At 43.9% G+C, this 55800-nt stretch overlaps 2 pseudogenes; both read left to right on the top strand.

Annotated features, from left to right (window-relative positions):
* The first annotated feature begins 37982 nt into the window (after positions 1-37982).
* Positions 37983-51775, top strand: LOC121550728 (annotated as a pseudogene).
* Positions 51776-51890: 115 nt separating this feature from the next.
* Positions 51891-54446, top strand: LOC121550727 (annotated as a pseudogene).
* Positions 54447-55800: the final 1354 nt, after the last annotated feature.

Genomic DNA, 55800 nt, shown 5'->3' with positions numbered 1-55800 from the left:
ACAGGGGACCAATAACAGAGCCCTGGGGGACGCTCAAAGATCCTCTTACTGTCTGTTCCACAGGGGCAGCACTAAGCATTTAATCTGGAGATAGTGACTGTATAGATGTGGGGGGTGGGCATGGGTAGAAGAGCAGAGGCTCATGTTTTTAACCCCTCACTCGCGCCCTCCTCTTTAATCCCAAGTCTAGCATGGGGATTAGAGGGCAGTGTCCCTCACCACTGTTTGACAGAAAGCAGTGTTTCTTATAGCACATTTATAAGATTACGCCTATAAGCAGTTTACCCTCCCCGCACTGTGAGAATATTACAGTCAGCACAAGGCAAATGACTTTATATGCAATCAGAGTATCCCTCTATACATCCACCATGCATCATCAGGGCCTGGTATGTCTACAGCAGTGTGTGTGTGTGTGTGTGTGTGTGTGTGTGTGTGTGTGTGTGTGTGTGTGTGTGTGTGTGCATGTGCGTGTGTGTGTGTGCATATATGCATATACTGTATATGTGTGTGTTTGTGTCCACCACAACAGGTGTGCCCATCAATGTGTCCCTATCACTCACTCACTAAATGAGAGAATCACACACACTCCACCATGCTAATATGATCATAACCTTTCACTGTTGGGGATGATTTGACATTTCTCTTATGTTTGGGCTGAGGTGTGTGTGTGTTTGTGTGTGTGTGTGTGTTTCTGTTTGTTTAATAACGTTACCGGATTTGAGTGGAAAGAAAAAAAACGTGTCATTATACAGTACACTTACGTAATATATAGTATAGTAAGAATAATGTTAAAAACATGCTAAATATAGTATATTCCCAAATCAGTCCCAGTCATCAGCTCTCACTCTCAGCATGAGATCTGATTTTGAGTTTTGACCTCAAATAACTCTTGATGTTGGTTAATTTACAGTATGTTGATTCATCTGACTACACTGAGGACAAGTTCCTAAGTAAACACACAGTAATAATGGTTTTGGGATTTGATTGCTAATGTGACAGTGTTGTAAAATGAGGAGGGGACGCATCGGGGATTACATGATATTTCTCTGGTATTACGTACGCTTTGATGAGCATATACTTAAGTCCTGCCTTATGTGCTGCTGTCTGGAACATAGACACAAAAAGCACCCTGTTCCATTCACACACACAAAGACCATTAGTACAGTCCAGCTGATCCTCTCAATATGTAGAAGAAAGGAGAGAAAAACATGTAAGTCTTTGTCTTCCTCTGTCTGGCTCATTCATTCTCTCGCTCATAGTAGGAGGGATGGGAAAGGAAAAGTGGACAGATTTGTTCATTTTAGTTTCTGGTTGAAGTGGTAAACACTGTACTTTACATCGGCTATACTGTGTCGTTTCATAGAGAAATACAATGGGACCACTACTCCACCTCAAGTACACTAGACGTACACATTTTACATTTAAACTTTTGTTGTTATCATTATTGTTTTGTTGTGGTGAAACACAATTAACATTTTATCAACTGCAGTTGCTCATCATGTAAGTAACATGTAAACTACATTATAGACTTTGTTCAGAGTATTTTAATAGTAGGATATTATGGTTTTTAGATATCATTACAAAATCATTGTTTCAACTTTCTCTATGAATAATGTAGTAACACTTTACATGAAGCGTAATGTAATTGGAGGACTGGCTCTAAACTGCTTATAAACATTATCAAACACAGATTCGCTTCCTTGAAAAGTTGTTTCTCTCCATGCAGCTCAGTGCGAGCATCGCGTGGCAGCAGCAAGCACAATTGCAAGTTTGATTGGCTTCTAACGTTTCAAGACAGTCGAGTGAGCATTAATATCAAAGTCACAAGATGTGCACAACGTCCGTAGTACATTGAGTGTTTATCACCTTTGCATCAGAATTTAACAAACTATAAGTATGTAATGAAATGGTACATTACTTCGCTTTTGAGGGCAGTCTGAGATTATGGGGCTTGTTTCAGATAAGTTGCTACCTTCGAGAGGTGATTTGCATTGGGCGATAGTTTTTGGACACTGTGCTTCTGGAAATCACAAAACTCATGCCACGAATGCTCAACGCAATACTTGTTCATGGGAATTGCAAGGGAAATCGATTATACTAGCCAGGCAATCATTTTTATTGGGTTAGGGTCATTTTTATCGTACAAAACGGCAAGAACCGATTTAAACACATTGCTGGTGTGAATCTAATCATTTATTTAAGCAACTATTTTATTTACATAGTCCATATGTGTACACGAGTTATGATTACATAGGCCCAAATATATTTACTAATATGAAAGAATGCATGTGGAAATTATATATAATGATTTACTAACAGTTTGGTAATGTTAACCAGCTATTTAATAGTGGCATATTCTACAGGCACACAATTAAAGTATTTCCAAAGATGCAAATTGAAAGGGTTTGACTGTATATTGACCATTTAGCACTTGCCTTTAGAAATAACACATTTACAAAATTGGAGGTCTAGACAATGGTGCCAGAGGGGATGGCTGCCGTTTTATGGACTCTTAACCAACCGTGCTATTTTGTTTGTTTTTTCACATTGTTTGCAACTTATGTTGCACATAATGTTGCTGCTACCGTCTCTTATGACTGAAAAGACAGCTTCTGGACATCAGAACAGCGATGACTCAACTTGAACTGGACTAATAATTTTTCTTCAATGAGTCGGACGAGAGGGATTTGCTCCAGAAACCCAACAGGGCCCTCATCCCCGTCATTCGCAGTAGAAAGAAAATAAGATATCGCGGAAGGAGATCGGGGTGCCTGGTAAGGAGTCGGCGACGAGTGGCTATCTGCCTTTGCCATCGATACTATTGGCCAACGTACAATCGCTTGATAATAAAGTGGAAGAAGTAGAAGCATGTATATCCTACCAACGGGACATTCAAAACTGTAATATCTTATGTTTCACCAAGTCGTGGCTGAACGACGACATGAATAACATACAGCTGGTGGGTTATACACTGTATCGGCAGGATAGAACAGCAGCCTCTGGTAAGACAAGGGGTGGCGGTCTATGTATATTTGTAAACAACAGCTGGTGCACGATATCTAAGGAAGTCTTGAGGTTTTGCTCGCCTGAGGTAGAGTATCTCATGATAAGCTGTAGACCACACTATCTACCAAGAGAGTTTTCAACTATATTCTTCGTAGCTGTCTATTTACCACCACAAACCGATGCTGGCATTAAGACCGCACTCAATTAACTGTATACGGCCATAAGCAAACAGGAAAACGCTCATCCAGAGGTGGCGCTCCTAGTGGCCGGGGACTTTAATGCAGGGAAACTTAAATCAGTTTTACCTCATTTCTACCAGCATGTTAAATGTGCAACCAGAGGGAAAAAAACTCTAGACCACCTTTACTCCACATACAGAGACGTGTACAAAGCTCTCCCTCGCCCTCCATTTGGCAAATCTGACTATAATTATATCCTCCTGATTCCTGCTTACAAGCAAAAACTAAAGCTGGAAGCACCAATGACTCGGTCAATAACAAAGTGGTCAGATGAAGCAGATGCTAAACTACAGGACTGTTTTGCTAGCACAGACTGGAAAATGTTCCGGGATTATTCCGATGGCATTGAGGAGTACACCACATCAGTCACTAGCTTCATCAATAAGTGCATCGATGATGTCGTCCCCACAGTGACCGTACGTACATACCCCAACCAGAAGCCATGGATAACAGGCAACATCCTCACTGAGCTAAAGGGTAGAGCTGCCGCATTCAAGGAGCGGGACTCTAACCCGGACGCTTGTAAGAAATCCCGCTATGCCCTCCGACGAACCATCAAACAGGCAATCCAGGACTAAGACTGAATCGTACTACACCGGCTCCGACGCTTGTCGGATGTGGCAGAGCTTGCAAACTATTGCAGACTACAAAGGATAGCACAGCCGTGAGCTGCCCAGTGACACGAGCCTACCAGACGAGCTAAATCACTTCTATGCTCACTTCGAGGCAAGCAAAACTGAAGCATGCATGAGAGCATCAGCTGTTCCGGATGACTATATGATCACGCTCTCCGTAGCCGATGTGATTAAGACTTTTAATCAGGTCAACATTCACAAGGCCGCAGGGCCAGACGGATTACCAGGATGTGTTCCGAGCAGGCGCTGACCAACTGGCAAGTGTCTTCACTGACATTTTCAACCTCTCCCTGTCTGAGTCTGTAATACCAATATGTTTCAAGCAGACCACCATAGTCCCTGTGCCCAAGAACACTAAAGGTAACCTGCCTAAATGACTACCGACCTGTAGCATTCACATTTGTAGCCATGAAGTGCATTGAAAGGCTGGTCATGGCTCACATCAACACCATTATCCCAGAAACCCTAGACCCACTCCAATTTGCATACTGCCCCAACAGATCCACAGATGATGCAATCTCTATTGCGCTCCACACTGGCCTTTCACACCTGGATAAAAGGAAAAACTATGTGAGAATGCTATTCATTGACTACAGCTCAGCGTTCAACACCATAGTGCCCTCAAAGCTCATCACTAAGCTAAGGACCCTGGGACTAAACACCCCCCTCTGCAACTGGATCCTGGGCTTCCTGATGGGCCGCCCCCAGGTGGTAAGGGTAGGTAACAACACATCTGCCACGCTGATCCTCAACACAGGGGCCCCTCAGGGGTATGTGCTCAGTCCCCTCCTGTACTCCCTGTTCACTCATGACTGCATGGCCAGGCACGACTCCAACACCATCATTAAGTTTTCCGATGACACAACAGTGGTAGGCCTGATCACCAACAACAACGAGACAGCCTATAGGGAGGAGGTCAGAGACCTGTCCACATCACCAACAAACTAACATGGTCCAAGCACACCAAGACAGTCGTGAAGAGGGCACATCAAAACCTATTCCTCCTAAGAAGACTGAAAATGTTTGGCATGGGTCCTCAGGTCCTCAAAAGGTTCTACAGCTGCACCATCGAGAGCATCCTGACTGGTTGCATCACTGCCTGGTATGGCAACTGCTCGGCCTCCGACCGCAAGACACTACAGAGGGTAGTGCGTACGGCCCAGTACATCACTGGGGCCAAGCTTCCTGCCATCCAGGACCTCTATACAAAGCGGTGTCAGAGGAAGGCCCTAAAAATGGTCAATGACTCCTACCACCCTAGTCATTGACTGTTCTCTTTGCAACCGCACGGCAAGCGGTACCAGAGCACCAAGTCTAGGTCCAAGAGGCTTCTTAACAGCTTCTACCCCCAAGCCATAAGACTCCTGAACATCTAATAAAATGGCTACCCACACTATTTGCATTGCCCCCCCCTCTTTTACGCTGCTGCTACTCTCTGTTTATTATCTATGCATAGTCACTTTAATATCTCTACCTACATGTCCATATTACCTCAATTACCTCGACTAACCGGTGCCCCTGCACATTGACTCGGTACCGGTACCCCCTGTATATAGCCTCGCTATTGTTATTTTACTGCTGCTCTTTAATTATTTGTTACTTTTATTTTTTTATTTTTTTTTTAAGTAATGTTTTTTTGGTATTATTTTGGTATTCTTTCTTGTTGGTTAAGGGCTTGTAAGTAAGCATTTCACTGTAAGGTCTACACCTGTTGTATTCGGCGCATGTGACAAATAACATTTTATTTTACTTCATTTTATTTGCTAGCATTGCTCTAGTGCTAGTTAGCAACTTCCTTCAAACTGATTCTGTTCAAATATTGTATTAAAACTTTTGTTTATGGCATATTTTGCTACGGCATTCAGTGACATTATGGTATACAGTGCCTTCAGAAAGTATTCAGACCCTTGACTTTTTCCACATTTTGTTAGGTTACACCCTTATTCTAAAATTGATGTTTTTTTTTTTTTATCATCAATCTACACACAATACCATATAATGACAATGCAAAAACTGCTTTTGAGAAATGTTTGCTAATTAATAAAAAATAAAAAACAGGAATATGCATTTACATAATTATTCAGACCCTTTACTCAGTACTTTGTTGAAGCGCCTTTGGCAGCGATTACATCGTTGACTCTTCTTGGGTATGACGCTACAAGCTTGGCACACCTGTATTTGGGGAGTTTCTCCCATTGTTCTATGCAGATCCTCTCAAGCTCTGACAGGTTGGACGGGGAGCGTCGCTGCAAAGCTATTTTCAGGTATCTCCAGAGATGTTCGATCGGGTTCAAGTCCGGGCTCTGGCTGGGCCACTCAAGGACATTCAGAGACTTGTCCCGAAGCCACTCCTGCATTGTCTTGGCTTTGTGCTTTGGGTCGTTGTCCTGTTGCAAGGTGAACCTTCTGCCCAGTCTGAGGTCCTGAGTGCTCTGGAGCAGGTTTTCATCAAGGATCTCTCTGTACTTTGCTCCATTCATCTTCGCCTCGATCGTGACTAGTCTCCCAGTCCCTGCCGCTGAACAACATCCCCACAGCATGATGCTGCCACCCCCATGCTTCACCGTAGGGATGGTGCCAGGTTTCCTCCAGATGTGACGCTTGGCATTCAGGCCAAAGAGTTCAGTCTTGGTTTCATCAGACCAGAGAATCTTGTTTCTCATGGTCTGCAAGTCTTTAGGTGCCTTTTGGCAAACTCCAAGCGGGCTGTCATGTGCCTTTTACTGAGGAGTGGTTTCCGTCTGTCCACTCTACCATAAAGGCCTAATTGGTGGAGTGCTGCAGAGATGGTTGTCCTTCTGGAAGGTTCTACCATCTCCAGAGAGGAACTCTAGAGCTCAGTCAGAGTGACCATCAGGTTCTTGGTCACCTCCCTGACCAAGGCCCTTCTCCCCCGATTGCTCAGTTTTGCCGGGCTCTAGGAAGAGTGTTGGTGGTTCCAAACTTCTCCCATTTAAGAATGATTGAGGCCACTGTATTCTTGGGGACCTTCAATGCTGCGGAAATGTTTTGGTACCCTTCCCCAGATCTGTGCCTCGACACAATCCTGTCTCAGAGCTCTACGGATAATTACTTCGACCTCATGGCTTGGTTTTTGCTCTGACATGCACTGTCAACTGTGGGACCTTATATAGACAGGTGTGTGTCTTTCCAAATCATGTCCAATCAATTGAATTTACCACAGGTGGACTTCAGTCAAGTTGTAGAAACATCTCAAGAATGATAAATGGAAATAGGATGCAACTGAGCTCAATTTCGAGTCTCATAGCAAAGGGTCTGAATACTTATGTAAATAAGGTATTGCTTCTTTTTTTTTTATAAATTTGCAAACATTTCTAAAAACCTGTTTTCGCTTGGTCATTATGGGGTATTGTGTGTCGGTTGCTGAGGAAATTGTTTTATTTAACCCATTTTAGAATAAGGCTCCACAATGATTCCCATGGATTTATGGGACAGTGGAAGATAAAAAAAAAAAAAAAGCAGTGCAGCGACATCATTCAGAATGGGATTCTGACGTGGTTTGGAAGGTTTTGGAATGCTTTCTAACATGCTTTAGACACATTTTCATAATGAGTTGTAGTCAATGGCAAGTGATGACTCAGCAAAAGGTGACAACCAATTTTCTCTGTAACAAAATAAAATATTTAAAAAAGTTGTTTGGGGGATAAACTACAAGCACAGAGTGAAAATAAGGCCATGTAAAAATGGGTGAACTTCGCCTTTAACCATTTTTCTCATTTTGCTTCAGTGACTTCCATCTCCCTTCCCCCTTTGGTATGGATAATTCAGAACGAGGTCCAATATCTTTGCTTTCCTTCATCCCCCTCTTTCCTGTCCTCATGTCTGCATGTCTACAGTACATATCTCTCCCTCTCAGCCTCTCATCCCCCATCTCTGCTCTCTCGCTCTCTCTCTCCAGTTGCTCTCTATTTCTTCCTCTGTCTCAGTCTCTCTCTCTCCCTTTCCTTCTGTCGCCCCCCCCCCCCTCTCTCTATCTCTGACTCCCTGTCTCTGTGCGGGTGTGCAGTGTTACTGTAGGATATAGGTCAGCGGGGCGGCTCGGCTGGCTCGTGTCTAGACTCAGCCTCAGTCTTGGGGGCATGCAGTCCAACAGTGAAGCACATTGACCAGCACAATCAACAAAACACAGAGGCACTCCAATGCACACTCCACTCTGACAGACATTAAACCTCAATTCCGAAACAGAAACAAGAGGGAGCGCTAGGCACTCACGAACAATCAAAACATTTGCACAAACACAAACAAACACATACACACTCACGCACATATGAACGCATGGATGTTGTATGTATGCATGCATACATGCACACACAAACACACGCAGGCATGCATACAGGGCAAGGGTGCTTGTCAGGAGGCCTCACAGCACACTAAGCATTCCCAAAAACATTCACACCGTCTGTGAGGAAGAAATGTACCCAGTGAAATGTCAGTAGAATGCCATTAGTTGATATTTACATAGGAACATATATAACTACAGGCAGTCTTTAAATTCATATGAAATTCAAAGGATGCATCCATGCAAATATAGGTATTCGTGAATATAAATTGTTCATTTAAGCATGCAGTGTTTTCCATTTTGTTTGAATGGCAATAGAAATAAAACACAGCTATTTAAAATAATGAATTGTAATCAGCATGTCTACAGAACACGTGTGTGCATAGTATACTGTCAGATAGTACTATTGTAGGTGTGTGTGTGTGTGTGTGTGTCTGTGGGGGGGGGCAGCTGTATGGCAGTGGGTGCTGCAGGGTGTAGGATGCTGCAGGGAAGGGTAGAGGGGGTGAGGAGGGAGCAGAGGGGGGAGCATGTGTGCGGGGCAATGATTCATTAAAGTGAATCTAGCCATGTAACCCCCCCCATCATCCCCCATTTCTCCCCTACTCCCTCCAAGTCTGTAGTCCAGATGTGATCCCCCATGTTTCCCCTTGATAAGAGCAGATCATAGCTCCATCCACTGCAACCATGAATCACCAGCTGTCAGCTCACATTCTGATCTCTTCATTTTTAGTGTGTGTGTGTACATGTTTTCCTATCTTATCAGGACCAGAATGTCCTGACAAGTCACCAGAATGTCCTGACAAGGTAGGAAAACAAGACCATTTTTGAAGAGTCTGGACTTTTTTCATGTCTTGAATTTGTTAAAATGCTATTTTAGGCTTAAGGGTTATGTTTAGGTTTAGGGTTAGGGTTTGCGGTTAAGATTAGGGTTATGGTTAAGGTTAGGGGTTAGGGAAAATTAGATTTTGAATGGGAATACATTGCTACTCCCCAAGAAGTTCAGAAAAAATGTGTGTGTCTGTGTGTGTGTGTGTGTGTGTATGTTTTTGTATAACCGGTGGTTCCAATGAATATGAGAGGATGAACAGGAAATCTGAGAAGTGGGCAGATATTGCTTCCTCATCGCGAACAAAAGCAACATCAGTAAAGATAAAAAAAATGCTTTCTTATTTACCCCAAAGAATACAATCTGTAACAGGTATGCCTGTGTGCATGGTGTCCATCCATTGTTTCTCTTCATAAATGTTGAGAATATCTCATCCAGTAATCAAACCCGAGACACCTGGCTTATTGTAATGTTGGAGCTGACAGTAGGGTGCAGCCCAAAAATCCCCCACTCTACATTAGACTGGTGTCCTCAACCCACTAGTCTCTCAGACCTGTTCTAAACACCACAGGTCAAATAACTATTTTCTAAAGAGTAGAGAACGGACGAGATCACCCTACAGCAATTTTGCTCCACGTCTCTTTTCCAAAGGATAATTCTTGATCTCAACGAGACTATAACCTGAATAAATTAAGTTGAAATAAAATAGAAATCAAGCAGAGAATAAATGAATGAATGGGGAGAGGAATGGGTAAAATGGTGGGATTGAGGGCTAGGTGGAAGGATGAAGAGAGGAGAGAAAGAGCAGAGAGTGTGAAGGAGAGTTGGGCATGGCTGGCCTTCGCCTCAGAACTGTTTGATTAGGCACACAGCTCTCTGTGTGGTGACTGGGGATGGCAGTGAGCACAGCTGTACAGCGGCTAGACACATTAAGGACATGTCTCAAGTCCTCAGGCAGTAAAATCCAGTCGAAGATAAGCAACCACATAGAACGAGGAAGGGAAATCCGAGGAGAGAAACAGAGAGACAGAGAGAGAGAGAGAGAGACAGAGAGAGAGTAAATCTCAGTAAGACAAAAATAATGGTGTTCCAAAAAAGGTCCACTTGCCAGGACCACAAATACAAATTCCATCTAGACACTGTTGCCCTAGAGTACACAAAAAACTATACATACCTCGGCCTAAACATCAGCGCCACAGGTAACTTCCACAAAGCTGTGAACGATCTGAGAGGCAAGGCATGAAGGACCTACTATGCCATCAAAAGGAACATAAAATTAGACATACAAATTAGGATCTGGCAAAAAATACTTGAATCAGTTATTGCCCTTTATGGTTGTGAGGTCTGGGGTCCGCTCACCAACGAAGAATTCACAAAATAGGACAAACACCAAATTGAGACGCCGCATGCAGAATATGCAAAAATATCCTCGGTGTGCAATGTAAAACACCCAATAACGCATGCAGAGCAGAATTAGGCCGATACCCGCTAGTTATCAAAATCCAGAAAAGAGACAACCACCTAAAAGGAAGCGATTCCCAAACCTTCCATAACAAAGCCATCACGTACAGAGAGATGAACCTGGAGAAGAGTCCCCTAAGCAAGCTAGTCCTGGGTCTCTGTTCACAAACACAAACGGAGCCCCAGGACAGCAACACAATTAGACCCAACCAAATCATGAGAAAACACAAAGATAATTACTTGACGCATTGGAAAGAATTAACAAAAAAACTGAGCAAACTATCATGCTATTTGTCCCTAAATAGAGATTACACAGTGGCAGAATACCTGACCACTGTGACTGATCCAAAATTAAGGAAAGCTTTGACTATGTACAGATTCAGTGAGCATAGCCTTGCTATTGAGAGAGGCCGCCGTAGCCAGACCTGGCTCTCAAGAGAAGACAGGCTATGTGCACACTGCCCACAAAATGAGGTGGAAACTGAGCTGCACTTCCTAACCTCCTGCCAAATGTATGACCATATTAGAGAAAAAAAATTTCTCTGATTACACAGACCCACAAATAATTCGAAAACAAATCCAATTTTGATAAACTCACATATCTATTGGGTGAAATACCAGTGTGCAGGAAGATTTGTGACCTGTTGCCACATGAAAAAGGCAACCAGTGAAGAACAAACACCACAGTAAATACAACCCATATTTGTGCTGATTTATTTTCCCTTTTGTACTTGATCTCAGTTGGTAGAGCATGGCGCTTGCAACGCCAGCGTTGTGGGTTCGTTTCCCACTGGGGGCCAGTATGAAAAATGTATGCACCCACTAACTGTAAATCGCTCTGGATAAGAGCGTCTACTAAATGACTAAAATGTAAATGTAATCTATTTGCACATCGTTACGACACTGTATATAGCCATAATATGAAATTTGAAAAAAATGTCTTTATTCCTTTGGAACATTTGTGAGTGTAATGTTTACTGTTAATTTGTTATTGTTTATTTCCCTTTTGTTTATTATCTATTTCACTTGCTTTGGCAAATTAAACATAGGCTTCCCATGCCAATAAAGCCCTTCAAATTGAGAGAGAGAGAGAGAGAGAGAGAGAGAGAAAGAGAAATAGTGCCATCTTGGGTGGGGTGACAGTTAGATATAGATAAATACCTTTGTAACTCTTGCAATGTTGGGATCAATGCTGTGATCACATCCTGATCATTAATGTATTTCAGTAGCTTTCCTCCCTAATACCTGCATGGCTTATTCTACACTATATATACAAAAGTATGTGGTCACCCCTTCAAATTAGTGGACTCGGCTATTTCAGCCACACCCGTCGCGGACAGGTGTATAAAATCAAGTACACAACCATGCAATCTCCATAGACAAACATTGGCAGTAGAATGGCCTTACTGAAGAGCTCAGTGACGTTCAACGTGGCACCGTCATAGGATGCTACCTTTCCAACAAGTCAGTTCATAACATTTATGCCTTGCTAGAGCTGCCCCGGTCAACTGTAAGTGTTGTTATTGTAAAGTGGAAACGTCTAGGCGGAACAATGGCTCAGCCGCGAAGTGGTAGGCCACACAAGCTCACTGAACGGGACCGCCAAGTGCTGAAGCATGTAGTGTGTAAAAATTGTCTGTACTCAGTTGCAACACTCACTTCCGAGTTCCAAACTGCTTCTGGAAGCAACGTCAGCACAAGAACTGTTCGTCGGGAGCTTCATGAAATTGGTTTCCATAGCCAAGCAGCCACACACAAGCCTAAGATCACCATGTGCAATGCCAAGCGTCGGCTGGAGTGGTGTAAAGCTCACCGCCATTGGACTCTGGAGCAGTGGGAAACGCGTTCTCTGGAGTGATGAATCACACTTCACCATCTGGCAGTCAGACGGACAAATCTGCCAGGAGAACGCTACCTGCCCCAATTCATAGTGCCAACTGTAAAGTTTGGTGGAGGAGGAATAATTGTCTGGGGCTGTTTTTCATGGTTCAGGCTAGGCACCTTAGTTCCAGTGAAGAAAAATATTAATGCTACAGCATACAATGACATTCTAGACGATTCTGTGCTTCCAACTTTGTGGCAACAGTTTTTTGGGAAAGCCCTTTCTTTTTTCAGCATGGAAGCAAGTCCCCGCAGAAATGTTCCAACATCTAGTGGATAGCCTTTCCAGAAGAGTGGGGGTAGATCAGCTTTAATATTTCAGATAGGCTGTAACTTCCATCAATGTAATTGTCTGCATCACTTCCAATCCCCCATATGTTTTTTTCTCTCACAAATATATATATATATATATATATATATATATATATATATATATATATATATATATACACACACACACACACACACACACACACACACATATATATATATACAGTTGAAGTCGGAAATGTACATACAGCTTAGCCAAATACATTTAAACTCAGTTTTTCACAATTCCTGACATTTAATCTTAGCAAAAATAATGTTTTAGATCAGTTAGGATCACCACTTTATTATAAGAATGTGAAATGTCAGAATAATAGTAGCGAGAAGTGGGTCAGAAGTTAGTATTTGGTAGCATTGCCTTTAAATTGTTTAACTTGGGTCAAATGTTTCGGGTATCCTTCCACAAGCTTCCCACAATAAGTTGGGTGAATTTTGGCCGATTCCTCCTGACAGAGCTGGTGTAACTGAGTCAGGTTTGTAGGCCTCCATGCTCGCACACGCTTTTTTCAGTTTACATTTAGATTTACAACATTTATCAGACGCTCTTTTCCAGAGCGACTTACAAATTGGGGCATTCAACTTATGATAGCCAGTGGGACAACCACTTTTAAAAATAATTTTTTTTTATGGGGGGTGGGAGAAGGATTACTTTATACTATTCCAGGTATTCCTTAAATAGGTAGGGTTTCAAGTGTCTCCGGAAGGTGGTCAGTGACTCCGCTGTCCTGGCATCGTGGGGGAGCTTGTTCCACCATTCCACCTGTGCTTCCGTAGAGGTAGGAGAGCTAGCAGGCCAGAGGTGGATGAACGTAGTGCCCTCGTTTGGGTGTAGGGTCTGATCAGAGCCTGAAGGTAAGGAGGAGCCGTTCCCCTCACAGCTCCGTAGGCAAGCACCATGGTCTTGTAGTAGATGTGAGCCTCAACTGGAAGCCAGTGGAGTGTGCGGAGGAGCAGGGTGACATGAGAGAATTTGGGAAGGTTGAACACCAGACGGGCTGCATCGTTCTGGATAAGTTGAAGGGGTTTAATGGCGCAGGCAGGGAGCCCAGCCAACAGCGAGTTGCAGTAATCCAGACGGGAGATAGCAAGTGCCTGGATTAGGACCTGTGCAGCTTTCTGTGTAAGGTATAGTCGTACTCTGCGAATGTTGTAGAGCATGAACCTGCAGGATCGGGTCACCGCTTTGATGTTAGCGGAGAACGACAGGGTATTGTCCAGGGTCACGCCAAGGTTCTTTGCACTCTGGGAGGAGGACACAATGGAGTTGTCAACCGTGATGGCGAGATCATGGAGCGGACAGTCCTTCCCCGGGAGGAAGAGCAGCTCCATCTTGCCGAGGTTCAGCTTGAGGTGGTGATCCGACATCCACACTGATATGTCTGCCAGACATGCAGAGATGCGAGTCACCATCTGCTTATCAGAAGGTGAAAATTAATTGTGTGTCGTCTGCGTAGAAATGATAGGACAGACCATGTGAGGATATGACAGAGCCAAGTGACTTGGTGTATAGAGAGAATAGGAGAGGGCCTAGAACTGATCCCTGGGGAACACCAGTGGTGAGAGCACGTGGTGCGGACACAGATTCTCGCCACGCCACATGGTAGGAGCGACCTGTCAGGTAGGACGCAATCCAAGAGTGAGCAGCGCCGGAGATGCCCAACTCGGAGAGGGTGGAGAGGAGGATCTGATGGTTCACAGTATCAAAGGCAGCGGATAGGTCTAGAAGGATAAGAGCAGAGGACAGAGAGTTAGCTTTAGCAGTGCGGAGAGTATCCATGACACAGAGAAGAGCAGTCTGAGTTGAATGACCAGTCTTGAAACCTGACTGGTTTGGATCAAGAAGGTCATTCTGAGAGAGATAGCTGTTCTGCCCACACATTTTCTATAGGATTGAGGTCAGGGCTTTGTGATGGCCACTCCAATACCTTGACTTTGTTGTCCTTAAGCCATTTTGCCACAACTTTGGAAGTATGCTTGGGGCCATTGTTTATTTGGAAGACCCATTTGCGACCAAGCTTTAACTTCCTGACTGATGTCTTGAGATGTTGCTTCAATATATCCACATCATTTTCCTTCCTCATGATGCCATCTATTTTGTGAAGTGCACCAGTCCCTCCTGCAGCAAAGCACCCCCACAGCATGATGCTGCCACCCCCGTGCTTCACGGTTGGGATCGTGTTCTTCAGGCTTGCAAGCTACACCCTTTTTCCCCCAAACATAACGATGTTCATTACGGCCAAACAGTTCTATTTTTGTTTCATCAGACCAGAGGACATTTCTCCAAAAAGTACGATCTTTGTCCCCATGTGCAGTTGCAAACCGTAGTCTTTCTTTTTTATGGCGGTTTTGGAGCAGTGGCTTCTTCCTTGCTGAGCGGCCTTTCAGGTTATGTCGATATAGGACTCGTTTTGCAATCTATATGGGACGGCTGTCAATCCTTTGGTCCTTAAATGAAACTGGTATACTTTTTTATTTATCACAATTTTCTTTAACCAATTATATTCTTTAATGCAAGGCCGACAGACTTACTTTTTCCCCCTTCCACTTTCCTTTTCCATTTTTGCGGTAATGCTGCAATTATTTGGTTGTAATATTGTATTCTACGCTTTTAATGCCTTTCAGTATCTCTCATCATGACTTCATAACCATTTAAGTGCATATTATTACCAGGCATTTACATTATTGTTAATATTATTTCATCAAACAGTCAAAGTAAAATGTCAATATGACTTGTGAATTTTACTTGAATTGCCATTTTTATAATGCCTCTTTTGTGTTACAGGAGTGGGTCGCAGTTCCGGAGCGACCCACTAGGTGTCTGTCATACTCCGACAACTATAGGCACCTCCTCACTCACAGTCGGGACTAATTATCTGCCTATTGGTGTCATCTGTGGCTATCTGATTCACCTGTGTATTTATGCCCTCACTTCCCTGTGTTCCCTTGCTCAGTTTTCTCTGCTAGTTCCTTGATGTCAAGCATTACGTATCAGTGTCGGATCACGTGACGGACTTACAGGTACTCGAGAAGTGTTCTCCCTGTGTCATTGTGTTTTTCCAGTCAGAGTTAGTATTTCGTATTGTTTGTTGTCAGCCTGTTTTTTGGAGACCTATGTGCTCCTCGTTTGTTTTCGTGTATAATCTGTTGTTTTGTATCCTGGCTTTTGGACCACCAGTAAAGATCCTTGTTTCACCATCCTTGCCTACTGTCTATCGTGCACCGCTCCTGGGTCACACCTCACACCAACCCTTACACTTTAGGGAGGTTGACAGTGAAAGACCGTGGAGAGATGGACTGAGCAAGTGAGATAGACTGAGAGAAGGAAGAGAGAGAGAGGTTTTTAAGACCATCAGAATGAGCTTTACATGTAGGCATGTCTAGACACTCGGGGCACCGTGATGCACGAATGGAACACTTTATGAGTGGAAGACCCATCCCGAAGCACTATCCTGCCTTATCTGCTCACCCTCTCAGAATACACACACACACACACACACACACACACACACACACACACACACACACACACACACACACACAGCTCAAGGCTTCCACATGATATGTCTGTTAGATTCACTCTGCAGGCGATGGGGGGATGGGAGGAAGAGGAGAATAACCAACCTTTTATACAACATTTCCTCACTAATACCGTACCCAACAACGTTTTACAAAACAAGCAGCAGTTGTTTGCGTACAACAAATATTCCCTATCTAGCACTGAATGTACAGTATGCTAGCATTAGCCAAAGTGTCCTTCAATGTCAAGAAGAGCTCATTTGTGATGTTAGCTCTTTAGCCTCATTTCTTCCACAGTAGTGTAGTGATACTTGTTCAGTGAGGATGGGGTGCCTAGCCTACTCAATGGGGGTCAAAGAGCAAATGACACTGTGTCAGTATTGTGATTGGTTTATATTTACTGTTTACAATTTTTTGTTGTTGTTTTTATTGCACTGCTTTGCTTTATCTTGGCCAGGTCGCAGTTGTAAATGAGAACTTGTTCTCAACTGGCTTACCTGGTTAAATAAAGGTTAAATAATATATATATATTTTTAAAGGCCTAGATTCAATCAGATCAAGCGTCAACCGGCGATAGCCGACACCCGCATGGCTGATGTTTTGGTGGTGTTGGAGGTGTTACACATCCGGTGAGCAGCTGCTCTTTATCATTGTCACAAAGCCACACCCGTCCCACTCACGTTAGAAGTTCAGAATGAGAAAGTGTACCTATATAGAAATAATGACTCTCAAATTGAAAATCATTAAACAAAATAATGAGGATTTCTATCAGCCTAATCGAGGTGTAGATTTCATCTCACATTCCAGTGTTCAAACTTGTAAACAAGCCAATGACAATGTCGCTTTAGGTATAATGCCAGGAGCCTCTTGTGGATTTGACAGCTCCGACATGCCAATGGCTAAAGTGGATCTGATTGAATAGAGCCATTAACTTAAAAAGGTTTTGATGGAATGTTGTAATTTGTAGCATAAACTCTTATCTGCAAAAAACATACATTTTCTATCTATATTTTCAATCTATACTTTGTGTACTAAGTGTTGTTTTTTCAATACTTGATGCTGTCAGAAAGTGGTGTGTGTGTGTGCGTTCATGGGTGCACAGGACCATGTAACCGTGTGTGTACATGTGTATTTGTGTAAGTGCATGTGTGCGTGCGTGCGTTTATGTGTCTGTCTGTGTTTGTGCATCTGTGTTCCCAGCACTATGATTGGAGGCATCCATTATTGATGATGTCCTGATGAGATCAATCAAGCCAGAGTTTTTTTTATTTTCTGCGTTGAATCCGATAATAGCATTATGACATAGTAATCGTCCTGTCATGAATATTTAAATCACATGGAAATCGCCGTTCCATATTCATGACCTCTGTTTTTGTTTTGCTTTCCTCTCTGAAGTTCTATCCCTTTTTCACTCATTTATTTTCTCTTCCGTCCATTTGAGCATATAGCATTATACATTTGCTTCATGAAAACAAGTCATGTCAACATCAAATATAATAGTAGACATTCCTATTTCCAGATGAAAGAACAAACGGCCCATTGACATAGAAAAGTATAATTCAAACAACTGAGTTTATCTACCTCCCTGGTACATTCAAGCGGGAGAAGCTCAGCAGCGACCTCGATTTCAGATGTTACTCCTTAGTGGTAGCCAATGGTAGCCTATAAAGTGAAGTAGATCAGATCCAGTGGAGGTCTTTGGTATGTCTCTGTAGCTGCTGTTTTTTTTATTTGTTGTTTTATCAACCAATCATCCAATCATCGTCTATGTATTGAACGTAGAGCCCTGTGCATGCTTCCATGTTGTTTAAAAATGTGAAAAGTGGCCGGCATCGTGTGCACCAATTGAATTTGGCTAATATTCACTACCATGATTTTCACTGTGATTGGTCACTGGTTGTACAGCAGGATCCTCCTCACAGGGGGCACCGTTTATGTAGTGGAACCTTCCTATTAGAGGTCTTCACGGGTCCAAAAAGTTGGACCCGTTCCGAAATGGACCTGGGGCTTTCCTACCCGGATCTGATCCGCATAAATACAATTTTTAAATATAGAGACCCGTTCCGAATGGACCCAAAGACAACTAGACCCTTACGTATAGACCTGGTTGGATCCAGACCCGATCTGATCCGAGTGAGGGAAGCAGCAGAAAAGTCATTTTTTGAGCTACTTTATTAACCAGCGCTGATAAAGTGCGAGAGGAGGGAGAGCGCTGCCGCTCCAGCATGCGGGGGAGGGGCCATATTGTGAGTGTGTGACACGGTGAGCAGGGTGGAGGGAGAGAGAGATGATAGACAGCAACCAACCAACCAAGTCGACTCTCGCTATATTAGACTAATCCAGAAAATCACATTGTAGGATTTTTAATGAATTTATTTGCAAATTATGGTGGAAAATAAGTATTTGGTCACCTACAAACAAGCAAGATTTCTGGCTCTCACAGACCTGTAACTTCTTCTTTAAGAGGCTCCTCTGTCCTCCACTCGTTACCTGTATTAATGGCACCTGTTTGAACTTGTTATCAGTGTAAAAGACACCTGTCCACAACCTCAAACAGTCACACTCCAAACTCCACTATGGCCAAGACCAAAGAGCTGTCAAAGGACACCAGAAACAAAATTGTAGACCTGCACCAGGCTGGGAAGACTGAATCTGCAATAGGTAAGCAGCTTGGTTTGAAGAAATCAACTGTGGGAGCAATTATTAGGAAATGGAAGACATACAAGACCACTGATAATCTCCCTCGATCTGGGGCTCCACGCAAGATCTCACCCCGTGGGGTCAAAATGATCACAAGAACGGTGAGCAAAAATCCCAGAACCACACGGGGGGACCTAGTGAATGACCTGCAGAGAGCTGGGACCAAAGTAACAAAGCCTACCATCAGTAACACACTACGCCACCAGGGACTCAAATCCTGCAGTGCCAGACGTGTCCCCCTGCTTAAGCCAGTACATGTCCAGGCCCGTCTGAAGTTTGCTAGAGTGCATTTGGATGATCCAGAAGAGGATTGGGAGAATGTCTTATGGTCAGATGAAACCAAAATAGAACTTTTTTGGTAAAAACTCAACTCGTCGTGTTTGGAGGACAAAGAATGCTGAGTTGCATCCAAAGAACACCATACCTACTGTGAAGCATGGGGGTGGAAACATCATGCTTTGGGGCTGTTTTTCTGCAAAGGGACCAGGACGACTGATCCGTGTAAAGGAAAGAATGAATGGGGCCATGTATCGTGAGATTTTGAGTGAAAACCTCCTTCCATCAGCAAGGGCATTGAAGATGAAACGTGGCTGGGTCTTTCAGCATGACAATGATCCCAAACACACCGCCCGGGCAACGAAGGAGTGGCTTCGTAAGAAGCATTTCAAGGTCCTGGAGTGGCCTAGCCAGTCTCCAGATCTCAACCCCATAGAAAATCTTTGGAGGGAGTTGAAAGTCTGTGTTGCCCAGCGACAGCCCCAAAACATCACTGCTCTAGAGGAGATCTGCATGGAGGAATGGGCCAAAATACCAGCAACAGTGTGTGAAAACCTTGTGAAGACTTACAGAAAATGTTTGAAAAAAATTGCCAACAAAGGGTATATAACAAAGTATTGAGAAACTTTTGTTATTGACCAAATACTTTTTTTCCACCATAATTTGCAAATAAATTCATTAAAAATCCTACAATGTGATTTTCTCATTTTGTCTGTCATAGTTGACGTGTACCTATGATGAAAATTACAGGCCTCTCTCATCTTTTTAAGTGGGAGAACTTGCACAATTGGTGGCTGACTAAATACTTTTTTCCCCCACTGTAGGTTATTTATTATCAAATATGATTACTTAGTACCTGTCTTGACTGCATCAAGTTAGTTAAGCTAGCTAACATTAGCTAGCTAGGCTAACTGAGGCTGCAGTGCATGCGCTTTGTCATCCTACAGTTACAAATAACAACTCCATTCAGAATATTAAGGAGCAGCCTACCTGTTGGTTCTTGGTCTTTGTAGTCTATCCTTCTTCAACTTTTAATTTAATAATTTTATATCTATCTTCCACTGATGAAAAAAAAATATCTCCTAACCTTTGCCACACACTGAGAGAGGCTCTATGACTGTAGCCTATTGCCGCTTTGATGAGTTATGATTGGCCAACAACATGATACACACGCCACACTCCACTTACGTGAAAAGCAAGAGCAGCAGCATAAATTATACAATTTCTCTCTTGCTCTCTACTGCAGCAGTCGCGATCAGATCTGTACGGGCCCTTCCGGTCAAGTCAGTTAAAATTACACATACCAGAGACCCGTGACAATCATATCAGATCTGACCCAGACCCATGACATTATTTAGAATTCTGGATCCGTACCTGCTCGGGTCCCGGACTGGGTCTCGGGTATTCGGGTACAGGTGGATCCGTGAAGACCTCTACTTCCTATTAGGAAAGATGTGAGTTGATAATACAACATGATCTCATAAACTCACATCGATCCTTGATGTCAATTTGATTCTACATGTTTGTCCAACTGCCGTAAACGTCAAATTGCAAGGTTTAAATACGAGACCATGCTGCAGGCTAATGCTTTCATCAAAATTACGACATTCAGGGCGACCTTTTTGATAGTGCAAAATAACTGTGCAAAGTGCAAAAATTATTTAAACCTCAATCTCGCAGTGATATCATTTAAGAATGTGTGTTATAAGGAGGTTATTATTTAACTAGAGTTTACTCAGCATAAATAGTTGTCGATTATATTGCACATTGTTGAAGAAAATTGGCACATTAAATCACGCTTACAGATTATTATGAGGTTAATGTTAAGTTTTGCACTTTGTACAATTCTTTTGCACTACAATAATGTTGCCCCCACTCTTTAAAATCATGACTTATAGGACTAGTGCCATAGTAAGATTGTGCTACAACACAGTAAAATAGACTTGGCTGCCCTTTCGCGTACAAACTGTGATGACTGCTACGACGTATAGCTTGGAGAAATACTGTATGTAATCCTCATGCAGTGTAAAACTAGGACCAGGTTGGATAACACACTGTGAAAGCTGGAGACTAGGATAACTTGTGTAGAACTCGGGGTAGACTCCAGTTCTGCACTCCGGCATTAGCTTGGTTTTTTAATGCTAGTATGACAGCCATTAAAGCTGAATCACTGAACCTTTTCAATATCTGTAGTGAAGTTTTATCAATTAACAGACACCATCATACCGTATTTATGAGGCAGATGGGAGGGAATCCTGAGCGGAGCTGCTTTTAGAGAAGTCAGAGTGTGTTGGTGCTGCTCTCCATCTTTCTGAGAGTCCCTCTCCACATGCATGTTTCAGGGGCTAAATGGAGGCAGACAAGCTCGATCCCCTGTTCCCTCCCTCCCTCTTCCCCCCACCAACGCTACAGGGAAACACTGTATGGGAATGTTCACAGTGTATTAAAGAGTAATGAATTTAAATGCAATGTGTGTGTGTGTGGGGGGGGGGGGGATGTGTGTGTGTGTGTGTGTGTGTGTGTGTGTGTGGGATATGCCAGGTTGACGTTGAGTATCACTGCTGTAACGTTACATCAATGTCTGATATTGAACAACGATGTGTGGGTGGACAAGAAACCCGAAGTGTGTGTGTGTGTGTGTGTGTGTTCTTGTGCTCCTTTCTTCTTTTTCTTCTAGATGCTCCAATGTGCTATGACTTTGTGTGTGTACTGTATGTTTGTGTCTAGATGTGTTTGTGCTATACTGTAGGTGAGGGACATTCTGTCTAGGAGCTGTCTAGACCTCTTGGGAAACCGGCAAACATGAAAAGTGGCTTTTATTCACTACCCCCCCAATTCCCCCCAACCCTAATACCCATGCTATGTTTTTGTAAGTTGTATATAGCCACCCCCAGGCCCTGTGCAGTAATATACAGACACAGTGCTCAGTTGGAAAGGGCCAGTAAATGGATGTATGAGAAGCATTATAGTCCATGCTGACTGACCACAGTGTGTTACAGATTGACCCCCAAGGCCCTCTCTCTCTCTCTCTCTCTCTCTCTCTCTCTCTCTCTCTCTCTCTCTCTCTCTCCTTCTCTCTCTCTCTCTCTCTCTCTCTCTCTCTCTCTCTCTCTCTCTCTCTCTCTCTCTCTCTCTCTCTCTCTCTCTCTCTCTCTCTCTCTCTCTCTCTCTCTCTCTCTCTCTCTCTCTCTCTCTCTCTCTCTCTCTCTCTCTCTCTCTCTCTCTCTCTCTCTCTCTGTGGAGGTTCTTGTAGACTACAACATCTCTGTCAGTAAAGATACATCACGGCCCCCTATCACCCCACCCCCCCATAGGCCAGGGGGGATTCCATTAGCACTACCACCTGCTGTGATGCCCCCCCCCCACCTTCTCCAAGTGCGCACACACACACATGCAAACACATAATGGAAAACAGACACATACACAAGGATGCTGCTCTGCAAGAAGGAACAGGAAATGCGAGACTGGGAACCTTCTCAACTCAAATACCCCCCCCACTCCCCTCCCCTCCCCTCCCCCTCCCCTTCCCTCTCGCCCTCCCTCTTTCCCTTCCACCTCACTCTCTTTCCTCAACTCACGACTCTGTAGTGAAGACAAGGCGATGCGCTGCAATTACTCTAATTGGTTGCGACTTCTTCATTTACATGACAAGTGCGTGCCGGGCCTGGGAACCAACGGCCTGCTCCTCCTGGTCAGCCTGGGCCTGAGTCTGGGGGTCTGGGGGCTTCCATGGGGCTCTGGGGGGTTCCAGGGGGTCTGGGAGAGAGAGAGGGGATGCCTGCATGGGCTTTGCCTGGTGGGAAGGGGGGTCGGGGGGCTAAAGGGGCAAGAAACAGGGGGTGGGCACTCGGCTGGATGCTGCCGAACAATATCGTCTGCTTCTCGGGACATTCCTCCTGCTCATCGTCACGGCGAAGCGGCCGTGGTCGTCAACACTAACGGGAACAACATTTTTTAAGCAGTGAAACTATTCATTAGTGTGTGTTGGTGCTGTCGCTGCCAGCCTCACCCGCCCCTGCCCACTCTGCCAGCCCTACCCGACCACGCTGTAATGTTAGTTTAGCATTACGGGCGCACTCAGCTGAGCCATTCTTTGGGTAATTTATTTGTAGGTATTCATTTTCTCCCCGCTCTAATGTTTGCTTAGAAGATAAAGAGGCGTTTTTTATTACCTGCTGAAGTTCACATGTCAGGATGAATCGGATTTACATGGTCATTCTACAGGGGCACACAAGGGAAAAGGCCAAAGCTTTATACTCATAAAGTATTCAGTAGTATATTCAGTAATACACAACTATTCTTCGTTCATTTAGCTGTAATAGAAAAGGTCTCTCTTGTCAAGAAAACACATTTATTTTCATGTCTTTTCGATGAGGTCCAGAGGCCCATCCACAACAATGTGTTGAAATCCTCCTTTAGAATAGACACAGCAGGAGACCAAGGATGCCTTGACCCTGAGGACCTGTGTAATGACCCCTAGCCCCTGCCTGGGTTCTAACAATAGAGGCTGACATGTTCTGCCTCAGAGGTCAAAAGGGAGAGCTCAGGGCATGTCCACAGTGACATGGTGACATCAGTGACTGGCTGTTTGGTCTGGGAAATACAAGACAACATTCTATGTTATGTTATCAAGTTATATAATATCCCATCCGAAAGCATACGGTTTAGCCCCATCTAAACTTTCTGTAGCTATATTCTGTAGCTTTCTATAACTAACTTTCTGTAGCTTTCTATAACTATAACTACAGACCAGTATCCCTTCTTTCTTTTCTCTCAAAAACTCTTGAGCGTGCCGTCTTTAGCCAACTCTCTTGCTATCTCTCTCAGAATGACCTTCTTGATCCAAACCAGTCAGGTTTCAAGACTGGTCATTCAACTGAGACTGCTCTTCTCTGTGTCACGGAGGCTCTCCGCACTGCTAAAGCTAACTCTCTCTCCTCTGCTCTCATCCTTCTAGACCTATCTGCTGCCTTTGATACTGTGTACCATCAGATCCTCCTCTCCACCCTCTCCGAGTTGGGCATCTCCGGCGCGGCTCACTCTTGGATTGAGTCCTACCTCACAGGTCGCTCCTACCAGGTGGTGTGGCGAGAATCTGTGTCCGCACCACGTGCTCTCACCACTGGTGTCCCCCAGGGCTCAGTTCTAGGCCCTCTCCTATTCTCTCTATACACCAAGTCACTTGGCTCTGTCATATCCTCACATGGTCTCTCCTATCATTGCTACGCAGATGATACACAATTAATCTTCTCCTTTCCCCCTTCTGATAACCAGGTGGCGAATCGCATCTCTGCATGTCTGGCAGACATATCAGTGTGGATGACGGATCACCACCTCAAGCTGAACCTCGGCAAGACGGAGCTGCTCTTCCTCCCGGGGAAGGACTGCCCGCTCCATGATCTCGCCATCACGGTTGACAACTCCGTTGTGTCCTCCTCCCAGAGTGCAAAGAACCTTGGCGTGACCCTGGACAACACCCTGTCATTCTCCGCTAACATCAAAGCGGTTACCCGATCCTGTAGGTTCATGCTCTACAACATTCGCAGAGTACGACCCTACCTTACACAGGAAGCGGCACAGGTCCTAATCCAGGCACTTGTCATCTCCCGTCTGGATTACTGCAACTCGCTGTTGGCTGGGCTCCCTGCCTGTGCCATTAAACCCCTACAACTCATCCAGAATGCTGCAGCCCGTCTGGTGTCCAACCTTCCCAAGTTCTCTCACGTCAACCCGCTCCTCCGCACACTCCACTGGCTTCCAGTTGAAGCCCGCATCTGCTACAAGACCATGGTCCTTGCCTACAGAGCTGTGGAGGGGAACGGCACCTTCGTACCTTCAGGCTCTGATCAGTCCCTACACCCAAACGAGGGCATTGCGTTCATCCACCTCTGGCCTGCTGGCCCCCCTACCTCTGCGGAAGCACAGTTCCCGCTCAGCCCAGTCAAAACTGTTCGCTGCTCTGGCACCCCAATGGTGGAACAAGCTCCCTCACGACGCCAGGACAGCGGAGTCACTCCCCACTTTCCGGAGACACTTGAAACCCCACCTCTTTAAGGAATACCTGGGATAGGATAAAGTAATCATTCTACCCCCCCTTACCCCACCCCAAAGAAAGAAGAAAAAAAAACATATTGTAAAGTGGTTATCTCACTGGCTATAAGGTGAATGCACCAATTTGTAAGTCACTCTGGATAAGAGCGTCTGCTAAATGACGAAAATGTAAATGTAAATGTATTTAGAATCACCTGTGGGGCAACTTGTTTCAGTCCTACATGGTAAAGTAATGAAAGATAATAGATGACGAGTCTGACTTCATTTTGTCAGCATGATAAGTCTCTGACTTCATTTTGTCAACATGATAAGTCTCTGACTTCATTTTGTCAGCATGATAAGTCTCTGGGGAGTTGTGTGTGTGTTTTACTGTATTCAGCCACCATTGTCACCTCATAAGATGAATATATAATTACATTTTTCTGAGGTCCAATTAGACTGTGATTGAATGCAACATTATTTTCTCCCAAGGTGACAACTGATTTAAAGTAGTAATTTAAGTAGCTATCAACATGGAACTATAATCAAAATAGATATCATGAATTAGATAATCTGTATCTGTTTGGGACTTTGACCTTGTGAAGGATCAATTGAAGAAGAGTTGCTTGACAGTTGTATTATATGACTGTGTGTAGCTAGGTTCCGACTAACATTAGTGTCATGACATTAGCTATACCGTCTTGTACTTATCAAAGGACCGAGAGATCAGTGTAAGAAGAAGAACGTGAATAACAAAACAAGAAATGTATTTACTTAGATTGCTAGTTCAAAATGGAGAAGGAAGGTGGAGATGAGTTTGTAGTGTGTGTGTGTGTGTTTGCTTTAGCTCAACAAATGCTGCCCGCAGCAAGTGACGGACTGTGTGTATCTTGCTTCCAACTAACATTAGTGTCATTGACATTAGCTAAACTGTCTTGTACATATCAGAGGACAAAGAGATATGTGTGTGTGTGTGTGTGTGCGTGTGTGTCTGCGTGTGTCTGTGTGTGGGTGGGTGTGTTTGTGCGTGCCCATGTCTGTGTGTTTGCGTGTCTCTCTATGTCTGTGTGGGGGTGTGTTTCAAAACTATTGCTTGAGGTACAACATCAGCAGATTAACTGGAATGAAAAGAAATCAAGTCTTCTTTATTTATTTTCTCTCCTCTCCCAGGAAGCCACTTACTGCTCTTCCAGAATTACACACTGACATACAGTGCCTTCAAAAAGTATTCTTTTCTCACCCATCTACATACAATACCCCATAATGACCAAGTGAAAACATGTTTTCAGAAATGTTTGCAAATATACTGAAAATGAAATACAGAGATATCTAATTTACATAAGAATTCACACCCCTGAGTCAATACTTAGTAGACGCACCTTTGGCAGCGATTATAGCTTTGAGTCATCTTGGGTACAGTTGAAGTCGGAAGTTTACATACACCTTAGCCAAATACATTTAAACTCAGTTTTTCACCATTCCTGACATTTAATCCTAGTAAAAATTTCATGTCTTAGGTCAGTTATGATCACCACTTTATTTTAAGAATGTGAAATGTCAGAATAATAGTAGAGAATTATTTATGTAAGCTTTTATTTATTTCATCACATTCCCAGTGCGTCAGAAGTTTACATACACTCATTTAGCATTTGGTAGCATTGCCTTTAAAATTGTTTAACTTGGGTCAAACGTTTTGGGTACCCTTCCACAAGCTTCCCACAATAAGTTGGGTGAATTTTTTTGTAAAAATTTTTTGTACCTGTTTCCTCCAGCATCTTCACAAGGTCCTTTGCTGTTGTTCTGGGATTGATTTGCACTTTTCGCACCAAAGTACGTTAATCTCTAGGAGACAGAACGCGTCTCCTTCCTGAGCGGTATGACGGCTGCGTGGTCCCATGGTGTTTATACTTGCGTACTATTGTTTGTACAGATGAATGTGGTACCTTCAGGCGATTGTAAATTGCTCCCAAGGATGAACCAGACTTGTGGAGGTCTACAATTTTGTTACTGAGGTCTTGGCTGATTTCTTTTGATTTTCCCATGATGTCAAGCAAAGAGGCACTGAGTTTGAAGGTAGGCCTTGAAATACATCCACAGGTACACCTCCAATTGACTCAAATGATGTCAATTAGCCTATGAGAAGCTTCTAAAGCCATGACATTATTTTCTGGAATTTTCCAAGCTGTTTAAAGGCACAGTCAACTTAGTGTATGTAAACTTCTGACCCACTGGAATTGTGATAGAGTGAATTAATCTGTCTGTAAACAATTGTTGGAAAAATTACTTGTGTCATGCACAAAGTAGATGTCCTAACCGACTTGCCAAAACTATAGTTTGTTAACAAGAAATTTGTGGAGTGGTTGAAAAACACGTTTTAATGTCTCCAACCTAAGTGTATGTAAACTTCCGACTTCAACTGTATGTCTGTATCAGCTTTTCACATCTGGATTTGGGGATTTTCTCCCATTCTTCCTTGCAGATTTTCTCAAGCTTTGTTAAGTTAGATGGGGCGCGGTGGTGAACAGCAATCTTCAAGTCTTTCCACAGATTTTCAATGGGATTCAAGTCTGGGCTTTGGCTGGGCCACTCAAGGACTTTCACATTCTTGTTCTGAAGCCATTCCAGTGTTGCTTTGACTGTATGCTTGGGGTCATTGTCCTGTTGGAACGTAAATCTTTGTCCCCAGTCTAAGGTCGTTTGAACTCTGAAGCAGGTTCTCATCAAGGATTTGCCTGTATTTGGCTCCATTCATTGTTCCCTCTATCCTTACCAGTCTCCCAGTCCCTGCCGTTGAAAAGCATCCCCATAGCATGATGCTGTCATCACTATGCTTCACGGTAGGGATGGTGTTTGATGGGTGATGAGCTGAGTTAAATTTCTGTCTCATCAGACCACAGAATAATGCTTTCAGAGTCTGTCACGTGCCTTTTTGCAAACTCCAGGCATGCTGTCATGTGCCTTTTTCTCAGCAGTGGCTTCCGTCTGGCCACTCTCCCATAAAGCCAAGATTGGTGAAGTGCTGTGGAGACTGTTGTGCTTCTGGCAGGTCCTCCCATCTCAGCCAAGGAACTGTAGTTCTGTCAGAGTGGTCATTGGGTTCTTGGTCACCTCCCTGACCAAGGTCCTTCTTGCCCGGTTGCTCAGTTAGGTCAGACAGCCAGCTCTAGGCAGAGTCTGGGTAGTTTCATATTTTAAAAATTTCCCAATGATGGAGACCACTGTGCTCTTTGAAACTTTCAACACTCTAGAAATTGTTTTTTACCCTTCCCCAGATATATGCCTCATCACAATTCTATCTCGGAGATCTACGGACAGTTCCTTGGACTTCATGGTATAGTTTCTGCTCTGACATGCACTGTCAACTGTGGGACCTTATATAGACAGGTGTGTTTCTTTCTAAATCATGTCCAACCAATTGAATTTGCCACAGATTGACTCCAATCAAGTTGTAGTGACATATCATATTTCTAAAAACATGTTTTCACTTTGTCATTATGGCGTATTGTGTGTAGAGGGGTGAGAAAATAAAATATATTTAATCCATTTTGAATTCAGGCTGTAACAACAAAATGTGGAATAAGTGAAGGAGTAAGAATATTTTCTGAAGGCACTGTATCACTTCACTTCCCTGAAAGCAGCATGTTCTAAGAAAGAGGTGCCTTTGTGGAGTGTGTGAAAGAGACACTTTTAAAGTAGTCTTTTGAAGCTGGAGATCCTGAGAAGGATATGAGGTATGATACGACACACATACAATCAAACACACCCTCCCACACAAATACACACACATACACACACACACACACACACACACACACACACACACACACACACACACACACACACACACACAGAACAGGCTGCCAAATTCCCTCCAAACAAGCCAAGGATGAAACCCAAAGCTAACGTGTGTGTTCACTGTCTGACCACAGCTGCTCCGCTCTCACGCTCCCTGAGGTGTGTCTCTAACACACGGACGCAGACACATGCATGCACACTAATACACACACACACAAACAAACACACACACACACACACACACACACACACACACACACACACACACACACACACACACACACACACACACACACACACACACACACACACACACACACACACACACACACACACACACACACACACACACACACACACACACACACACACACACACACACACACACACACACACACACACACACACTTAAGCACCCAGACACAGATAAGTACAGAGTTAGAAATTAGATGGACACAAATATCCCCTGTTCTACTGAGGAGTGGCCCTGTCCTGTCAGTGCCTCTGACTCGCTCTCATCAGCACCTCTACCCCAAGCAAGGTCGTTACACACTGCTGGGACAGCAAAATAACACTAGGAGAGATACAGAGAGAGAGAGAGAGAGAGAGAGAGAGAGAGAGAGAGAGAGAGAGAGAGAGAGAGAGAGACAAAGAGAGGGATATAAGAAGAGAGATAGAGAGATGAAGAAGAGAGAGAGGTGAATATAAAGTGAGAGAGGTGAAGAGAAAGAGAGAGGAAGAGAGAGAGACGAAGAGAGACAGACACAAAGAGAGAGAGAGAAAGACAAAGGAGAGGGAGAGAGAGGTGGGAGTATTGTTAACATATTACCAGGCCGGCGTCTTTGGAGATTGCCCATGTGATTGGCTCCCGAGGCCTCTGTGGCACACAGCAATTAGGAGCCCAACGACCCCGGATCTCCACAGAAATCCCACCGGAGACTCCCGCTCGTGTTCCGCCATGCTATCGAAGTGCCGGCTCACTCCCAGACAGGGTGAACATCCCGATATTCAGAGTATGGAAAGCGGAGAGAGAGGCTTCCGGAGTTCTGGCAGAGGTTAATAGTTTTTCCCAGTCAGGGAGCATACAGTGTGTATCAGGTAATTATGGGTAATTGGTAAATCTTACCATAATGAAAGAATTAACAGCCATGAGAGAGAGAGAGAGAGAGAGAGAGAGAGAGAGAGAGAGAGAGAGAGAGAGAGAGAGAGAGAGAGAGAGAGAGAGAGAGAGAGAGAGAGACTTTAGAGTCAAAGTGAGATAAAGATTGAGGGAGAGAGTTATAACAAAGAAAAAGAGGGGAAGAGCAATGGGACCCAGTATAGACGTAGATAAGCATGAATCGTTTCATTTTAATAGAATGGCCTCCAGCTGTGAGTTAGAAGAGTCCCATTATAGCTCACATTAAACTGCTGTCTGTGGCGTGCATGTGTCATTGTGTTGTTAACTCTCTAAAGCACAAGGTGATCAGTGTACAATTGTTGCAGGATGAATAAAAATACAAATGTACAGATTACTGGACGAAAGTTACACATCCCACTGTTCAGACTAATGTTGTGTCAGTGTTTTGACTGGTTTGAGCCTTTTCACTATGAATACCTTGCTTTATTGCCTCAAGAGAACCAGTGACTGCATACAGTAGAAAGAGGTGTTCAAATAAAGACAGCTAGCAGATTGTGGAGAGAGCGATACAGAGAGACAGGTGAGCTGACCAAATGGATGAAAGTCGGGACGTGAGAAAAGGAAAACAATGCTGTAAACTAAAATGTACAGTGTCTATATCTTTCTGACGGGGTGTGAGTCTGTCTTTTTGATTATGGGGAATATGTTTATGTTTGTCATGTTGGTGTATGACCAAGGTGTAGGAAGCATGGCTGTCCATCATTGATGGAGGGAGATATGAGAGAAAGTCAGAAAAATAAAGGTAAGGAGGCTGTTCATTAGGACACACCATAGCAAAACAGTGTTCAATTGAAAATCTAAATTCATGTTTCTTATTGGACAAGTTCAGATCATACTGCTTTGGACCGCTTTCTTCCGTTTCCTGCCTAGTGGACATAGCCCATGTGGGGGAGAGAAAGAGACAGGCACATCCTGCATATCCTGCGTGCACTGTGTTCCACCACCATTACGTTTAGTTAATGTTACCATTCTGTTTCGTTAATGTTACCATTACGTTTCGTTAATGTTGCGTTCACTCTGGGCCTATTGTCTCCCTCCAACCCTTTCAACTCTCATAGAGGGAAACCACAGACCATTAAACATTTAGCATCACTTTTCAATTATTCATTCTGAGTGGCTAATGTTAAATATCTTGTTGAAAGCATACATTTGATTTGTTTTGTTTACAAATCATCCACGGGCACACGCCTCGAGAGGAATTCTAGGATAGTGAGGTAGTGCAGTGTTGGCTCTTCTATTATGTATCTGTGTGGATAATACAGTATGATGGCCAATTCCCACTGTTTCTAGTGCCATTGTTAATAATGAGAAGATAACTACCCATTTCCATGGTGAGGGAGATGTGAGGCTTTTTTAGGGAGGGATGGAAGGGCTTCATGGAGTAAACATACATACACGGATACTGTCTCTGTCTGCCTGCCTGTCTGCCTGCCTGTCTGCCTGCCTGCCTGCCTGCCTGCCTGCCTGTCTGTCTGTCTGTCTGTCTGTCTGTCTGTCTGTCTGTCTGTCTGTCTGTCTGTCTGTCTGTCTGTCTGTCTGTCTGTCTGTCTGTCTGCCTGCCTGCCTGCCTGCCTGTCTGTCTGCCTGTCTGCCTGTCTGTCTGTCTGTCTGCCTGCCTGCCTGCCTGCCTGCCTGCCTGCCTGCCTGCCTGTCTGTCTGTCTGTCTGTCTGTCTGTCTGCCTGTCTGTCTGTCTGCCTGTCTGTCTGCCTGTCTGCCTGTCTGCCTGTCTGCCTGTCTGCCTGTCTGCCTGTCTGTCTGTGTGTGGCTGCTCTTGCTCATTTCCAGTAAGAGCATCCCTAAGGCAATGCTATGTGGGCACGATAGGGTGTCCTGTTCTCTCTTTACTCTCCCCCCTCCACACTAACCTATTCCGACATATCCACAGCGCTGCCTCTATGTGTGCGTAAGTGTGTGTGTTCTTAAATGGGTGCATGTTTATTTACCTATAGCCTATATCTTTGTAATGCTGTGTGTGAGTGTGTGTGTGTGTGTGTGTGTGTGTGTGTGTGTGTGTGTGTGTGTGTGTGCGTGTGTGCTTGTGTGTGCGTGTGCTTGTGTGTGTGTGCTAAACCCAAATCGTAACATCGTGCACATGCGCGTGTATGTGTCTGTGTTAACAGCAGTAGATGAATGACCTTGATTTCCTGTGTGTCCCTGTGACAAGGTCGTGTTCACACATACACAATAAAACATTATACTCCCTACTCCACATTTTACAATTATTCTACATCCTTCTTCTGTCACTTGGCAGGTTTAGAGTCACAATCCTGCATTTGTGTTTCAGCCACTGTTGGGCCGGGATTCAATCCAAGGCACATTATAGAGAAGCACATTGCATGTTTTTCTTGGCTTGAGCTGACACGCAGCATTTTCCATGAGTGCGATCTCTGTGAACGTCTAGGACATTGCCTTTAAAAGGCGAATTGTCAGCTGTCCAGTATTGGTTTATATCTCACAAATTTCCATACAGAATCAAACCAAATCACACATTTTAATTTCTGGTGAAAGGTTTATGGATTTTGATGTACGCACAATTTGCAATGAAATCTGTGTGTTAGAACCTTTGAGGCCTACAGTATATTGCGACAAGCAAACTTTTTACTGAAAACCTTGTCTCAAGAAATGTAATAGTTTGGAAACTGATCAGCAGCAAACTGCTTAAGTGGAACAATTATGAGCAAACTTAGCAAACTGTCTTCATTTGAATACTGCTCTTTTACCCTCTCTCTCCAGATGCTAAAAGTTTCATGGGAAGTTTGCGCAACTCCTGTGGCTTGGGTGGCTTTTTAAGTGTTCTTTATTCATGTGTTATTTGTTTATGCGGATTAATTATTAAAAGTTTGCTGCATTTTACAAAGGTTCTAGTTTGCGGGTAATGATTCCCTCCATTCTCTCCCAATGGGTTGTGTTTGTAATTTTCTTGAATATAAAAGTTGCATTATTCATGTGTATCGGCGGGCCGCATCTATTAATGATGCTTTTCTTTTTAGGTGCTCACGTCTTTCCCGCGTCTTCTTTCTTTCTCTCTCTCTCTTTCTCCCTGACTCAAAACAACAAAAATTGGTACATCTTCTTTCTATTCCTCTCTGCCTCTTTCTTTCTCTGTTCATTTTTTTCCGCATTGTGTTATCTCATTAGGGTCAGATGGACATTGTTGAAAAAAAGAGTGAGAAGAGAGAAAAGTTTGCTGTGGCGCTGTGATGTAAATGTCCTTATTTAGTAATTTATAGATGTGGGAATTGAGTGCAACTCTGTAGAGAGTCATCAACTATTGATGTGTCTAATCTTTCAGATCCTGCCAACATGATAATCATGATATGTGTTCGAGTGAGAGGCACCTCCTTCCTCCTCTCTGAGACTCCACATAGGCTGTTTATATAAAATCTGTAATTCCACATTTGCAATGCGCCGTTAGTCTGCTCCAGCTAAAGCTAATAAATGTTTTTTCCCCACGTTAGTTAGAGATAAAAAGCCAGTGGTATTATACAGTGCTAACAAGCCACTCTAACACCCAGCACACAGCCACACTATTCAGTTAACCTTCAAATAGAGGAAGGAAAAAAAGTAATGTGGAAATGATAATGGATCTACAGTTGAAGTCGGAAGTTTACATACACTTAGGTTGGAGTCATTAAAACTTGTTTTTCAACCACTCCACACATTTCTTGTTAACAAACTATAGTTTTGGCAAGTCGGTTAGGACATCTACTTTGTGCATGACAAGTATTTTTCCAACAATTGTTTACAGACAGATTATTTCACTTATAATTCACTGTATCACAATTCCAGTGGGTCAGAAGTTGACTGTGCCTTTAAACAGCTTGGAAAATTCCGGAAAATGATGTCATGGCTTTAGAAGCTTCTGATAAGCTATTGATTTTCCCATGATGTCAAGCAAAGAGGCACTGAGTTTGAAGATAGGCTAATTGACATCATTTGAGTCAATTGGAGGTGTACCTGTGGATGTATTTCAAGGCCTACCTTCAAACTCAGTGCCTCTTTGCTTGACATCATGGGAAAATCAAAAGAAATCAGCCAAGACCTCAGAAAAAGAATTGTAGACCTCCACAAGTCTGGTTCATCCTTGGGAGCAATTTCCAAACGCCTGAAGGTACCACGTTCATCTGCACAAACAATAGTACGCAAGTATAAACACCATGGGACCCCACAGCCGTCATACCGCTCAGGAAGGAGACGCGCTCTGTCTCCTAGAGATGAACGTACTTTGGTGCAAAAAGTGCAAATCAATCCCAGAACAACAGCAAAGGACCTTGTGAAGATGCTGGAGGAAACAGGTACAAAAGTATCTATATTCACAGTAAAACGAGTCCTATATCGACATAACCTGAAAGGCCGCTCAGCAAGGAAGAAGCCACTGCTCCAAAACCGCCATAAAAAAGCCAGACTGGTTTGCAACTGCAAATGGGAACAAAGATCGTGCTTTTTGGAGAAATGTCCTCTGGTCTGATGAAACAAAAATAGAACTGTTTGGCCATAATGACCATCGTTATGTTTGGAGGAAAAAGGGGAATGCTTGCAAGCCGAAGAACACCATCCCAACCGTGAAGCACAGGGGTGGCAGCATCATGCTGTGGGGGTGCTTTGCTGCAGGAGGGACTGGTGCACTTCACAAAATAGATGGCATTATGAGGAAGGAAAATTATGTGGATATATTGAAGGAACATCTCAAGACATCAGTCAGGAAGTTAAAGCTTGGTCGCAAATGGTTCTTCCAAATGGACAATGACCCCAAGCATACTTCCAAAGTTGTGGCAAAATGGCTTAGGGACAACAAAGTCAAGGTATTGGAGTGGCCATTACAAAGCCTTGACCTCAATCCTATAGAAAATGTGTGGGCAGAACTGAAAAAGCGTGTGCAAGCAAGGCCTACAAACCTGACTCAGTTACATCAGCTCTGTCAGGAGTAATGGGCCAAAATTCACCCAACTTAATGTGGGAAGCTTGTGGAAGGCTACCCAAAATGTTTGACCCAAGTTAAACAATTTAAAGGCAATGCTACCAAATACTAATTGAGTGTAAGTAAACTTCTGACCCACTGGGAATGTGATGAAAGAAAAAAAGCTGAAATAAATCATTCTCTCTACTATTATTCTGACATTTCACATTCTTAAAATAAAGTGGTGATCCTAACTGACCTAAGACAGGGGATTTTTACTAGTATTAAATGTCAGGAATTGTGAAAAACTGAGTTTAAATGTATTTGGCTAAGGTGTATGTAAACTTCCGACTTCAATTTTATCTTTGTAAACTCTTTGAGAAGGGAAAGGAACACGGATGCTATCTTGCTCTACAACCAAGGTGCTTGAATTGAGATACAAACTGAAGAGAAGGCTTTGATTTGATTTGCTGTGTACTTACAGTGCTTCAGTATACAGGTACAGGTAGGTGGGAGATAACTGCTATGTCCTTTTTGCCATTTTCCTCACCTATATGCCCCTACAAGCACACCCAAACCTGCTTACCTCATCCCCCCTCCGGGACCATAGAATTCCCCTCAAGGCGTATGCCCGCGGATGATATGTGTACAAAACAAATAAAATATACGCTTTCAACAAGATATTTAACATATGCCACTCAGAATTAATAATTGAAAAGTGATGCTTAATGTTTAATGGTTTGTGTTTTCCATCTATGAGAGTTGAAAGGGTTGGAGGGAGACAATAGGCCCAGAGAGAGTGAACGCAACATTAACGAAACATAATGGTAACATTAACGAAACGTAATGGTAACATTAACGAAACGTAATGGTGGTGGAACACAGTGCACGCAGGATATGCAGGATGTGTCTGTCTCTTTCTCTCCCCCCACATGGGCTATGTCCACTAGGCAGGAAACGGAAAGAAAGCGGTCCAAAGCAGTATGATCTGAACTTGTCCAATAAGAAACGCTCCTTTTCATTTTCCATTGAACACCATTTTTATACGGTGTGTACTAATGAACATGGCCTTGCCTTTTTTTTATCTCCCTCTGTCAATGATTGACAGCCATGCTTCCTACACGAAGTGTTTAAGGTTAAGTTTAGGCGTTAACTCAGAATTTTTAAGGTTAGGGTTAGGGATAGGCTTAAAACAAAAATCGCAAAAACAACTTTCCATCGCTGGATTCGAACATGCAACCTTTGACACCAGAGGCAGATGCTTACAGCCATCCGCCACGCCCTGTCAAAACCGAAACCTACTTGAAAGTAGCGCTCACTGTTGCCCCTAGTGGCCGATGTCCCCGTCATCTCCCGACATCCTCAGACATGGATGGATGTCGAATACTGACTTGTATCTCGGGTGACCTGGCAGGAAATACAGTGATGCAAATGTACACACACACGCACACAAACACACGTACACAAAGGTAGAGAGGGGTTCTCTCTCTACACACCATCTCTTACTCCTCTTGCTCTTCTCTTCCTCCTTTTCACGTATCCTCTGCCTCATCCATCTCTCTATCTCTCTCCCACATGCTCTTTCTCAATCAGCCTCTCTCGTTCTGTCTTTCCCATTCTCTCCTTCCCTCTCTCTCAGTAGGAAAATAGGAAGTGCTATTCATGCTGGTAATTACGTCTCTCTTTTGTTATGGTGGCGTATTCTTTTCCTTTAATGGAAGGACAAATTATATAACTACCTCTTTATGGAAGTAATAATGTTAGACGACAGCAGAGATAGCTGGCAGTGGAGCATATCAGTGTCTGTCTCTCTCTCACGCACACACACACACACAACCACACACACAAACACACAAACAGAGACACAACACCAGCCCAGTGACACCGAAAACACACATTCACTCTCACACACACACATACACACACACACACACCTCGCCATTCAAAAAACCTGAAAAATAGGCCATGGTGATATTCTGATGTTGGGGTTATGCCCATTTTTACGGCATATTTTATTCATCTGTTGTTTGCAAAATGCTGTATGAAATATAGATGGTCTATACTACTCTGACTCCAGGGCAAGGAGACAGGAGACAGGAGACAGGAGACAGGAGAGAGGAGAGAGGAGAGAGGAGAGAGGACAGGAGGACGGGTTCCCTACTACACACAGGATCACATAGTGCATATGGTTGAATGGATGGATGGAAGTATGGATAAAGGGATGAATGGAGAGGCACATGGGCAGACGGATGGATGCGTGGCTGCATGGATGGATGGATAGACGGATGGCAAATTTACCATAATTGATTTGAAACAGCTGGGGTTTTCCCATGGGAGTGAGAAGTAAATGTATCAATTTGCTTTTGTGCTTTGCAGTGCTCTTACATATTGACTATACGGGGGTTTACATGTAAATGACTATACATTGTTGTTTTCACGCAGACTAGCCCTCAGTGCAGGAAGATGAATGGGGGAAAGAGATAGAGACAGTGTTAGAGATCTGGGCATGAAAAAGTTTTCATGTTGCAAGTTCATTAGTAATCATCTAACAATAACCCATGTAATGAATTTTCTGAAATATGCCCCTGATGGTGCAGTTACATCCACTTTTTAGAAAATGTTTGTTTTGCCAGAACTGTATGCCTGTTTTCCTCTGTAGAAAAGAGTAAAGACAAACGTATAGTGATAGAGTTAAGGCTGAAGCGTACAACCAGAGAGGGCTTCCTCAGCAACGCAGTGCTCCCACTATTGGAGCACGGCATGATGGAAAGTGACAGCACCGCCCGGGGCGGCCACGGAGAGGGCGGAGTCTAAGAGAGGGGTGAGCTGTGCTGCTTCATCAGTGTGTGGATGCAGTAAGCCACAGGGACGGGCCAGAGAAACATGGCATATCTGACACAGTGGCAGACATGGCGACACCCCAGCCAAGGTGAGGTCATCCCAAAGACCACTGGGGGATCGAAGGTCACAGGATACAGGGAAGAATCAGCCACAGGGCACAGGGGGGAATCGCAGACACCTCAGGCTCATAGGGGCTACGGAGGGTCTAAGCAGACAGCACTCCTCACGGAGGGAACAGAGTACTCCTGTCTGTATTTATACACATCACAGGGATTTTATGTTATGTTTATGTTGCACCAGTTATTGATTTTATAAAATAAATGACCCGGAGGCATGTTACAGAGCAATTCTATGATCTGTGGTTAAAAATATTTTTTTAAATCTGTGACATCACAGGGTAGGATTCAAAGTAAAGGGTAGGATTTTAAACCTACAGCAAGTTTTTAGCCAGAGGGAGGGTATTTTCTTGCTCCCCAGGTCACCAAGAATCTCATAGTGTTTGAAAGTCACTGTTTTTTAAATGTTTTAACTTTTGATGATGTCATGCCCTGCTGGAAAAAACAGCATAGACCAGCATAAATTTCAATCTGGTCCATGCTGGTCCATGCTAGTCTATGCTGGTTAGTGTGGTCGGATGCTGGTCAAGCTGGTCTGACCAGCATGGCCTATCTGGTCAAGCTGGTCTGACCAGCATGGTCTAACTGGTTCTGCTGACTGACCAGCATGGTCTAGCTGGTTATGATGGCAGACCAGTCTTCATTGTGTTTCGCTGGTTACCAGCCTTCGTTGTGTTTTCTCTGGTGACCAGCCTTCGTTGTGTTTTCTCTGGTGACCAGCCTTCGTTGTGTTTTCTCTGGTGACCAGCCTTCGTTGTGTTTTTGCTGGTGACCAGCCTTCGTTGTGTTTTTGCTGTTGACCAGCCTTCGTTGTGTTTTTGCTGGTGACCAGTCTTTGCTGTGTTTTTGCTGGTGACCAGTCTTCACTGTGTTTTTGCTGGTGACCAGCCTTTTATGAGTGAGTTTTGTCTTTGTTTTGTCCCTGTAGGGCAGCGTTCCCCAACTGGCGGCCCATGGACCGAATTTGGCCCGCGGGTTGTTTTATTTGGCCCACCAAATAATACATAAACACTTTTATTTTTTTATTTTCATTGTTGGTAATGATCAACTGTAAAAACACCTGGAAATCACCTCCAAGTGATTTTAATTTAAGAAATCTGTTACCAAGTATTCCCACACATAATAGAGAGACACGTGATTGTATACAAATGTAAGCAAGATTTGAAATGATTATGTGTTTGTCAAACACTATATATTGGGCTTCTTGCGGTCAATTTGCAGTCTCCAAATTATTGGACCATTCGCTCAAGAAAAAATAGGCCCGTGGCTGAATCTAGTTGATGATCCCTGCTGTAGGGGATACCTTTTAGGCACTACGTAGAACCCTGTCATGAAGAACCCTCTGGTTACAGAATTCTGTCATTTGTCCCTACGGGGGAACCCTTTTGGGTGACACATAGAACCCTTTAATTTGTCCTTGTAGGGGAACATTGTTTTGTTCCATTTAGAACTGTCTCATGAAGAACCCTCTGGTTCAAGGTAGAACCAATAACAGGTTTTACAGTTGTACTTATAGGATACTTCAGATGTGCTTATGGCACACACTATTAAAAATTACTTGTAATTTGACAGTAAGTTACCAGCTACTGAGTTGCAGTAAAAATACAGTATTTTTGCAGTTGAATTAAGGTGTTAATGTTGAAAAATTATTGCTGTTGTTTACCTTACTTTCACTGCACTTTGAAATGTAGGTGGGGGCAATGGGCTGGCGGGGTCATTAGCATATTTGGGGGTCTAAAATATGTTGTATTTGTGCCAACCGTTAGTGGAAGTATTCTACCAGTTAAAGTGGTTTTATCGTTGATGAAGGTTGAGTACTTAATTTGTCCACTCCCTGTTCTACAATCTTTGTAAGAGCTTGTGCCAATCAAGAGCTGCACTGGTGACTGTGCATTTTAAAGTAACTTAATAACAGTTGGTCACTAGGAAGTTCATGTCTAATTTTCAATAACACTGTGAGCTTGCTGCAAATAGTTATTGTACTTTTCATAGTAACTTAATGTGGCTCACTGACCTGATTGTGTGGCAGGAAGATCACTTTGCTGCCAACCAAGAGGTTGAGGCCAGGTGAGGCTGGGTCCCAAATGTGCTCACCACAAAGAATGTTTAGTAGTTGCCAACTAACGTATAAAGCTTTTTTGTATTTACAAAAGTTCAGTGAAGGTAGTGAGCTTCTGGCAGCTAGTTGCAAGTAAGTTACTGTGCATTTTACAATAACCTACTGACATCTGGACGCCAGTTATGTTGCCAGTTAAGCTGGCAGTAAGTTACTGGCAGCTAGTTAATAATAATATGCCATTTAGCAGAAGCTTTTATCCAAAGCGACTTACAGTCATGCGTGCATACATTTATTTTTTAGTGTATGGGTGGTCCCGTGGATCGAACCCACTACCTTGGCGTTACAAGCGCCGTGCTCTACCAGCTGAGCTACAGTTGCCAGTGAGTTACTAGTAGTGAGGTTACGTTTGATACCGGAGATCCGAGGCATGCGTCGAAATCGCTAAGCAGCTAACTTCGAAGCAGTGTGCCAATGTGTGTATCACTTCATCAGAAGTAGATCATCAATGATGTCCGAAGCTTTGCTTGATCATCACTTTTTCAAACCGTGTGTTACTAAATGCGAGATCCTACTGATTTTGCTGTGGTTCCGGTGCTTTCTTAAATTCCAAGCTGCTTTCAAACAACAACCTCTACTGGACACCGTACTTACAAATATAGTTAGGATTTTGGACAGGAAAGTTTCACTTGATCAGTAGCTTATCAGGTAGAGTAGGGAATTATGGAACATTCAGGGATGTGAGCGTATGAGGTCAAATCCTGTTGAAGGCACACTACTTTGAAAATTGTTTTATGTGAAACCACACTTTCTGCACTGTTGTTCAAATAGCTTTTTGTATTTAGTATAGTATAAGCTTCTGTCTTAAGCATCCTAAATGCCATTGATTCCGTTTTTGAAAAATAGTAAACTTGAAGGGAAAAAAGGGAAGCATGATGCACACCTAGTATTCCTACTGATTATATGCCATTAAAGCCAATGACTTACCACTGCACCACAGAGTTTGGATGAAAGCAGTGTAGAAAAATAAAATGTCTCTGATAATCACACGCTGCTATTTATTGCTGACCAGCAGATATCTCTAATGTGCATTCTGAACAGATAATGAAGCTCAGAGTAATTAACCATTTTTCGGCACAATTTGGTGAAAGCGCTGAAACCTTCAGAAAGCCTTGGTTTCCCATCACTAGTTACAAGCAGTTACTGCCTGTTAAGTTACTTTGAATTTTACAATAACTTACTGGTTGCCAATTAGGTAATACAAAATTCACAGCAACTTCCAGGCAACTAACTTCCATTAAGTTACTGTAGTGCAGCTCATTAATGTCAAATGTTCATACAAATATTGCAGAACTGACAGTGTTAAAAAAAGGTGCTCAACCTTTGACAACATAACCATCAACCACTTAAACTGGTACAACACTTCCACTGACGGTTGGCACAAATACACATACAGTACCAGTCAAACGTTTGGACACACCTACTCATTCAAGGGTTTTTCTTTATTTTTTACTATTTTCTACATTGTACAATAGTAGTGAAGACATTAAACTATGAAATAACACATAGGAATCATGTAGTAACCAAAAAAGTGTTAAACAAATCAAAATATATTTTATATTTGAGTTTCCTCAAAGTAGCCACCTTTGCCTTGATGACAGCTTTGCACACTCTTGGCATTCTCTCAACCAGCTGCATGAGGTAGTCACCTGGAATGCATTTCAATTAACAGGTGTGCCTTCTTAAAAGTTAATTTGTGGAATTTCTTTCCTTCTTAATGCGTTTCAGCCAATCAGTTCTGTTGTGACAAGGTAGGGGTGGTATACAGAAGATAGCCCTATTTGGTAAAAGACCAAGTCCATATTATGGCAAGACACCTCAAATAAGCAAAGAGAAACGAAAATCCATCATTACTTTAAGACATGAAGGTCAGCCAATATGGAAAATTTCAAGAACTTTGAAAGTTTCTTCAACTGCATTAGCAAAACATAAAATAAAATGTGATTTGCCACATGCACCGAATACAACAGGAGTACACCTTACAGTGAAATGCTTACTACAAGCCCTTAACCAACAATGCAGTTTTAAAAAAATAAGTGTTAAGTAAAAAATAGATAAGTAATTTTTTTTTTATTAAAGAGCAGCAGTAAAATAAAATAACAGTAGTGAGGCTATATACAGGGGCTACCAGTACAGAGTCAATGTGCGGGGGCACCGGTTAGTCAAGGTAATTGAGGTATTATGTACATGTGGGTAGAGTTAAAGTGACTATGCATCGATAATAATAGTAGCAGCAGCGTAAAAGAGGGGGTGGGTGGGGTGGGGTAGGGGGGGACAATGCAAATAGTCCGGGTAGCCATGATTAGCTGTTCAGGAGACTTATAGCTTGGGGGTAGAAGCTGTTAAGAAGCCTTTTGGACCAAGACTTGGCACTCCGGTACCGCTTGCCATGCGGTAACAGAGAGAACAGTCTATGATTAGGGTGGCTGGAGTCTTTAACAATTTTTAGGTCCTTCCTCTGACACCGCCTGGTATAAAGGTCCTGGATGGCAGGTAGCTTGGCCCCAGTGATGTACTAGTGTCAGAAGCGGGCGTAGGTGTGGTGTGGGAATCAAATGCAGGATGCAGATGCAAGTCCAAAAATACTTTAATAAAGTCCACAGAATGAACGGCTACAAACAGAGCCGGAGGCACAAGAAAAATAACGCACTCAGCGTAAAAATAACAACACACGCACAACAGTGCGGACTCTCTATCTAGAATAGAGCACAAACTGACTGGCAACACCTGCTGACACGGAACAACTACACACAACCACAAGACAGAAACAACGAGAACTTAAAGGACACATAATCAAGACAAAATGAGAAACAGGTGTACCAAAACAGACCAAACCAAACAAACACAGAAACAACGAACGGTGGCAGCTAGTACTCCGGGGACGACGACCGCCGAAGCCTGCCCGAACAAGGAGAAGGAGCAGCCTCGGCAGAAACCGTGACAGTACCCCCCCGGTGCCGCGCGCCGACCCCGGCCTCGGGGACGACCAGGAGGACGCGGAGCAGGGCGCGTGGGATGACCACGATGGAACTCAGTCAGAAGGGACGGGTCTAAGATATCTCTCCTCGGCACCCAGCACCGCTCCTCCGGACTGTACCCCTCCCACTCCACGAGATATTGGAGACCCCCCATCCGGCGTCTCGAATCCAGGATGGACCGAACTGTGTACGCCGGAGCCCCCTCGATGTCCAGCGGGGCGGAGGAGTCTCTGCTATCTCACAGTCCTGGAGTGGACTAGCTACCACCGGCCTGAGGAGAGACACATGGAACGAGGGGTTAATATTCTTATAATCAATAGGAAGTTGTAATCTGTAACACACCTCGTTCAACCTCCTCAGGACTTTAAAAGGCCCCACAAACCGCCAACCCAGCTTCTGGCAGGGCAGGCGGAGGGGCAGGTTTCTGGTCGAGAGCCAGACTCGATCTCCCGGTGCGTACACCGGTCCCTCACTGCGGTGGAGATCGGCGCTCGCCTTGTGTCGACGGATGGCCCGGTGCAGATGTACGTGAGCAGCGTTCCACGTCTCCTCCGAGCGCCGCACCCACTCATCCACCGCAGGGGCCTCGATCTGGCTCTGATGCCAGGGTGCCAGAGCCGGCTGGTACCCTAATACACATTGGAAAGGTGTGTAGTTCTGTCAGAAGCGGGCGTAGGTGTGGTGTGGGAATCAAATGCAGGATGCAGATGCAAGTCCAAAAATACTTTAATAAAGTCCACAGAATGAACGGCTACAAACAGAGCCGGAGGCACAAGAAAAATAACGCACTCAGCATAAAAATAACAACACACGCACAACAGTGCGGACTCTCTATCTAGAATAGAGCACAAACTGACTGGCAACACCTGCTGACACGGAACAACTACACACAACCACAAGACAGAAACAACGAGAACTTAAAGGACACATAATCAAGACAAAATGAGAAACAGGTGTACCAAAACAGACCAAACCAAACAAACACAGAAACAACGAACGGTGGCAGCTAGTACTCCGGGGACGACGACCGCCGAAGCCTGCCCGATCAAGGAGAAGGAGCAGCCTCGGCAGAAACCGTGACAACTAGGCCATATGCACTACCCTCTGTAGTGCCTTGCGGTCGGAGGCCGAGCAGTTGCCATACAAGGCGTGATGCAACCAGTCAGGATGCTCTCGATGGTGCAGCTGTAGAACTTTTTGAGGATCTGAGGACCCATGCCAAATCTTTTCAGTCTCCTGATGGGGAATAGGCTTTGTCGTGCCCTCTTCTTGATTGTCTTGGTGTGTTTGGACCATGATAGTTTGTTGGTGATGTGGACACCAAGGAACTTGAAGCTCTCATCCTGTTCCACTACAGCCCCGTCGATGAGAAATAGGGTGTGCTCAGTCCTCTTTTTTTTCCCTGTAGTCCACAATCATCTCCTTTGTCTTCATCACGTTGAGGTAGAGGTTGTTATCCTGGCACCACACGGCCAGGTTTCTGACCTCCTCCCTATAGGCTGTCTCATCATTGTCGGTGATCAGGCCTACCACTGTTCTGTCGTTGGCAAACATAATGATGTTGTTGGAATCGTGACTGGCCATGCAGTCATGGGTGAACAGGGAGTACAGGAGGGAACTGAGCACGCACCCCTGAGGGGCCCCCATGTTGAGGATCAGCGTGGCAGATGTGTTGTTACCTACCCTTACCACCTGGGGGCAGCCCGTCAGGAAGTCCAGGATCCAGTTGCAGAGGGATGTGTTTAGTTCCAGGGTCCTTAGCTTAGTGATGAGCTTAAAGAGCACCATGGTGTTGAATGCTGAGCTGTAGTCAATGAATAGCATTCTCATGTAGCTGTTCCTCTTGTCCAGGTGGGAAAGTGCAGTGTGGAGTGCAATAGAGATTGCATCATCTGTGGATCTGTTGGGGAGGTATGCAAATTGGAGTGGGTCTAGGGTTTCTGGGATAATGGTGTTGATGTGAGCCATGACAAGCCTTTCAATGCACTTCATGGCTACAGATGTGAGTTCTACGGGTCGGTAGTAATTTATGCAGGTTATCTTAATGTTCTTGGGCACAGAGACTATGGTGGTCTGCTTGAAATATGTTGGTATTAGAGACTCAGTCAGGGACATGTTGAAAATGTCAGTGAAGACACTTGCCAATTGGTTAGCGCATGCTCGGAGTACATGTCCTGGTAATCCGTCTGGCCCTGCCGCCTTGTGAATGTTGACCTGCTTGAAAGTCTTACTCACATCGGCTATGGAGAGCGCGATCACATCCGGAACAGCTGATGCTCTCATGCATGCTTCAGTGTTGCTTGCCTCGAAGCGAGCATAGAAGTGATTTAGCTTGTCTGGTAGACTCGTGTCACTGGGCAGCTCGCGGCTGTGCTTCCTTTTGTAGTCTGTAATAGTTTGCAAGCCCTGCCACATCCGACGAGCATTGGAGCCGGTGTATTACGATTCGATCTTAGTCCTGTATTGACTATTTGCCTGTTTGATGGTTCGTCGGAGGGCATAGCGGGATTTCTTATAAGCTTCCGGGTTAGAGTCCCGCTCCTTGAAAGCGGCAGCTCTACTCTTTAGCTCAGTGCAGATGTTGCCTGTAATCCATGGCTTCTGGTTGGGGTATGTACGTACAGTCACTGTGGGGACGATGTCATCGATGCACTTATTGATGAAGCCAGTGACTGATATGGTGTACTCCTCAATGCCATCTGAAGAATCCCGGAACATATTCCAGTCTGTGCTAGCAAAACAGTCCTGTAGCTTAGCATCTGCGTCATCTGACCATTTCCTTATTAACCGAGTCACTGGTGCTTCCTGCTTTAGTTTTTGCTTCTATTTAACATGCTGGTAGAAATTTGGTAGAACGGATTTAAGTTTCCCTGCATTAAAGTCCCCGGCCACTAGGAGCGCTGCCTCTGGATGAGCGTTTTCTTGTTTTCTTATGGCCTTATACAGCTCATTGAGTGCAATCTTAGCGCCAGCATCGGTTTTTGGTGGTAAATAGACAGCTACGAAAAATATAGAGAAAACTCTCTTGGTAAATAGTGTGATCTACAACTTATCATGAGATACTCTACCTCAGGCGAGCAAAACATCAAGACTTCCTTAGTATTAGATTTCGTGCACCAGCTGTTGTTTACAAATATACAGAGTCAGCCATTTCGATCCTGCCGATGGAGCATATATCCCGCCAGCTGTATGATATCCATGTCATCGTTAAGCCACGACTCGGTGAAACATAAGATATTACAGTTTTTAATGTCTCGTTAGTAGGATATCCTTGATCTTAGGTCGTCCATTTTGTTTTCCAATGATTGTACATTAGCTAATAGGACTGATGGAAGAAGCAGATTACTCGCCGTCGGATCCTTACAAGGCACCCCGACCTACGTCCACGATATCTCCGTCTCTTTCTCATGCGAATGACGGATATTTGAGCCTTGTCGGGTGTCTGTAGAATATCCTTCGCATCCGACTCGTTGAATAATTTTTTGGGGTCGAATACGAGGTGAGTAAACGCTGTTCTGATATCCAGAAGCTCTTTTTGGTCATAAGAGACAGTAGCAGAAACAATGTGTACAGAAACAATTACAAATAACGCGAAAAACACACATAATAGCACAATTGGTTAGGGGGCCATCTCTTCAAACCATCAACCGCTATTATGAAACTGGCTCTCATGAGGACCGCCACAGGAATGGAAGACCCAGAGTTACCTCTGCTGCAGAGGATAAATTCAGTAGAGTTACCAGCCTCAGAAATTGCAGCCAAATAAATGCTTCACAGAATTCAAGCAACAGACACATCTCAACATCAACTGTTCAGAGGAGACTGTGTGAATCAGGCCTTCATGGTCGAATTGCTGAAAAGAAACCACTACTAAAGGACACCAATAAGAAGAGACTTGCTTGGGACAAGAAACACGAGCAATAGACATTAGACCGGTGGAAATTTGTCCTTTGGTCTGGAGTCCAAATTTGAGATTTTTGGTTCCAACCGCCATGTCTTTGTGAGACGCAGTGTGGGTGAACGGATTATCTCTGCATGTGTAGTTCCCACCGTGAAGCATGGAGGAGGAGGTGTTATGGTGTGGGGGTGCTTTGCTGGTAACACTGTCTGTGATTTATTTAGAATTCAAGGCACACTTAACCAGCATGACTACCACAGCATTCTGCAGCGATATGCCATCCCATCTGGTTGGGCTTAGTGGGACTATCATTTGTTTTTCAACAGGACACTGACCCAACACACCTCCAGGCTGTGTAAGGGCTATTTTACCAAGAAGGAGAGTGATGGAGTGCTGCATCAGATGACTTGGCATCCACAATGACCCGACCTCAACCCAACTGAGATGGTTTGGGATGAGTTGGACCACAGAGTGAAGGAAAAGCAGCCAACAAGTGCTCACCATATGAGGGAACTCCTTCAAGACTGTTGGAAAAGCATTCCTCATGAAGCTGGTTGAGAGAATGCAAAGAGTGTGTAAAGCTGTCATCAGGGCAACGGGTGGCTACTATGAAGAATCTCAAATATAACATATATTTTTATTTGTGTCATGTTCGTTCATAGACGGGACGGACCAAGGCGCAGCGTGATATGCATACATGTTTATTTTAAACTTAATAAACAACGACAAAACAATAAACCAACGAAACGTGACATCCAAAGATACCACATAACAAACCTCACACGGAACAAGATCCCACAACACCTAATTGCCAATAGGCTGCCTAAGTATGCTCCCCAATCAGAGACAACGAGCGACAGCTGCCTCTGATTGGGAAACACACCCGGCCAAACATAGATCTAGACATACTAGATAGAAAACATAGAACTACACAACATAGAAAATCACACCCTGACTCAACAAATAAGAGTCCCCAGAGTCAGGGCGTGACAATTTGTTTAACACTCATTTGGTTACTACATGATTCCATATGTGTTATTTCATAGTTTTGATGTCTTCACTATTATTCTACAATGTAGAAAATAGTACAAATAAAGAAAAACCCTTGAATGAGTAGTTGTGTCCAAACTTTTGACTGGTACTGTATATTGTATCATGCCCCCAAATGTGCTTATGAGCCCCACCGGTACATTGCCCCCACCTACATTTCAAAGCGCGGTAATGATTGCACCTTATATTCAAAATATTGGTTAGAAAAATGTACCGTTATACTAGATTATCCCACATGTTCCCTAAAAGGAACCGACCAGTACCATGTGACTATCTATGTGTACCTCTGAAGGTACCTTATTTGTAATTTGACCTTTTTTGTACCCCAGGGAACAACACTGTACCCTAACCGTACATTAATTTTGAGAGTTTGTGGACATATGTTCTTGGTAATAAAGATATAGCTGGTGGCACTGCTGAAACATTAATGCACTTAATGCATGCAAGTTCAAATCCCCAAAGCATTTATCCACACTTTACATCAATTGTCCCTGAGCACTCCCATTTTTACGTTGGTGTTGTCAGATAATCGGACAATTATTGACTTGATTCTGGGCAACTTTTAGCAAAGTGCAGAAATGTATTCTTGCCAATAAATCTGTAGCCAATCTCTGTCATGCTCACAGACCTGGTGGTGTAGAAGGTAATTCAGGTCATTAGCAACCAAGAAGTTGTGAGTTCAAATCCCAGGAGAGGTATGGTCTCAAGTAAACAGCATTCAGCTGTATACTGTCTTTCTACAGCAATAACACCTTAATTGAGCTGTTGTTTACCTTCCTTTCACTGCAACAGTGTACAGTAAAATTACAGGAACTTGTAACTAGTGTAGCATTTCATTGCATAAAATGAAAATATGTTGGAGAGGGAAAGAACTGGGCCCGGTTAACCAAAGCATCTTAAAGCATCTTCATCGTTAGAACCTTCGTAGGAGCGTCATTAAGTCTCTGAGCTGTTTCTCAAAACCATTGTTTCTAAAGTTGCTCTTGAAAACTCTTCGAACAGCTAAGTGCGTCGTTAGATGTTTTTTTGCCCTTCTGCGTCACTTTATACACAGAAGATCTCTGCTAAACACAAAATCAAGACGATTATCTGTCTTTCTGTAACCACCGATAACTTCAGAACTAATGTGACTACAAATGCAAAGTTGCCAATTTCTTTGCAATTGTTACTAACAACATTTTAGTCATTTAGCAGACGCTCTTATCCAGAGCGACTTACAGTTAGTGAATACATTTTTCTTTTATATACTGCCCCCCCCGTGGGAATGAACCCACAACCCTGGCGTTGCAAACGCCATGCTCTATCAACTGAGCTACATCCCTGCCGGCCATTCCCTCCCCTACCCTGGACGACGCTGGGCCAATTGTGCGCCGCCCATGAGTCTGCCGGTCGCGGCCGGCTGCGACAGAGCCTGGATTCAAACCAGGATCTCTAGTGGCACAGTTAGCACTGCGATGCAGTGCCTTAGACCACTGCGCCACTCAGGAGAGTGAAGGATATAAAGACACTTCAAATGAAAACCGAGATAACTGTATTAAAAGATAAATACAGTATAGGCTACATAGATCTATATATTTCAATGACATGTTCATTCAATTTAATTTTATCTAGCTATTTGTACGCTACTGTCTGTAAATGTGTAACATTCTTGATTTAGTGCATTATTATAGGGTAAGCATTAGAATAAGCCACCTCAATATTTGTAGCCATAGGTGATAATATCTCTCTAGGAGCTGGTCCGTCGTCAGTATTGTGGAATAATTCTAATGTTAAGGTGAAATTTGAAAGGGAGAACGCTGATCTGAGAGCAGCGCTGCCTTTCTTTCGATCCTATCAGTATCGGCACAAGCCTCAACGACGCACTTAGCAAACGTTCTCTCTGAGTGATGTTTTGGGAAACGCATGTTACATCTTCGGCCATTGAAGGAAAGATACATCGTTAAAACTCGTAAGCCTATGTTCCATCGCTATCAGCCTATGTTCCATCGCTATCGGGAAACCAGCCCAGGATGGTTCTTCACAACCATCACAGCAGTAAAGAACCCTTCCGGATATGCCCCCCAAAAATGGTTACACATATCACCCTCACCCTTGACAAAGAACCCTTCAATTATCTGGAGAGTGTATGCTGGTCCAGCATGGTCTAGCTGGTCAAGCTGGTCTGCAAAACCACACCCATCATTATCATATTTCCCAGCATGCTCTATTGCAGTTTGAATTTTAGAATAGTTTGTTTCAATATCTGTGTTTTTGCATGTACATTGATTGATGAATTAATCAATTAATTTATCTTATGTTACACAAAGATAAATAGCATACATTTTTCTAAACTAATCCAATCTGCCAGCGTAAACACAACAAAGGCTGGTCACCAGTGAAAACACAACAAAGGCTGGTCACCAGTGAAAACACAACAAAGGCTGGTCACCAGCCTATGCCGGTCTATGCTGTTTATTTTCACATCAGAGTTGGGTTGAACCTTTTAACAAAATGTTATTTTCTACAAAAAATTATAAATGCGCCATTTTCACATATGTAGACATTGGTATTGTGCTGGAGATAATGAAAATGGTGTTGAAAAGTGGTGGAATTGCCCTTTAATAAAGACTCAAACTCAGAAAAAAAAAAGACAGTGCTAACCACTACCTCTTATGTAGAATCTACGAGGTAGTGAGAAACAGATGTTAAGAATAATCTCATCTGTAACCTACAGCCTTTATAAAAGTATCTAAGAGTTAATAAGAAATAGACCAGGAAGAGATTGCAGAGATGCAAAAGCCATCTATAGTAAAAAGATCAAGAGGAGATGCACACAGCTACAACTCAGTTAGCAGACACAGCAGTGGAAGAACTCCAGGTCTTCATTCCATTGGACACGCAATCGCAACAACGCCTCATCCAATTGGATAGAGGAGAATTCTGATTATCAAACATCAATCCCATTGGACAGATTTGTTAATCAACCTACACTGGATGAGATCAACTAGATAAGAAACTGGATGCTAAAAGTAATTCCCTTAAACAAACTACATAACGACCAAGACATCATTCCAGCAGACCAGAAGGCTGGTCTCGGTTCAATTTGGACTATTGGTGGTTTGGATCATCAGCTCCTGGGGTTGGTTGAGTAATACATGTGTCCTCTATGACAAGACAATCCACTACTGGTTGTCCATTCACAGCAGTTCCTGCCCTCACAGCAACCTAACTGCCGTTTGCTAGGATGTATGCAATCTCAAACTCAACTTTTCTATTGTTCCATCAAACTACCAGGCTCTCTGTTTCAAGATCAGGAGTGGATCTGTGATGCAGTCTGGAGAGCTCTCTTGATTTTCCACCACTGAGACCATTCACACATGAGGCTGTCTGCCCACGATTCTGCCTGGAACCTTCAAGGGGCTGTCCCATGTAAAGAGACTATATTTTCTGTGTGTCACAGTGTTACAATTCCTCACTTCTATCTAACACATTCAGTGACCTGATTAATCTTGAGGAATTGTCCATTGCGAACTACAGGCTTTCTGTGATGGTACTGGATGCATTGGGAGGGATCCCTCTTCTGAAGAAACTCACAGTCAACACATGTACACAGGAGCGCTCTGATTTGCTATGTAGGATAGTCAATATGTCAAAGTCATTGACGACCCTAGACTTTAATTCAGATGGGACAGTCATTTTGAGACACCAACAGAGCTGTTCTTGAGCTTCCTTATTTCTATTGTCTTCAAGATTTCTTTACTTGCCTAAAGCACACTGTTTAGAAAAAGGAGCATTCAAATGCTTTGAAAACATCTCATCTCTTTCTTTGCCTGACAACGATGAGCTACAGACACAGCTTCTGCAGTCTGGTATCAGCAGACTGCGTCATTTTGGGTACAACAAGAAAAACTTTTATTTTGAATCTGTTTGTGAGATTGTATTAAAAAAATCAATCAGACAAGTTCATATACAGTTGAAATCGGAAGTTTACATACACTTAGGTTGGAGTCATTAAAACTCGTTTTTCAACCACTCCACAAATTTCTTGTTAACAAACTATAGTTTTGGCAAGTCGGTTAGGACATATACTTTGTGCATGACACAAGTAATTTTTCCAACAATTGTTTACAGACAGATTATTTAACTTATAATTCACTGTATCACAATTCCAGTGGGTCAGAAGTTTACATACACTAAGTTGACTGTGCCTTTAAACAGCTTGGAAAATTCCAGAAAATGATGTCATGGCTTTAGAAGCTTCTGGTAGGCTAATTGACATCATTTGAGTCAATTGGAGGTGTACCTGTGGATGTATTTCAAGGCCTACCTTCAAACTCAGTGCCTCTTTGTTTGACACCCTGGGAAAATCAAAAGAAATCAGCCAAGACCTCAGAAAAAAAATTGTAGACCTCCACAAGTCTGGTTCATCCTTGGGAGAAATTTCCAAACGCCTGAAGGTACCACGTTCATCTGTACAAACAATAGTACGCAAGTATAAACACCATGGGACCACGCAGCCATCATACCGCTCAGGAAGGAGACACGTTCTGTCTCCTAGAGATGAACGTACTTTGGTGCGAAAAGTGCAAATCAATCCTAGAACAACAGCAAAGGACCTTGTGAAGATGCTGGAGGAAACATGTACAAAAGTAACTATATCCACAGTAAAACGAGTCCTATATCGACATAACCTGAAAGGCCACTCAGCAAGGAAGAAGCCACTGCTCCAAAACCGCCATAAAAAAACCAGACTACGGTTTGCAACTGCACATGGGGACAAAGATCGTACTTTTTGGAGAAATGTCCTCTGGTCTGATGAAACAAAAATATAACTGTTTGGCCATAATTACCATCGTTATGTTTGGAGGAAAAAGGGGGACGCTTGCAAGCCAAAGAACACCATCCCAACCGTGAAGCATGGGGGTGCCAGCATCATGCTGTGGGGGTGCTTTGCTGCAGGAGGGACTGGTGCACTTCACAAAATAGATGGCATCATGAGGAAGGAAAGTTATGTGGATATATTGAAGCAACATCTCAAGACATCAGTCAGGAAGTTAAAGCTTGGTCGCAAATGGGTCTTCCGATTGGACAATGACCCCAACCATACTTCCAAAGTTGTGGCAAAATGGCTTAAGGACAACAAAGTCAAGGTATTAGAGTGGCCATCACAAAGCCCTGACCTCAATCCTATAGATGATTTGTGGGCAGAACTGAAAAAGCGTGTGCGAGCAAGGAGGCCTACAAACCTGACTCAGTTACACCAGCTCTGTCAGGAGGAATGGGCCAAAATTCACCCAAGTTATTGTGGGAAGCCATTCTTCAAGTCCGTCGTCAGCCTCACAGCAATAGCGGAGCACCTCCTGTGTGGATCTCACTTCGCTGCAAAGTAGTTCCCCTCCCTGGAGTATTTTGACTTCCAGTCTATGCTCTAGCAGAGTTTGTAGACATGACTGACCTGAATACACTTGTGCAGCTGAGGTATCTTAAGCTGAAATGGGTGGACCTCATCCTGCAATCAAGGCTGGCCATCATGTTCCGCAACCTGACCAGGCTGGAGAACCTGAACCTCTGGAGGAGGAGCTGAGCAGAGACCTGCACTCCCTCAGGCAGCTGTCAATCAAAGTCAAAGAGGATTTCAGTGTGTTGAAGGACTTCCCAGAGTCCCTGACCAGCCTGAGTTATCTGTTGTTTTACAGACCTCGTCTGCACTGCAGATGTGAAGACACCTGGATGGACACCTGGGCCAGGGTCAGAGGCATATCCAGGTCATTATCTGGCACACCAATAAGGCTGATCTGACCTGCAAAGATGAGAACGGCATCCATAACTTCACCAGGTACTCAGAGGCCAACTGTTCCCTGGATGTGGGCTTTGTCCTGTTCATCTTCACCTCTCTGGGCCTGCTCCATCAGCTGGCTGAGGACTACCTGCTGGCATGCTTCCATATCATTCGTGGCTGACTGGGGAAGAAGGTACAGAAGCCTTTGTGTCGTACAGTGGTAGAGATGAGTGCTGGGTGCTGGAGCAGCTGCTGCCGGGCCTGGAGCAGAGGGGCCTCCCTTCCTGCATCTCTGTCTGCATAGCAGGAACTTCCAGCTGGGGAAGAACATTGTGGACAATATCACAGACAACCTCTACGGCAGCCGCCACACCCTGTGTGTGGTGAGTCGTCATTACCTGCGCAGTAACTGGGGCTCACTGGAGCTGCGACTGGCCACCCTCGGTCTGCTGGTAGAGCACAGGGACAACCTCATCCTGGTCTTCCCAGGGAACATCCCCCCTCGGTCAAGACCAGGACCTACCTAGACTGGCTCAAGGACCCAGCCCTGCAGTCTGCCTTCTGGGACCGTCTGTGGACCAAACTGGCCCCTCCTGAACTAGATCCCAGACAGTAACACAACACAGATATACATGTCTACATACAGTGCATTCAGAAATGGTGATAATGTGTGTCCTCATGTTCATAGGTGGACTGGATTCAGTACATTGCAGTGAACTCAGCCACAGCCCATCCTCATTATGACCGAGGAGGGGCCTCGTACAACATGGGCAACTCTTACGGCAAGGGTGGTATGCTATCTATCTATATATCTATCTACAGTGCATTCGGAAAGTATTCAGACCCCTTGACTCTTTCGCATTTTGTTACGTTACAGCCTTATTCTAAAATTGATTAAATCGTTTTTTCCCCTCATCAATCTACACACAATACCCCATAATGATAAAGTGAAAACAGGTTTGTAGAATTTCCTGAAAATTTATTTAAAAAAAAAAAACGGAAATATGGATGGGGAGCATCACTACACAGCTATTTTCAGTTTTCTCCAGAGATGTTCCATCTGGTTCAAGTCCGGGCTCTGGCTGGACCACTCAAGGACATTCAGAGACTTGTCCCGAAGCCCTCCTGCGTTGTCTTGGCTGTGTGCTTAGGGTCGTTGTCCTGTTGGAAGTTGAACCTTCGCCCCAGTCTGAGGTCCTGAGCGCTCTGGAGCAGATTTTAATCAAGGATCTCTCTGTACTTTGCTCTGTTCATCTTTCCATTGATCTGACTGGTCTCCAAGTCCCTGCCGCTGAAAGACATCCCCACAGCATGATGCTGCCACCATGCTTCACCGTAGGGATGGTGCCAGGTTTCCTCCAGACGTGATGCTTGGCATTCAGGCCAAAGAGTTCAATCTTGGTTTCATCAGACCAGAGAATCTTGTCTCTCATGGTCTGAGAGTCTTTAGGTGCCTTTTGGCAAACTCCACAAGGGCTGTCATGTGCCTTTTACTGAGGAGTGGCTTCCATCTGGCCACTCTACCATAAAGGCCTGATTGGTGGAGTGCTGCAGAGATGGTTGTCCTTCTGGAAGATTCTCCCATCTCCACGGAGGAACTCTGGAGCTCTGTCAAAGTGACCATCAGATTCTTGGTCACCTCCCTGACCAAGGCCCTTCTCCCCCGATTGCTCAGTTTGGCCGGGTGGCCAGCTCCAGGAAGAGTCTTGAGGGGGAGTATTTTTATTTATTCAACATTCCAGATGCATTTTCTTGTTTCATGTTTTGTGTCGTTACTGTTTATTTTTTTGCCTTGCTTTTAATAAAGTTGCCTGTTAGAGGGAAGATACAGTATATATATAATATGCCTTGATCATTTTAGACCACACACACTGTAGGGTCACAGATTGTGCGGGACAGTTCCGCATTTTGTCCCTTTGTCCCATGTCCGCAACCATACAATTTTGTCCCGCATTTTATCAAATTTAAAT

This window comes from Coregonus clupeaformis, chromosome 18 (genome assembly GCF_020615455.1).
Source record: "Coregonus clupeaformis isolate EN_2021a chromosome 18, ASM2061545v1, whole genome shotgun sequence".
NCBI classification, from domain to species: Eukaryota; Metazoa; Chordata; class Actinopteri; order Salmoniformes; family Salmonidae; genus Coregonus; species Coregonus clupeaformis.
This window is presented reverse-complemented; position numbering and strand designations above follow the sequence as displayed.